Genomic DNA, 60,807 nt, shown 5'->3' with positions numbered 1-60,807 from the left:
ATTTATTCTATTATTCTATTATAATATCTAATAATTTGTACGGGATTTTCATGTTATGGTTTGGTCGTCACAGGTGTGGATTGCACGTGCTAATTAAGTACTATAGATATAATATAGACCATATTTACTTCATTTATTCTATTATTCTACTATAATATCTAATAATCTGTATAACAAAGATAAAGGCTATTAATTAAGAAATTGATCTATAATATTTATGCTAAAAAATTAAAAATAAATTAACAAATATAATGTAAAATTATACAAAAAGTAATTATTTAGATTTATTGAAATTAATATTTTACAAAAATATAGTGGTAAATTTATAAGACTAAATCAAGTAAGGGATGAAACCATGGCAAAGTATGTGCTCATAATATTAATTATGATGTTAGTTGTAATCAGTCACCAAGATTCGGGAATTCGGTACCTGCACATAATATTCTCCCACAGGAACTGAGAGACTTGCTTAGTCATAATCTTTGCTAGGGGTTTAGCTTCAATCCATTAGGTAAAGTAATCAATCGCTACAATCAAGAACTTCATTTGAGCAGTGGCCATTGGGAAAGACCCGAGAATATTCATTCCCCACATAGCAAATGAGATTGGGGAGTTTATGGAAGTGAGCATTTCGGGAGGTTGCCTTACTACATGGGCATGTTTCTGACAACAATCACATCTCTTCACATATAGTTTGATGTCAGCCATCATTTCTGGCCAATAGAAGCCTAAGTGGGTAATTTCGTAACCTCTACATGAAGTTACAATAATTACAACTAACATCTTATACCTATCTGAATACTCTGGTCCACCTGAGACAAAACTGTAAGGGATTCTCCCCACGATTTAAAGTGACTAAGCCCCACACCAGCATACTGGTAATCTGTTGTGTTGTTGTCACATGAAATAATTTGCAGAAATGAAGAACAATAAAGAAGATGATCTACATGTTTACTAGAAAAGAAACTGTTTAACAATGAGTTCAAGATACAATATCTCAATCTCTCTCTCTCTGTTTATATACACAGCTAATTCTAACTAACTCATCTAACTAACTTGTCAGCTGTCATCCTACACATGGACTCTCATATTGGTCTTTGTAGCTTTTTCCTCATTGTCTCTCCTGCGTACTATCTTATATGCAAGAGTAAAGTCCCTGTTACATTTTACTGTATTAATCTTGATATCTTTAACATCCCCCCTCAAGTTAGGAGGGGAAAAGAGATTGACAACTCCTAACTTGCCAAGAAGAAATTGAATCTGAGCAGCACCTAAAGCTTTTGTAAATAAATCTGCTGGTTGAGAATGCGAAGGAATATAAGCTGTAGTAATGACCCCTCTTTGAAGTTTTTCACGTACTAAATGACAATCGATTTCGATGTGTTTAGTACGTTCATGATAAACATGATTTGCGGCAATGTACATTGCAGAAATATTATCACAGTATAGAATTGTTGGAGCAAGCTGAGGAACTCCAAGATCAGATAATAAAGCTCTTAACCAAACAATCTCACACGTTGTATCAGTCATAGACCGATATTCAACTTCACATGAGGAACGAGAAACTGTTGGTTGTTTCTTACTTTTCCAAGAAATCAAAGAACTACCCAGAGTGATACAAAAGCCAGTGACTGAGCGTCTGGTAATTTTGCAACTCCTCCAATCAGCATCACAATATGCTGTTAATTTGAGTGAAGAATTAGTAGAAAGGAACAAGCCTTGACCACATGTCCCTTTAATATACTTCAACAACTTAAACACAGCCTGTAGATGACTAGATTTAGGAGCAACCATAAATTGGGACAATACATGAACATAGTAAGAAATGTCTGATCGAGAGATTGTTAAATATATCAAACGACCTACTATTCGTCGATAGAGAGAAACATCTGAGATAACTGTAGATTCAGCAGGAACAAACAGTTGATGATTGTGCTCCATTGGGACAACCGATGCTACACAATTGTTTAAACCCACATCTTTGATAAGATCCAATGTATACTTTCGCTGATTAAGGTAAATACCAGTAGAAGAGCGAGCCAACTCCACACCCAAAAAATATTTTAATGTGCCAAGATCCTTAACTTTGAACTGAGAACTAAGAAATGCTTTCACACGAGACATTAGAGTAGTATCATTCCCGGATAATATCATATCGTCCACATATACTAAAAGAGTAACAATAGACTGATTTTCTTGAAAAGTGAACAAGGTATGGTCACTTACTAATTGTTTAAAACCGAATAAAAGCAATGAGGTATATAACTTGAAAAACCACTGACGAGGCGCCTGTTTTAAACCGTATAATGATTTCTTAAGTTTGCAAACAAGAACCTGACCAGGAAACTGAGAAACAATATCAGAAGGAGGTGTATATCCTGGAGGTAAATCCATATAAACATCCTCCTCTAAGTCACCATACAAAAACGCGTTTGTGACATCTAACTGATCAATGGACCAATTTTTAGCAGCTGCAACAGAAACTAATACTCTGAAAGAAGTCATTTTTGCAACAGGTGCGAATGTTTCAAAATAATCAACCCCCTCTGTCTGCGTGAAACCCTTAGCGACCAGACGAGCTTTATACCGCTCAACTTGACCTGTAGGTAAGTATTTAACTTTATATATCCACTTGCACCCTACTACCTTCTGATTATCAGGTAAAGGGACAACATCCCACGTGTCATTAGCATCCAATGCAGCCAGTTCAGTAGCCATAGCTGTACACCACTCAGGACTAGAGGCAACTTGTTTATATGAATAAGGTTCGAGGATTTTGTTAACATTAGCCAAAAAATGTGTATAGTCCGGAGAAAAATGATCATACTGCATGGAGTTAGGTAAATGTACATTAACATTATTGGCTTTTGACACAAAAGTATTTGATAATCCCGTGTAGTCTGCAAACCTGGTTGGAACATTCTTTTGCCTAACAGGTCGGGTAGAAGGAACAGTCTCTACAGTGATTGAGGTAGATGGAAGAGCACTATCTTCTGAAATTAGTGATGGTAGAGATGGAACAACGGTATCACCTATAGGTTCTAATGATGGGACATCATAATCAGTAGATACTATAGGGCCAGTAGATCCTGATGGAGAAACAGTTGGAACCTCATGATCACTCGAAACCAATGGATCGTCTGAATTCGGTAAAGAACTAGGAAACAATGTAGTAGGAGCAGTGGTAGTTATACTTTTGAATGGAAAAATGTGTTCAACAAATTTCATATTTCGAGAAATAAAGACTTTCTTTGTATCCAAATTTAATAGTCGATAGCCCTTGGTACCATATGGATAACCTAGCATGACAAACTTAACTGCTCTCGGAGCAAATTTATCAGAAGAACGAGGAGCTGTTGAGGCATAACATAAAGATCCAAAAACTCGAAGATGACTATACGTAGGTACTTTCTTGAATAACACTTCATAAGGAGAATGACCATGAAGTACAACTGTAGGAATTCTATTTATCAAATAAGTTGCTGTCAACAAGCAATCGCCCCAAAAATGAATTGGTAACCCAGCATGAAATCGTAATGCCCTAGCCATATTCAATAAATGACGATATTTTCTTTCTACCCTGCCGTTTTGCGTATATATGCAACTGGTTTGATGAATAACTCCTGATGCTGCTAAAGTGGCTGACAAATCTTTGTTTACAAACTCAGACCCATTGTCTGTTCTAACAACTTTTATAGAGGTGCAAAATTGATTTTGCATATAAGCCAAAAAATTCTTTAAGTATAGAGGAAACTTGAGATTTATTAGTCAGTAAAAACACCCAAGTGGTGCGAGACTTGTCTTCAAGGATGGTTAAAAACTGATTACAATTATCATTAGTGGTCCTAGCATAAGGTCCCCACAAATCAGCATGAACTAAGTCAAACAATTCATTAGAAACAGAATTACTCACTGAAAATGGTAATGTGGCTTGTTTAGCAAAATGACAAGAGTCACAGTCAACAAAATCAGTATTACATTTTACATAAATTTGTTAGAGAATAGTGGAAGGAACATGCCCCAAACGGGCATGCCAAACATCTGGAGAAATAGTACTAATTTGATTACAACAAGACAAAGAACTAGTACTAGAAATAGACTTCTCCCGTGCAGAATTGAACATATAAAGACCAGCTTGAACTCTACCAATCTCTAGTTCCCTCTTCCAAGTAGGGCCCTGGAGATAGCAAGAGGAAGCAGAAAAATAGGCCTTAAGATTAGTATCTTTTAGGAGTTTAGAAATAGACAAAAGATTGTGAAAAAAACTAGGAACACATAGTACTTGATGAAGATGAATACCAGATAAGAACTCTACATTACCAATATGAGTAACACTTATTGTTTGACCATTAGGTAAATGTAGCAAGGCATTACATGGAGAGGGATTAATAAGGATGTCATAACTTGATGTAATATGATCCGTAGCACCTGAATCAATAATCCATTGATTTTTAGTAGACAGAGTGGATAAAGGTGATAAAGTACCTGCTAGATGAACAGTATTTGCAGATGGCCAAGTGGATGATGTAGTTTTAGATCCTCCAATCCTCATATTAGTTTGAAGTAATTGAACAAGTTGATTGAATTGAGTCTCAGATAGACCAGTGGAATTGTGACCTGTAACATCTTGCACATTGTTGTTATTATCACCAGTATTATCACTATGAACCAGAGCTACCTGTGCAGTGTTTGGCCTCTGAGTCATCACTCTTGGCTTTGGTTTAGGCTTACCATAAAGCCTGTGCCAAGATGGATATCCGACAACACAGAAACACCTATCTTTAGAGTGACCTTGCATATGGCAAAACTCACACACCAGAGAAGAATCAACACTGATTTTCTTGACAAAAGAACCAGAATTCTGACTGTTTGAGCCAGAGCTTTTTGAAACAAATTTTTCAGGTACATTACTCCTCACATTCATTGTCATATTGTGTGAATTAACACAAGTAGGATTGTGCACATCTCTCTGATTCTCATCTTGAAGAAGCAGTGCATAACACTGACTTAGAGTAGGAATTGGAGTCATGACTTAGATAACTGTAGATTCAGCAGGAACAAGCAGTTGATGATTGTGCTCCATTGGGACAACCGATGCTACACAATTGTTTAAACCCACATCTTTGATAAGATCCAATGTATACTTTCGCTGATTAAGGTAAATACCAGTAGAAGAGCGAGCCAACTCCACACCCAAAAAATATTTTAATGTGCCAAGATCCTTAACTTTGAACTGAGAACTAAGAAATGCTTTCACACGAGACATTAGAGTAGTATCATTCCCGGATAATATCATATCGTCCACATATACTAAAAGAGTAACAATATACTGATTTTCTTGAAAAGTGAACAAGGTATGGTCACTTACTGATTGTTTAAAACCGAATAAAAGCAATGAGGTATATAACTTGAAAAACCACTGACGAGGCGCCTGTTTTAAACCGTATAATGATTTCTTAAGTTTGCAAACAAGAACCTGACCAGGAAACTGAGAAACAATATCAGAAGGAGGTGTATATCCTGGAGGTAAATCCATATAAACATCCTCCTCTAAGTCACCATGCAAAAACGCGTTTGTGACATCTAACTGATCGATGGACCAATTTTTAGCAGCTGCAACAGAAACTAATACTCTGAAAGAAGTCATTTTTGCAACAGGTGCGAATGTTTTAAAATAATCAACCCCCTCTGTCTGCGTGAAACCCTTAGCGACCAGACGAGCTTTATACCGCTCAACTTGACCTGTAGGTAAGTATTTAACTTTATATATCCACTTGCACCCTACTACCTTCTGATTATCAGGTAAAGGGACAACATCCCACGTGTCATTAGCATCCAATGCAGCCAGTTCAGTAGCCATAGCTGTACACCACTCAGGACTAGAGGCAGCTTGTTTATATGAATAAGGTTCGGGGATTTTGTTAACATTAGCCAAAAAATGTGTATAGTCCGGAGAAAAATGATCATACTGCATGGAGTTAGGTAAATGTACATTAACATTATTGGCTTTTGACACAAAAGTATTTGGTAATCCCGTGTAGTCTGCAAACCTGGTTGGAACATTCTTTTGCCTAACAGGTCGGGTAGAAGGAACAGTCTCTACAGTGATTGAGGTAGATGGAAGAGCACTATCTTCTGAAATTAGTGATGGTAGAGATGGAACAACGGTATCACCTATAGGTTCTAATGATGGGACATCATAATCAGTAGATACTATAGGGCCAGTAGATCCTGATGGAGAAACAGTTGGAACCTCATGATCACTCGAAACCAATGGATCGTCTGAATTCGGTAAAGAACTAGGAAACAATGTAGTAGGAGCAGTGGTAGTTATACTTTTGAATGGAAAAATGTGTTCAACAAATTTCACATTTCGAGAAATAAAGACTTTCTTTGTATCCAAATTTAATAGTCGATAGCCCTTGGTACCATATGGATAACCTAGCATGACAAACTTAACTGCTCTCGGAGCAAATTTATCAGAAGAACGAGGAGCTGTTGAGGCATAACATAAAGATCCAAAAACTCGAAGATGACTATACGTAGGTACTTTCTTGAATAACACTTCATAAGGAGAATGACCATGAAGTACAGCTGTAGGAATTCTATTTATCAAATAAGTTGCTGTCAACAAGCAATCGCCCCAAAAATGAATTGGTAACCCAGCATGAAATCGTAATGCCCTAGCCATATTCAATAAATGACGATATTTTCTTTCTACCCTGCCGTTTTGCGTATATATGCAACTGGTTTGATGAATAACTCCTGATGCTGCTAAAGTGGCTGACAAATCTTTGTTTACAAACTCAGACCCATTGTCTGTTCTAACAACTTTTATAGAGGTGCAAAATTGATTTTGCACATAAGCCAAAAATTCTTTAAGTATAGAGGAAACTTGAGATTTATTAGTCAGTAAAAACACCCAAGTGGTGCGAGACTTGTCTTCAAGGATGGTTAAAAACTGATTACAATTATCATTAGTGGTCCTAGCATAAGGTCCCCACAAATCAGCATGAACTAAGTCAAACAATTCATTAGAAACAGAATTACTCACTGAAAATGGTAATGTGGCTTGTTTAGCAAAATGACAAGAGTCACAGTCAACAAAATCAGTATTACATTTTACATAAATTTGTTAGAGAATAGTGGAAGGAACATGCCCCAAACGGGCATGCCAAACATCTGGAGAAATAGTACTAATTTGATTACAACAAGACAAAGAACTAGTACTAGAAATAGACTTCTCCCGTGCAGAATTGAACATATAAAGACCAGCTTAAACTCTACCAATCTCTAGTTCCCTCTTCCAAGTAGGGCCCTGGAGATAGCAAGAGGAAGCAGAAAAATAGGCCTTAAGATTAGTATCTTTTAGGAGTTTAGAAATAGATAAAAGATTGTGAAAAAAACTAGGAACACATAGTACTTGATGAAGATGAATACCAGACAAGAACTCTACATTACCAATATGAGTAACACTTATTGTTTGACCATTAGGTAAATGTAGCAAGGCATTACATGGAGAGGGATTAATAAGGATGTCATAACTTGAGGTAATATGATCCGTAGCACCTGAATCAATAATCCATTGATTTTTAGTAGACAGAGTGGATAAAGGTGATAAAGTACCTGCTAGATGAACAGTATTTGCAGATGGCCAAGTGGATGATGTAGTTTTAGATCCTCCAATCCTCATATTAGTTTGAAGTAATTGAACAAGTTGATTGAATTGAGTCTCAGATAGACCAGTGGAATTGTGACCTGTAACATCTTGCACATTGTTGTTATTATCACCAGTATTATCACTATGAACCAGAGCTACCTGTGCAGTGTTTGGCCTCTGAGTCATCACTCTTGGCTTTGGTTTAGGCTTACCATAAAGCCTGTGCCAAGATGGATATCCGACAACACAGAAACACCTATCTTTAGAGTGACCTTGCATATGGCAAAACTCACACACCAGAGAAGAATCAACACTGATTTTCTTGACAAAAGAACCAGAATTCTGACTGTTTGAGCCAGAGCTTTTTGAAACAAATTTTTCAGGTACATTACTCCTCACATTCATTGCCATATTGTGTGAATTAACACAAGTAGGATTGTGCACATCTCTCTGATTCTCATCTTGAAGAAGCAGTGCATAACACTGACTTAGAGTAGGAATTGGAGTCATGAGTAAAATTTGGCCACGAATAGTAGTGAAAACATCACTTAATCCCATAAGAAATTGCATCAATTGAACATTCAGATCATAGACACATAGTTTAGCATTAACCTCACAGGTACACTTGTGACACTCACATTTAGGTGTAGAGGTAAGATTATCTAATTCATCAATCAAGGTTTTGTACTTAGTGTAATACGCGGTAATGCTCATTATTCCTTGAGAAAGCTGTGAAATCTCTTTACGCAGATTAAACAACTTAGGCAAATTACTTTGTGCATAACGAACAGCTAATTTAGTCCAGATCGAGTTTGCGGAATCCATATATACTATGCTGTTACGTATATTAGGAGAAACGGAATTGAGAAACCACGAAATTACCATATGATTGCAGCGATTCCAATGACTTAGAAGAGGAGCATTTGATGCAGGTTTGATTAACGATCTATCAATAAAACCTAGTTTCATCTTCGATGAGAGCGCAATCTTCATAGATCGACTCCATTGAGAGTAATTTTGTTCATTGAGTGTAATTGTTGTGAGTGTCATGCCTGAACTATCAGATGAAGAAAGAAAGTAAAGATGATTCACATCAATCACAGTTGATGATGAAGAACCTGTAACAGTATATGCATAAGAAGCTTGAGTCACCATTGTTGAGTAGAGTAAGCTTCACAGATCAATGTATAAACCAATTAGAGATGTAATACGAAATAGATCTAGAAACGCGTTGCGGAAAGATCGAGCTTCATGGCTCTGATACCATGTCACATGAACTAATTTGCAGAAATGAAGAACAATAAAGAAGATGATCTACATGTTTACTAGAAAAGAAACTGTTTAACAATGAGTTCAAGATACAATACCTCAATCTCTCTCTCTCTGTTTATATACACAACTAATTCTAACTAACTCATCTAACTAACTTGCCAGCTGTCATCCTACACATGGACTCTCATATTGGTCTTTGTAGCTTTTTCCTCATTGTCTCTCCTGCGTACTATCTTATATGCAAGAGTAAAGTCCCTGTAACATTTTACTGTATTAATCTTGATATCTTTAACAGTTGTGATATTTAAAAGAAAACAAGAGTGAGCAATAATACTCAGCCATAATAATCAACAGTATGAAAAGACTGTTAAAGAAATAATATTAATCCGTATAAGGATATGTATTTATTCAAGTAGTTTTCTTGGTGTGTATTAAGAACACACCTTCCATGACGATATTTCTGTTATAAAACTGATTTATATTGAACGGAGTGATGATGAGAGTGATGATGTGCGTGATTTGATATACAATGTCAAGATTAATGTGTGGGCGTTGGATGATGATGCATGCCTTCGCGGTGGTGGAGTGGAGGCATCGTGGACGCCAATGTTTAGCATTAATTCAGATAGAGCAATAGAGCTTTATTATGGCTACTTCTGCAGTGCGAATTTTTTCCTGCTACTAACAAATGATGAAGAAATGTGGATTTTGTGTAATTCCGACGTGAAAGAGTTCAAGTTTGTCCCACTTTCAGTTGATGTGGTTGGTCAGCTGTATCAAAGTTACAAGTACACAGAGAGCCTAGTTTCACTTGCAGGATTTAGAAGAGTCAATTGGAATGGTGGTGAAGATGATAATTAGGAGAGCGACACTGATGTGCTGGCTAATGAGGGCACTGTTCTTGTAGTCACTTATGATCTGTTACTGTAGTCATTTTTCTTAATGGCTACATCTATTTTGCTCTTGATAGATGGTTCATGGTTGTTTTTTTTGTCAGAATTCATGGTTGCAATGTTAATTTGCTTTATGTTGTCAACTTTTCATCTGTTGATGAATCCTTTTTTTTTTAAAACTTCTATGTTGGCGTTTAATTTTGTGTTTGCGCGGTTAACATTCTAAAATTGAGAGTTTGCGATACTGCTGTCAGTTCTTTTTAATGCTCCTGCAGAAAACCAGAAAGAACAGTTCTCACAACCAAAATAGCGATTTGTAAAGCAATAATCAAACAAGGACCTAAAGTATTCAAACATTGTAACTTGCACATGATTAAATTGTTAAGAAAGTAAGAAACAGCACTTAACCAAAACAGAAGGAAAAGAAATTTAATGTTTGGTAATTAATCTAAACTCTTAATCCAGATGGTCAGACATCAGTTGCATTCATCTTGACAAACCAAATGCATTGAGCATTGCCTCCTTCATTCAGCAATTAGTTTCCCCAGGCTTCTTGGCAAGCACATTCTGATAGCAAAGCCCTGCTTAACGAAGAAAGAACAGTTCAGACAAAATAAGCCTCCAAAAAGAAGTATAAAAACAATTGTTTTTATCCCGACAAATGTGAACAGCAGATCACCAACAAGAACAAGTCACTAAACAGAGTTACTAGATACTAGATACTGAGTTACCAACTATGCAGAAACTAGATACCGAGTTCAAAAATTTATAAAAAACGCAAAATGAATGTTTTTATTTTGTTTTTAACACTTTGAACGAGAAAAATACTCTGACCATTTGCGTTTTTTTTGAGTTTCCTCACTAGTATATTCTACAGGCTTATTTGTGTCACCAAATTCGATGACTCTGAATTGAAATGAGTCCTAATCCTCTCCTGCCTAGAACTTGACCGATGGTGTAATTTTGCTCCCATGGATTTTCCTGCTGCTGGTTTTGCGTTGCTCATCATGACAATTTGTTCCTCAATAATAAATGCACGCTGCAAAAACAATCAATCTGCAATTCAGGATGTCCTCCAGAATTTGATATGACAAGTACAATGAAATTCTAGTTGACATGCTCGATACATACATTTTCTGTTAGAAAATGGAAATTTTAGGACAAATGTAATATGTGTTTTTGATGTAATTTCCGGATAGTAACAAGTGGAGGTCGTTCCTTACTATAAGAACTTCTGCTATGATAAATATTCTTGAATAGCAAAAGCAAGATTGTTGGTAGTTTCATGTGACAATTTGTATCAGATAGACATCACAAGCTAGATACCAAAACAGCGTCAATTGAAACACTACATCCTTACAATGCAAAATGCAAATCCATTCCTCCGAGCTCCGTTCTAAAAATTACTACAATGTGTGCGTTAATGGATAACAATTAATTGTTAGCAGTTAATTGTTCCTTAAACAATTAGGGGTTGGTGATGCTAATAACAGTCTAGATTTCCTGTTGATTCATTCATTCCTTAAATGTGGATCATTAACAAACTTCTTAGTCGAGTTTTTAATTAAATCCTGAATTTGTAACTAAAAGCATCTCAAGAAAGATATTAACTTTTAAACAAAGCAATGAGTTACTAATTAAGCAATATTTCAAAGCAAAATTACATTTGGGGAGCACCACACTATAGCATTGTATGTCATGATTAAATATCAAACAATGCTAAATTCATACATAAAGTAAATACATTGAGATTGTATCCTTAATTTAGCAACTTTAACTAACAAGTTCCAAATAGTATAGTGACCAATACTACTAATATAATAAATTTTTGTGTTCTCATAGTTGTCTTCAATTGAGCTTCACAACGTCGTATCGTTCCAAAAATATATAAGAACGGATCAATGTAGCTTCACGACGTCGTATTGTTTCAAAAATATATAAGAATAGCGATAAGCCCTAATTCACCCACCTACAACCAATCATTTCTCCAACCTAGCCGACGCACCTCAAAAATAATTTCAATTCTCCATCCTCAATCCCAGTCGCTCACTCCGACGATGATTTTTTCACTTTGACATAAAATTTTAACTATATTCTACAATGGCAGCGATTAGACCTAATCCAACACTTCCGAAGGATCTAATAAGTGAGATCCTGGTACGCGTACCAGTAAAATCATTACTGTGTTGCCAATTAGTCTGCAAGGCCTGGTTATCACTAATTAAATGCCCTACTTTCGTAAAATCTCAGCTTCTTCACGCAATTACAACCGAAACTGATCAAACTCTTATCATCAGCCGCTATAAGCTTTTCAACAAGAGGCTTTTTTCACTCCTGCACGCCAATTCTCGTGAAATTGTGGCTGATCTTAAGTTTCCGTATTCCCAAGGTGACTTTAATACTAGAGTTGTTGGTTCGGCTAATGGTATTGTTTGTTTTGTTGTTATTGATGATTTTCCTGTACCCAAAACTAGTACTTATCTCTGGAATCCTGCTATTAGACAATTCAAACTTGTTCCCTCATATACTATTGAGCTTGATTGTGTAGAACTTCAGGCATGTAGTTATCACGGGTTTGGTTATGACCCGATAAATCATGATTATAAGGTTGTTTGGGTTGTATCATGGCTTTCTTGGTGTAGTATGCAGCGATTTTTGTCTACTGAGGTGTATTCGGCTAATAACAATGTTTGGAGGAAGGTGCCTGATCCAATTGACATTCCTTTGACCGGTGAGTTTGATGTGTGTGTTAATGGATACTTGTGTGGTATTGGAGGATATGGTGTGATGTCTTTTGATTTGAACAAGGAGGTATCCAATTCTGCTATTAAGCTCCCTGTTATTTGTGATCATGTTTGTGATAAAGCTCGTATAATTGAGTATAAGAAGTCTGTTGCTATTGTTATACTGGTAAATGCATTGAATAATGACAAGACTGATCGGAGATTTGATAAGAAGTTGACCAAGAAGATTAACATGTGGAGCTTGGATGATGATGCATGCCTTCGTGGTGGTGGAGTTGAGGCATCATGGACCATAATGCTTAGTATTGATTTTGTCATGCCAGTAGAACTTTTTCTTGGATACTTCTGTAATGGGGATCTCGATTACTAATAAGAAGGAAAGATAACATATTGATTTTGTGTAATGCCAGAAGGGATGATTACATGTGGATTTTGTGTAATGCCCATAAGAATGAGGCCAAGATTTTCCCACTTTCAGTTGACATGGCTAATCGTAATTACCGTTGTGAAGTATACAAGTATACAGAGAGCCTAGTTTCACTTGCAGGATTCAAACAAGTCGACTGGCATGCTGGTGAAGATGATAATTAGGAAAGTGGCTCTGATCCTGGTGTCTTTTTAATGCCTATTGTTGGGATTATCTATGCTATTATAGTCAATTTGGGTCTTTCATTGTAGTCATTCTGGATAGATGGCTACCATTATTTTGCTTTTAAAAGATGGTACTATGTTAATTTGCCTTGTCAATTTTTCATCTCTTTTACTGATATAAATCCTGGTTGTAATGATCTCATGAACTAGTAGACATGCTAATGGAGTATGTTTTCTTTTTTATTTTTGGTTTGCATTATTTTCACTCCGCCCACTTATTCTTTAACACTGAAACTACTCTGTATTGTGCAAGACTGCAATCATGCATTTTATGTATTGTCCTCAGAAAAATGCAATCCAGAGAAAAATGCAGTCCAGAGAAAAATTGCATAACAGTAGAGCATAATCAAAGACTAACTTGTCAATACTGGTACTGCGCCCATCAAAGTTTTTTTATGTATTGTCCTCAGAAAAATGCAGTCCAGAGAAAAATGCAAGTTCTGCTTTTCAGAAAAGCACAAGTTCTCTTAGATAATCAAGCCCGCATGATATAAGTTTTATCTTTTTTTTTTTAGTTCCAATTCATTGTTTTGACTGAAGAAGAAATTCCGCTTGATGCTATATTGAAGTGCAGAAACTTCTATCTACTGAAAGTAGCAAAATTAAGGAAAGACGAAAAATACATATATTGGTTAGTGTACACGTGAATATATGTATAAGAGTCTAAATGTAATAATTGTATGTTTAACACATGAACTGCTCATTTGTTAATGAATCAGCTTGTTAATGAATCAGTATGTACGATTTCATCTCCGAGTATTAAAATGTTTGTTCAAATTTTTTGTGCCCCCTAACATAAATCTCTCTGGATCCGCCACCGGTGATGATAATTAGGAAAGAAGAGCTGAGTCTAGTATCTTTCTGGTGGCTAACGTTGGCAGTATCTTTATTGAAGGGTAAATAAGTCTATGTACTTCAATTTTGAGTCCTAAAATTTTATATGTACAATCACCTTTCTCTATATTGTTGAAGCCACAATATATTTCTTTAACAAGGAGTTTATAATTGTAATGTTGATATTTATCAACACTAAAAAAGTAAGTTGATAGCACTGAGGCTACCCCTTTGGCCTCTACAAGCTTAATTTCAGACTTCTCTAAATGGCCTCTGAGTTTTAACATGACATATCTGAGCAACTAAAGAACCTTGTACTCTATATCACAAAAGCGTGCATATATGACCATCTGTCATATAATTGGTTTTCTTTTTGGATCTGTAGTGTCCAATTTGTACGCTAATATTTGTTGCTTGATGAATGATGGCTGATTGGCTGCTGCCTGGTGGCTGCTTAGTTGTAGTTCTAGTACCTTACATTTGAGGATTAAGACTCTGAAGTATTGATTTATATTTTGTAATGTTTTGACTATTGTTTGAATTTTTTAATTTTTAATGCTTAAGGATTATTTATTTTAAGTTTCAGGTAATTAGGTTCAAAGTTAATACTGCTCTACTTATCATTAGTGGTTTCACTATTCGGATTTCGGTAAGCCCGATCCAGAATCTATTGGTAGCTAGTTGATTTTAGATATCACTGCACTGTAATAATATCTGTTGACATCTGATGCTCTAAGAAGGCTTGAGTTTATACTGACTTATACATGTCAGAATATTAAATGTATGTTCAGAGACCTGTTGAAGTAGCTTGTCTCATTCAGATAGATTCCCGTCTATGGTAGTTACATGCATACTCAGCGTTGTAACATATGATCTATGATAAAAAATAGTACAAATTTTGGGTCTCAGACTGAAAATGATGTAAAACTGTATGAGTGAATGCTGAGATCGAACTTTAATGTGTATTTCCCCGTCCTCTGCTGCTGGTATCATATTTGCTGTGTTAAAAATTATATTTCAGTCTCTGCAGAAACATTCTTTGAGCAATTATCCTATCTTCTAGATGAAGTTAAATTGGTGCTTCCTGCAGTTAGTAGATGACTTTTCTTTGTTCTTCTACAATCCTTTTCCCTGACTGATATTGGGCAGTGTAATTTTGCTACTGTGTATTTTCCTGCTGATGGTTTTGTTTCGCTTATCAAGACAATCTGTTGGTCCATCAATTGTTTCTACAAGATCACATTATCAGACACTTCGCACATTAGGCTATTCAAAACTGACAATTCAGATTAGTGAAGATGACAATGTAAAAGTCGCCTGATCATCCCTCAAAGATGTGTTATTCGCATCTCTGGATTCACAAGAAAAATATTTTTTGCACAGGACTACAACTGCAACCTTCTTCGGGGGTCCTCTTTCTTATTATCGAAGGTGTCAGGTATATTTCAAAGCAAATTACTGAAAATAGACAGCTAGTGCTGAGAGCTTTAGTAGCATAGTTAGAGGAATTGGGCAGAAAGATTGACAGTAAGCTTTTGTGTCATTGGTCTACACTTGAATACTCACCATGGTACGTAGGAGCAGCTATATCCTTCGCAAATGGTGGTCCATAAAACAAGCAACTATAGCGTAGAGCACCAAAAGTCTAGTTCCTCACCGTTATGATTTGGGTACTGAATAGACAATGATTACCTAGCACATGCTAACGTCTCAAATGATGATATTCAGACCATTAATACCATGGCATTTTACAGTTCTTAGACATTTTTACAGAAGTGAAAGCATAGAAAAGCTTTTATTCAGCCCACGAGGTGTTTCAAGACCAATAAACTTGGGGTTGATAGTAGAGTCTAACTACCCCCGTCAATTTCCTTGTAAACGGATCAATTTTGTATCGGATCAACTTTATATTATTAGATGTATTTCGGTTCAGGTTTAAATTCTATATTTATATAATAATCATATTTCGGTTCAGATTTAAAATTTATTTAATTCGGGTCTAATTTTAGTTAGAGAAAATTGAACCTAAGAATATACTCAAGGAACATTCTCAGATACAGATAATATCAGTTAAATATAAAATAAAATTCGATTCTTTTATATTTAACTTTTTTATTAAAGATATTGGGTCATATTTAATTTGAATAAATTTTTATTCATTTGTCAATTTTAGATAATTATCAAATAACATATCCTAAATATTATAACAGAGTTTAAGGATCTTCAGATTTCGTGAGAAATGCAGTTAAATAAGTTACCATTTTTCCTAATTATGGTGGAATATTAGCTTAACATTTTTGTCTTTTATTATTAAATCGGGAAAATGAATAATTAGATACTTTTTCTCATTATAATAATCTATTCAGCTATGTTTCTTCTATATACTTGACAACCATTTAGCCGTATGTAGCTTCGACTCATCCTAAACCAACTTTCAGTTCTTGACAATGGCGCCAATCAGACGCAATCTGACACTTTCGGAGGATCTGACAAGTGAGATTCAGGTACGCGTACCAGTGAAACCATTAATCTGTTTTCAATTAGTGTGCAAGGATTGGTTATCACTAATTAAACACCCTGCTTAATTAAATCGATTTTGATTGGGATTCGATCAAATTCAGTTTACATACAATAATATCAGTTAATATCAAATCAAATTCGATTCTTTTATTGTTAACTTTTTTATATAAGATAATATTTAATTTGAATAAATTTTTATTCATTTGATCAATTTTAGATAATTATCGAATAACATATCCTAAATATTATAACAGATTTTAAAGATCTTAAGATTTCGTGAGAAATGCAGGTATTTAGGATATTTTTCCTAATTAGGGAAATATTCTGAGATGAATCTTATCTGGGGATACTTCTCTGATCATTATAATAATCTATTCAGCTTTGTTTCATCTATATATTTGACAACCATTTTGCCGTATGTAGCATTCGACTCATCCTAAACCAACTTTCACTTCTTGACAATGGCGCCAATCAGATGCAATCCGACACTTTCGGAGGATCTGATAAGTGAGATTCTGGTACGCGTACCAGTGAAACAATTAATCTGTGTTCAATTAGTGTGCAAGGACTGGTTATCACTAATTAAGCACCCTGCTTTCGTCAAATCTCAGCTCCGTCATGCAATCACAACCCAAACTGATCAAATTTTTATCAACAGCGTCTATGTATCGAAAAGAGAACATATATTTGCTCTCCTCAACGTCGACTCTCGTCAAATTGTGGCTTATCCTAAGGTTCCGTGTTTCAGAGGTGAGTTGGAATCTGTAATTAATTATAAACTTATTGGTTCTGATAATGGCATTGTTTGTGCTGCTGTTCTGTCAACCACGCTCGTTTTAAAGATAGCATTTTTCTTTGGAATCCTGCTATTAGACAATACAAAGTTATTCCGCCTTATAGTGTATGTTGTGATATTAATCATATTTGTTACGAAGTTTTGGGGTTTGGTTATGATGAAGTAGATCATGACTTTAAGGTTGTTAGGCTTGTTGAGGTTGAAAAGTTGAATTCCTTTTATGCTAAGGTGTATTCAACCAATAGGAATGAATGGCGAAAGGTGGCTGATCCGATTGACCTTCCTACCTGTTATTTTGATGTTTGTTTTAACGGATTCTTGTGTGGTACTTCCTGCCATGAAGGGGATGGGATCATACCTCGAATTGAAGAATATCGAATGGTGGCATTTGATTTGAACAAGGAGGTGCTAAATTGTGCTATTAGGCTCCCTTTTGTTTGTGATGATGACCATATTAAACCTCGTATTATCAAGTTTAATACGTCTATTGTTGTTATTGTATTGATGGATGATATGTTGAATAGGAATAGCAAGATTAAAATGTGGATGTTGGATGATGATGCATGCCTTGGTGGGTTGGGAGTCGAGGCAACGTGGACACCTATGTTTATTACTAGTACTATAGCTATGCCGTCATATATTGTAAAACGCCCCTGATTCTGGTATTTTTGTGCTGGCTAACGATGGCTACACATATCAGGTTTTGATGGATGGCTTCACTGAGATGCTGTATTTGCATTATCTTTCTATTTTGGCCTTGCATTGTTTTCAGTTTGCTCACTGCCCAGTGATTATCAATTCAGTTCTATTATTCATAAATTTCTAGGTTCGGGACTACTCAATAGAGATTGTCTTTTTATTATATGCATATTTATCATAACTAAATTCTTCGAGATAGATTGTTTGAAGAAGTTGAGCAGAGAGATTGACTGTAAAACTTTTACCATATCATCTAAACTTGAATACTAAACTTTTTTGACAAGAGAGCATGGCCGTCCATGGAACCATGGTACTTTTAATCTAGCTGTGGAGTCTAAAGAACATTGGTTTCCTTTTCATTATGGTCTAAAGAACCATGATTGGAATAGAATAGATCCAGGAAGCAATTGCAGTGATTTTTCATTTTTATTGCATTACCAGTGGCTGCTAAAATATGCTTAACTACCATAGGAATAAAAAGTGATATTTATTTTTATTGTAATTTTTATTGGAAGTTTGAAACAATATTCTTAGACCCAAGTTACCATCTTTCTTGCTAAAATATGCTTAACTACCATTGGTGATAATAGTTTGTGTAATATGATGTTTTTATTTTTTAAAAATCATTTTTTAATATGGTTATCGAACACCTTTTCTTTTAACGATTACCAGGGATTTTCTTCGTTATGAAATTATAAATTAAGGTTAGATCAATTTCAGTTCGGTTTTTAGTTTCTTTTTCTATAAACAATTTTATTAGGATCAACACTACAAGAAATATGCTCATTTGCGACGGAATTTTTACACTGAAATTCGTCGCAATAAATATTCGACGTTTTTACTCAAGTCTTAAGTTCAGATTTTTGTCACAAGTAAGCATTTCGTCATAAGTATCAATTCTGTCACTAGTATATATTTCGTCATAAGTAACCATTTCGTCGCAAAGTTAAAAAAAACGTCGTAAGTTATGGGAAATGGAGCCCACTTTCAATCGGCTAATAACTAAACTTTCGACGGTATGTTCCGTCATTTATTCGTAATTTACGACGATCGGTATGTCGTAAGTTAACACCATGGGCCAACAAGCTTGTCAGAATTAATTTAAAAACAAAAAAAATGATAAAATCATGAAGAACAACCGTCCCAAGTAACCCACAATTATGTCGTAAATAATAAGAATAATTAAGGAATTCCGTCACAAGTAACCCAAAATTCCGTCGTAAAATAATGTTATGTTAATTTTTATTGAATCATTTAAAAGCTTTATTAATGTTATGTTAATTTGAGTAAATAATGGGTTAATATACGTAGACTATGAACTAGACGATTGAAACTATAGTTTAATAGTAATGATCCATAATTTTGATAGACAATTTATTCAATACTTCAAATATTTTTTTTTAATTTTGAACTTGATCAATTAAAGATTATTATTTGATATAATATTTGAAATTATTATTGACTCCATATTGAATTCATGTATTTTATTTGAGACTATTTAGGTCTGGACCCATCTTCTCTCGATATAGTGTCACCTTAATTAATCTTCGAACATTTCCCTACATAGCTGATTAAATTTACCCTAAGCTCTATGATATGGCGACAATTATATCCAATTTGACACACTCGGAGAATCTAATAAGTGAGATTCTCGCACGCGTGCAGGTCAAATCATTAATCAACTTAAAGGAAAATGTGTCATTCAACATATGAAGAAGATAATTTAAATAATAATACATGGGTTTAAAGTTAGGATACATGTTAACCACACTAAATAATAGTACATGGCTGATAATTTCTTCACTTTTATTCATCAAACAAAGTTTCTTCACATTAATACATTATCAAAAGTAAGAAGTCATAGTGTGGGCTAGATCTCGCAATTTCAGTTTATAAATCGCTTATCATTTTCATTACTTATCACATCAACTTCGAAAATTATATAACTAGATACACTTAGGTTCAGTTGAGATCTAGCATCTTTAAATAAATTTCGGTTTGAGATTTTTCAAGATTATTTTTCCAAATATGATTTTGTTAGGAGAAATCAAGTAAGATTTCCATATATTTTGGAATAATTTAAAAAACTTTAGTTTAATTTTATAATATTAATTATTTAAATAAGAATTTTTCCTATGAAGATAGTAGGTAACATCTTTGAACATCCTAATTAATTAAACAACCTACTTTCGTAAAATTCACCTCCTCGTATAATCACTTTCGGAACTTGATCAAACACTCATCACCACCCTCTTTATACATCAAAGAGATACTAAAGTTGCACTCCTCAATGTCGGTTCTTGTCAAATTATGGATAATCCCAGGTTCCCTAGTGGGTTGAATACTTTACCTTATTATATGCTTGTTGGCTGTGTTATTGCCAATGTTTCTGTTGCTGTTGCTAGTGGTGTCAATATATGGAACAATGGTATTTATCTTTGGAACCCTGCTATTAGACAATATTGTCCCAATATTCGTATTGAAGCGTTGAGGTTTGATTATGATGAAGTAGATCATGATTACAAGGTTGTTACGCTTGAATTGGAGTCTTCTTTACGTGCTGAGGTGTATCCTGCTAAGACGAATGTGCTAAGATGAATGTGTGGAGAAAGGTGCTTGATCCGATTAACATTCCTCTCCATTATTATTTTGATGTGTTTTTTAAGGGATTTTTGTGCGATACTGAAGGTGAAATTCTAGCATTTGATTTTAACAAGGAGGTGCTAAATTATGATAGCAAGATTAAAATGTGGATGTTGAATGATGATGCATGCCTTGGTGAGGGGGGAGTCCACGCATCATGGACGCCATTATTTGTTACTAGTATAGGTTGGGTGAAAATGATTAATTATGGCTTCTTGAGCAACGGGGATATCGTACTTATGGTACTCGATGACCATTTCTGTTATAAGTAGGTTTCGTCTAATGTCGACGAGAAAGATGCCAAGATTGTCCCACTTTCATTTGATATAAATGGATATTATTTGACCCATCACATGTAAAAGTATATACGGAGAGCCTAGTTACTGTTGCAGGATTCAAGCAAGTTGTAACACCCCAGTCCCACATCGAGAAGATTTGAAACTTTTGTTTAATTTGTAAAGAAAAGTACTACTCTGCACCAAAAAATTATGATCTGTTGGGAACATGTAGTGGTCTTGTTGTATTTACCCAAGTTGGCTTTATTTGGGCTAGTAGTCTTCAGCTTATTTCAGACTCCGAACCGGGACTTGACCCGTTTTCAAAAAATGCTCTGGATTTGACCCGGTTTGTCACATATGGTATCAGAGCCAACTCTCGAAAGTTTGATGCATCAAGTTGCCAGAGGTGGGGACATGAAAGCTTGTCGTATTATACCACACTAGACAGAGATCCAGAGGTGGGGATACGAAGCAAGCTGGTATTGGTATTATCCCACAATGATTAGAGAGAAACGATATGAACTTATGAGCTATCTGTTCGGGCCTAAGGAGGACGTCATGAGTTCAACTTTATATCATTAGATGTATTTCGGTTCAAGTTTAAATTTTATTTTGATATGATAGTTACATTTCGCTTCACTAAATTTTTATTATACTCTTTTTTTTTGCCAAATTTAAAGCAAATTTCATTAATGACTTGAAAGAGATTCAATCGGGACAAACCCCCAACTGATCATGCAACCAGGTTGAAAAACAAATAGAACTAAATAATTAGCCATTTTGTTTCCTGATTGCTTAACAAACTGAATACAAATATTCTGAAAATTAAAAATGAAGGTAATGGTTTCCCGGACAATCCAGCACACATCTCCCCCGAAAACAGTAGCTTCACAATTGACCCTAAGGGTTTCCTCAAGGAATACTCAGGTCTAATTTTATTTAGAGAAAATTGAGTCTAAGGGTGTCCTCAAGGAATACTCATAGGTACAATAATACCTTTTAGTTATACATAATTAAATCGATTTTGATTCAGATTGGATCAAATTCGGTTTACATAAGATAATATCAGTTAAATATCAAATCAAATTCGGTTCTTTTCTTTTTAACTTTTTTATATAAGATATCGGGTCATCTATAATATTGGGTCACATATAATTTGAATAAATTTTTATCCATTTGATCAATTAATAACCTTTATTAATAAGCGAAACCCCTTTAATTTTGGTTTCACCATTTTTGGTTTCACTTATTCGTGTGTATCTTATAATTCTATATTTTTGTATGTCTTATAATTCTACTAAAACTTTTTGTTACACTCTTTATTCTTGTATATCTTATACTTCTACCTGTCTTATAATTATATTCAATTTGGTTTTATTTTTATTTTAATAAGCGAAACCCTCTTTGAGTGGTACACACATATTAATTTTGGTTTCACCAATTTTTTGTACCACCAACTTCTGGTTTCGCTTATTCGTGTATATCTTATAACTCTAATTTTGTACGTCATATAAATGTACTAAAACTTTTAATTACAGCCTTTATTCTCATATATATCTTATACTTTCTACATGTCTTATGATTCTATAAATTTAGTTTTATTTTTGTTTCCCTTTAATATTTGTATTCCTAATTTCCTTATGCATTTCAAATTCAATATATTATACGTACTACAAGCGTAAATATATATTTTTAGCTTTTTCTTAATCATATTTTTTAATATATTTTTAGAATTCTATTTTAATTACACTTCTTGAATTCTAAGCAACACACTGACCATACTAATATACATAATGTTACAGACTTTTATTTGAAAATATATTATTTTTAACCGTTTTGATTTAGTATAATTAGAAATTTTTTATTTTAATCATATTTCTTGACTTCTAAGTATCACCGAGGGCACCCACAAATTGAATATATATATATATATTGAACATATATAAAATCTAATTGTTTTCAAGGAATTAATTACATAAAAACTGCAGATCCGAAAGAATAGCTATATAAAACACATGCAAACATATATAAGAACATTTGTTAAAGATTGAGATCATCATCCATCACCAAAGTATAATGAAACATGAAGATAGGTAAAGATTGAAAAAATTGTGATATCCCGTATTTTCAGAATTATTATTAGTAATATTTCAATATATTTATGTGATTTCCTGATTTAGAAGGAATAAAATGGTGGATATTTTATTACTATTTGACGAGTTTGTGTTAATTAAATGGCAATGTGCTAATTGTTGAGTGTTATATTGATCCTTGTTAATTTCTAAAAATATTTACTTAAATGTATTATTTTCAAAAGTTTATTTGAAAACCGATCATTTATTGATATCGGTAAATTGAGTTCGTTTAGTAATATTAGGGATTGGATGGATATTCTATCTGCTATGTGTTATATGTAATATTAATTGTGTGTGACTCAGTTGTGATTGAGGATTATTGTATTATTAATTACTGAGTGGTATCATTTTGTTTTTATCTTTAAAACTACTTTTATTGAAAATTTAATTTCATAAATATTTAAATTATCTTGAAAATTATTTTTATGACTTTATAATTACAATAATTATTTTTGGGATTTTATAAAATTTAGAAATCAATATTTCATCAATTATTTAACCCTGTATGATTTTCTGATTTCATTTATTTGTAAAATCCGTATTTAATTCCAAAATTCTTTAAAAATTATGAAACTCATATTTATCTAAGTTTGGAATATTCTGAGAATTTTAAAATTATTTTGGGAATTTTTAGGATTAATTTTACCCGCGCGTTGAATCTTTTAATTGCTAAAAGCAGGTATAAATTGCGTTTCAAAAATTGTTTTAAAATTTTGAAATTTATGTTTTTATAAATTTCGGGATATTTGTAACATTTTAAGACTATTTTCGTGATTTTCTGAATTTGTTTCAAGTACAGCTCGGTTCGTTAAATCGTATAATGCGGGTATAGTGCGCGAGTCAAAAATGCTTTAAAAATTATGAAAATTTTATTTTATTAGTTTTTAATTATTACGAGAATTTTAAAACTTATTTGGTAATTTTCGGGTTAATTGTACCCGTAAATCTGCTCGTTAAATTCTAAATTTCGGTTCAAAATTAGGCTTGTATGTTGATAAGTACTGCAAGAAGTACAGTGGATAAAAGAAAAAAAGAAAAAAAACAAAACAAAACGTGTCAAACAGCCCCCCACCCCCTGCCACCTAACCCCCCTTTACCCCGTCCCCTTATTTCCTTTTCTTCCCCAGCTTCTTTCTCCCTTCTCGCTGTCTCTCATTCTCTCGTATTATTTATTTACTTTTAACTTTCAAAAATTCATATCTTCTCAACTGTATATCCAAATTTAAATTATTATATATATAAACGATCAGCGCTTCAATACCTACGCATAGGTATATATATTGCGAGATTTTGAGGAGAAAATTTGCGGGGCATATTTCCATTATATTTCCGTTTTAATTTATTTTCGGGACATTAAAAAGGAGTATGACAGTGTTGATTACTCCACATGGCATCTCAACGTGTATATATCTATGGCTATTAATTTCGGATTTTTCTGGAGATATTTTCCGGACATCAGATATTCTCCTCGGGGTGACCAGAATTTATTTCATAGCATGTTAGTGTTTATATATTTATTTCGTAATTTTTAGAAGTGGTTGTAGAAGTCATTTTTTTACCGTGTTATTCATTTCTGGAGTGTTTATACGCGTAAATATAAATTATTGTGTTGATTGTTGTTGGTTGTGTCGATATGACATCGACTGGCAGTTAGAGAAATAGAGGAGGTGCTGTCCGATTTCCACGAAAATATTTTTTTTAGTTCTGAAGATTATTATTTTTATTATTATTCGAAAATAAATCCAAATTATTTAGTTATAAAATGATTCGGAGACCCGTTTTAATTCCGAAAAATATTCAAAAATTCATATTAAATAAACCGTTCGTCCGTTTAATACGAAACGAACGCGTACAAACTCAGAAAAATATCCTGCTTTCATTAAAAATACTTCCGAGACCCAAATTATTTTGTTTCGAAAGGTCTCTTGTTTTACAAGTCATTTTGAGTCAATTTTGATCGATAAATCATATTTTTGACCCAATTTCAGTTTAAAACGTACCTAGTCGAATGTTTTGGCGAGACGAGTCATGTGTTATATGAATTATGTGATACATGAGTTATGTGCTTATGTGCTATGTGAATTATGTGTGTACGTGGGTCAAGAGTCTTGTGTTTGACTATCTTTATGTGTGGGCTATCGTATGGGTAGACGATAGGCTTTTGACACGCAGTTCGTTGAGTGATTATCGTTTTGGCGATTAAAGGTTCTATATTTTAATTATAGATGCGGATCTTTCGAGTTGAGCAGGACAAGACATTGGATAAAGAATGAGATGAAATGGTATTGGGTATTTGGATTCTAGTAATCGCAGGAGCAACATATCAGTAAAATGTTGAAAATAAAGACGGTGATATTTTGGGACAGAATGTCAGAATAGATGTGTCGTTGCGAGTGTGACTAACTACTAAAACCCAAAGGCAAGTATCCCTATCATCACTTATTATTCAAATGATATTTATTTTAAATTTTATCATGCAAGTATTGCTTTCCCTATTCTCAGTTTAGAATCGATAAATGTCATACATATCGCTGAATTAAATAATTCGGTTTATGCAAGTATTCTTCCGTTATTCTATGTTCAGAGTAGCTAAATGATTTTACTTATCCAATTATCGGATTTATAAATGTTGTGGATTTTAAGAAAGGTGACGTTGTTTTGGTTTTCTGCCCAAGTGAATGGGCGAATAAAATTCATAAGGGTGTCAAGTATTATGACCCCTTTCAATAAAAATGTTTTAAGATTGGATGGTTGTGTAAGAGGCCGTGGCGGCGGTCCAGTGTGAGCTATGTGTTATACAGGATATAACACCTTGATAGGCCGATATATGCCTTGGGTACCCCTTTGTTTAGTTGGATATGCTTCGGCATACCGGTGTTGCTCCGCGGCTGATCACCGGCGGCAACACAACGTCGTTCGAGGATTCCAATCTAAATTATTATATTGCTTTTGACATCTTACAAGGAATGATTTATTAAGTATTTTATTTTCGGATAAAAGATGAAATGTGGTTTTGATTCAGTTTCTTATTTTGAGAATACTTAGTTTGTTGTTAAATATCAAAGGTGGTATTAGTACAGATGATTGGTGTTGACTTCAGTATGAGATGTTGTGAGCATCAAAGTTCGTAGTGATATCTAATTTGATATGATAACAAAATAAGTATTAATTTCAAGAGTTCGGTTTTGAGTAAAGTTTATGATTCAATCCATAATCATTGTTTCATGTTAGAATTGTTTACGATATTTCCGTAAACATTGTTTTACGAGTTTTATTCTCGTCAAGATTCAAAGTATTGCTGAAGCATTTCGCTCAAAAATATCCAATTGGTTTTGAATATAATTAAGGAATTAAATATGGGATTCCTCAACTAAAAATTTTATGATTCAGCAACTATGATTTTAAATGTTTTGCTCTAATGCAGATGTCGGTTTTATATCAAAATGACCCTATATATGTCATAATGATCTTGCTGAGAATTTCTTTCGCTCATACTTGCCTGTTTTTAAATTTAACCTCCAGTGAGGATTAGCTTGTTGTTTAGCCGCGTAATTCGCGGAAGTAAAGAAGAAGCTCTTGGAAGGTGGTTGGTCCAGGGTTTGCGGGCTAGTGTAAGTTTTATTGTATAAAGTTGTTTATATTATATTATATTATAGTTTTGTATTTTATTTGGGCCTAGTATACTTCATTTCGAAGTTATACTTGTGGGTTTAATTTTGAGATTGAGATTTATTTAAAAGATTGTTAAAAGAAAGTGGAAAATTTAATTGTGGAATTTGGATATCTTGTTTCTAAAACTGTAACCTTAAAAGATCTTGGATTAGTTTGGGGTCATTTACGCTAAATATCTTCCGCTGGCATTTGTTTATTGATTAAACGGATTAATTTGGATTGAGGTTTCATAGTGACGACCAAATCCTCTGACCCCGGATTTGGGGGCGTTACAAAAACTCATGGCTATTGAATTTTTTTTAGTATAACTGCTTTTCAGCATGCCAAATTCTGCCCATATACATAAGCTTTTTGATTTTTAATAGTAGACCAGCAAGATCTTGCACTAATTTTTCACGTTAAGGTGAGGTGTTATGGTATCTTGCATAAAATTTTTTTTACAGAAAAGAATAAAATATTTTTATCAGCAATCACAAGCATATATAGTGAATGAAATAGCCTTATTATACTAAGATAATCCTAAGTAAATTTAATTTTATCTATCATGTTACAGTTAGTTAGAGCATGAACAAGTTTATAATATTTATATTTTGAACTAATTTCTTGACACCTTTTCAATTTTCACTTATAAATATTACTTCACAACCGAAAGACAAGAGGTCAGATTAATATTTCTGAAAAGAAAGATCAGCAGGTTGAATGTAATGATAAAAATATCAGAAACAATATGCATCACGAGTATTATCGACTAAGTTTAGTTTTTTTCTTTATTTTATATAATTATTCAATCACATGATGATCTCTCGAGTTCTATGCAAAAATAGAACGATTCTACTGAAGAAAAAGAAAAATAACCACAATTGGATGAGAATCTTCTAGATCTTAGTCGAGATTTTATAAAAACCACTATCTATTACTATATTATATAAAAGACGAAACATTGAAAGTTTTGGTACGATGCCAGTTTTTTGGTACACGCTAAATTTATTGAATTACCCTTATTTTACCTAAAATTTTTATTAGCGTTTGTAATCCATTTATAATAGAAAAAGAAATAAAATTGTTTTCACGGACAAGTTTATTTAATAAAGTAGAATAATAATATTATAACCAGCAATAACTAAAAAATTACCTTTCTAACCTACTTAATTATTTACTTTATTTAATTATTATTTTACTTAAACTTTGTTAAGCTCCTTGACTTTAGCAATCCATAAAATTTTAACTACTTTACAAGAACAACTTAGCATCATCATCCTTATTCCTCGACAAAAACAACAATCTCATCTCACCGTTTAAAACAATGCAAAAACCTTTTATTATTAAATCAATGTAAAAGTCAACACCATACGCACTCTAATCAGTAGCTATCGCGGATATATTTTGTACGGGTCCACGGTATAAAATATTTGTTTTATGTAATTTTAACTATCAAGTTTATTTGATAAAATAGAATAATAATATTATAACCACTACTAAATAATAAATTATCTTTTTCAGCTACTTAATTATTTACTTTATTTAATTATTGTTTTACTTAAAGACTTTGTTAAACTCCTTGACTATAGCAATTCATAAAATTTTAACTGCTTTACAAGAACAACTTAACATCATCATCCTTATTCCTTGACAACAAAAATAATCTCATCTCATAGTTTAAGACAATGCAAAAATCCTCTGTTCTTAAATCAATGCAAAAGTCAAAACCATCTGCATTTGTAATCAGTAGCTATCGCGAATATATTTTGTACGGGTTCACGGTATAAAATATTTATTTTATATAATTTTTACTATTAATGTAAAGACAAATATACTTAAAGTATGCATTATCTTACAATTCAATTACATAAACAAAAAATTATTTAATTTTTGAAGTTGAATTAATTATCTATCTATATTATTATATTAAATACGAAACTTTACGGTTATTCTTTCAATTACATAATTGCCCTTTCTTAAAAAAATTTAATATTTTACTCAGTTTCCCTTACTTAATTAATATTTAACCAATTTTCTTTATAATTAAAATATGTTGCCTTTTTGATTTTCACCAACTAAAACAACGTTTTCTCTACCACTATTTTAGACAATCCTTTTTAATCTATACATTTTTTAAATAAAACATGTCATCTTTTTTATTTTCTAAAATTAAACAAATCTTTCTCTAAAAATATCATGGACAATTCTTTTTAATATATGTTGATTATCTATCTATCTTTTATAATATCTATACTATTATATAAAGACGAAATATTAAAAGTTTGGTAGTAGATCGGTCAGTATTTGCTGAAATTACTTAATAATACTTACTTTATTATTTTTATTTAAACTCATTAATTATTCTTATTTAACTATTTAATATTAATTCAAAAAACCAACAAGGGACCTATAATCCTTTACAGAAAACCTTCCGACAAAACAGTCCATATCCTTATGACTTATATCCTTGAACCCTTCCTCCTAACAAACTCTTATCGCAAACTAAAGTTTTTTAGCTAAAATTAACAATTCCATTCTATTTCGAATCCATCAAAACAAATCAAAAAAATTATTTGATATTTGAAGTTGAATTATTTATTTATTTATCTATATTATTATATTAAATATGAAATTTTATGGTCCTTCTTTCAATTACATAATTGCCCGTTCTTAAAAAATATTAATATTTTACTCAATTGCCCTTACTTAATTAATATATAACCAATTATCTTTATAAGTAAAATACATTGCTTTTTTATTTTCACCAACTAAAACAACTCTTTCTCTACAAATATTTGAGACAAATCTTTTTAATCTATACATTTTTTAATTAAAACATGTTGTCTTTTTTATTTTCTTAAAATAAAACAAATCTTTCTCTAAAAATATTATGGACATTTTTTTTAATATATGCTGATTATCTATCTATCTTTTACACTATCAATACTATTATATAAAGACGAAATAATAAAATTTTGGTAGTTGATTGGTCGGTATTTGCTGAAATTACTTAATTATCCCTACTTTATTATTTTTATTAAACTAATTAATTATTCTTATTTATCTATTTAATATTAATTCATAAAACCAATATGGGACCTATAATCCTTAACTAGAAAATCTTCCCACAAAACAGTCCATATCCTTACGGCTTATATGGAGTCGAATCTAATTAGCACCGTTGAACCTTTCCACCTAGCAAACTCTTATCGCAAACTAATGTTTTTTAACTAAAATAAATAATTCCATTCTCTTTCGAATCCGTTAAATTGATCAAAAAAAACTATTTGATATTTGAAGTCGAATTATTTATTTATCTATCTATATTATTATATTATATACGAAACTTTCTGGTCTTTCTTTCAATTACATAATTGCCCTTTCTTAAAAAAAATTAATATTTTACTCAATTGCCCTTAATTAATTAATATCTAACCAATTTTCTTTTTATTAAAATACGTTGCCTTTTTTATTTTCACCAACTAAAACAACTCTTTCTCTACCACTATTTTAGACAATTCCATGTAATCGATACATTTTTTAAATAAAATATGTTGTCTTTTTTAATTATACTTACTTTATTTTTTGTATTAAACTAATTAATTATTCTTATTTAACAATTTATTATTAATTCAAAAAACCAATAAGGGACCTGTAATCCTTAACACAAAACCTTCCGACAAAACAGTCCATATCCTTACGACTTATATGCAGTCGAATTTAATTAGCACCCTTGAACCCTTCCTCCAAACAAACTCTTAAAAGCCCAGATAATCCGGAATCAGTGACACCAAAATTGCATCTACACCTCTGGAATACGAGGCAAAACTCAATCATCATGATGGCGAATTGCTTCAAAATCCTATATTGTATCGTCAATTGGTTGGGAGTTTAATTTTTCTCACTGTCACTCGCCCAGATAATGCTCATGCTGTACACATTGTAAGTTAATTCATGGAAGCACCCCGTACTCCTCATTATACAGCTGTCCTTCACATACTTCGCTATGTCAAAGGAACCATATTTCATGGACTATATTATCGATACAACTCTTCCCTTGAGTTAAATGGATACTCTAATGCTGATTGGGGTGGTGATCCTATTACCGGATGTTCTACTACAGGATTCCGTTTCTTTCTTGGTGACTCCCTCATTTCTTGGCGAAGTAAGAAACAATCACTTGCCTCCAAATTAAGTGCAGAGTCAGAATATCGAGCTCTTGCAGATACAACACAAGAGTTGATTTGGCTACGATGGTTACTTGAAGATATGAGTGTAACATATTCCCCGACCACTCTTCTCTATTGCGATAGTAAAAGTGTCATGGACGTTGCTCACAATGATATTTTTCATGAGAGAACAACACATATAGAGATTGATTGTCATTTCACACGTCAACAAGTTACAAAAGGCATGGTTTATCTTCGTATTGTACCTAGTGCCACTACGCCATAGATGGGCTAATAAGACACTCATTTTACGTCACCTTAGGCCCGTTTTATGTTGCAATAGGCCTATTGTAACGCCAAATAACCATTTCATCCGCAAATGTTGCCATTGCTATCTAATGTAATGTTTTGATTATCAACCGTAACACAAATAAAAACATTACCTTAGGGAGATAGAGTAACGCTAGATAAATCAAACGTAACGGCAATTCAGTGTTACCTTAGCATTTGAAAAAATCATGTGGGACCCACCTGACTGGATTGCCACGTAGGCAGCCACGTCATATAGAGGGACCCACTGACACGTGGCGAGTAATGCCACATGGACTGCCACGTGGACTGCCACATAGATTGGCTAATCAGTGGTACCCACTGCCACGTCATCATATGGGGCCCGCTGCCACGTCATCAAGGGGCCCACTGCCACGTCATCAAGTGTGGCCCACTGACACGTCATCAAGTGGGGCCCATTGTAACATCATCAAGTGGGTCCCACTGTGGGACCCACATGTGGGCCCACTTTTATTACTGACGTAACAGTAAACAAATCTAATGTAACACTGTATTTTGGCAAAAGAAATACAAATTTAGATTTTGTAACAGTGATAAATATAGCTATTGTAACACTAATAGATAACATTTTGAAATGTAGTTTTGATAAACATATTACTGCCATTAACAAAATAACAATTCAACTATACCAAAACATATTTCCCCAATAAACTAGTCTTACAGCATTCAGAACACCAACTCCGCCAACATAATAACCACTTCGCCAAAATTATAGTACGATTCACTACATCACTCCACCAAAATCATACTAACAAGAACACCAAACAATCCCCAAATTCCAACTCCAACCAAACCAAATAAACACCATCCACCACCAATTACAGTGAGTACCAAAAGTTATAAACCAATAATTTAAAAGTCTAAATAACATAACTGTCCATACTATTAACTCAAGCTAATGCTTGTAAAGAGAAATATCTAAGAAGAAGTCCGGGCAGTCTTGGAAGTCCCAGCAGTCCCGATAGTCATTGGTGTACCATTTTCATCATCCTCGCTTGAAATATTAGCATCAACTTCTCCAATGTCCAGATTCAAGCCTGGATTAGCTGCTGCGATCTTTTTGAGAATAACTGACAAGTTATCCTGCACTTTCTTGGAAACCTTTTCTTCCAGTTCAGCCTCAAGTTCTCCCCTGATCTTTGCAGTCAAATCTTCCAAATAAGTGTCTGCAGGAGCCGAATCTGATTCCATCGCTTTCTTGTTCTTTCTCTACAAGAAAAATGTTGTTAAATATTAATCAATTTTACCATAGAATTGTGCTACACAACTACACAACTACTAACAAGGTTTGCATTAAGGTGGCCTATACTAATACTTAACAGCCTTTTATTTCCGCTAAGTCTCTTATGTTATTTGTTTTACCAAATAAATTAAACCAACAAAACATACTTGGCAAAGCATTTTTTATCTCTTAATTTTAAAGAAATAGACAAATTGAACTACCATGCAGCATTTAACCTCCATAAAAAAAGAAAAGTCCTTACGTTTCTTTTTTGCGGAGCAGCCGTAGTCTTGTATGTTCGGCCATCTTGTTCATGAGATTCCAAATAAATTTCATCTTGTGATGGCGAGGCGAGATTAGGATCAGTCTTTTTCTATTATAGAGCACAAAAGAAAAAGACAAGGTTATCTAGCTCAAAGTTACCACATAACTATTGATTTACTTAAGAAAAATTGCATATCAACTATTTAAAAAATGCCTAAGCACTAACATTCAATCAAAGGATTTATGAACAAACAACTAGGTAGTCATTACTATTTAGTAGACACAATCCAAGTGTGTACGGGAAGTCAATGAAGGCAATATTAATGCAGTTCTGAAATTGAATATCTAAATTCAAGCAAATACCAGCAAAAAATAGACATGCATCTGATTTCTGAAGAATTAAAGCACAAAAATGTTTGATGGCACTTGACATGAACAACTAAATTATTGTGTCTGTGAGCTCTATTTTATTAGTTTTTTCGAGTTGTTCACAGTGAATTATTTAAAGTTATATAAATGCGGATTGGTTTGTAATAATCTGAATATCATAACTAATCAGACAACTAAATAATTGCTAGTTATAATGATGATATCGACAAGGACAGATACATTATTTAAAAAAAGGGGGGGTTCTAACATGTCCCATTTTAAAATTGGATTTAAGAACATGTCCCCATCTAATTAAATTATAAATTTATCCTATAATCAAAATTTAATCCAATTTAACTTAACCATGGGGCCGTAATTATAATATCAAAATAAAAGGGGGAATATTCATAAATGTACTAGTTAATTTAGGAATCATACCAACTTCTCTCCAACTTCTGCACTACTGTTGGCACCCTGATTGTGTGGGTCAGTTACCGAAGCGCTGATTACTTTGTTATCATGTGCTAATTCCTATTAAAAAAAATTGCACAATCCAGTTTGAGAATCTTTAAAATCATTAAAATCATATTAATAAGAAGCACGAAGGCACCTTCACCGACTCATCTCCCCAATACTTTATCAGCAATTTAAAATCCTCGAGCGGAATCTCCTTGGGCCTATGTTCAAGCCTTTCATCATCAGTGGAATGCTGTGTGTAATGCTTTGCCTTCATCTGAGACTTGTAAGTCCTCCAGCATCTATTAATTGTCTCATAAACCCAGGACTGAGCTTCATTCGGAATAATATAATGGTCCTAATATATAATAAACTCAAGATCAATAAAATGAAGGGGTTAATTGAAAAATAAATGAAACTGAGGTTTAGGTAATAGAATTTACCCAAGTATAGTCCCACATTTTCTTCTTCAATTGTTCAGGAACCAGGCGCCAGTTGACATAAGTAAGAGAGACATTGTCCTTTGCAACTGTTCCGAGAAAATTACTCAGCTCTCTCGTAACTTTTCCGTCTCTTGAAACAGGTACATTTTCTTTGTTCAAAAAAATCACCGGTCTTTCATCATGTGTCCTTGCGTGAACAGTTAGCAGTTGTGTCCTTCCTCTCCATTTTTTGGGCTTTGGTACTTCATAGTACATGCACACACAAAAAAAGGTGACTGCGAATTTAATAATTAATTAAATTCTTACTGCCTCTCCATCAATAAATAATTAGTGTGCATAATTCATGCGTAGTTATATTTAGAAAGTAAAAGTACCTGCTTCAGTTTCTTCCTCAACAACATTTTCCGAATTAGAAGCGTGCACATTCTCGGTTGTTGGCGGAAGAATGCCCTGCTTTTGACGTTCCCGCATTGCTAAATAAGCAGATACAGACCCACGTGATTCTGAATTGCTCGCGGATTTTAAGATTTTACTACATGTTGGTTTCAGGAGCTTAGATTTACCGGTCATTTCCTTGTCAGATGTTTTATCAGCTTGCGATGGTTCATTCTCTGTTGCAGCGGTGACATTAGCTCGCGAACGAGTTCTTGGTCCAAGGGGGACATGGTTCTTTTTCTTCCCATTCTTCGTTCTCTACAATTATTAGGATTGCAAATATAATGTGAGGCCAAAGCAATAAAGAGTATAAAATAAAAACAAAATATATAGGAAACTTGATATAGTGATAAACAAAATATCAGGTCTTAAACTAATAAAAAACACAATTTACACTCTTGAGAAACAAGGGAGGAAGGCCAAAGTAATGAAGACTTTAAAAGAAATCCATACCTCAGATGAATCATCACTATCATGTTCGTCCTCACTTTCCGGATTATAATCATCATCATCCAGAGAGGCTTTGTCTTTTTCTTTGGATTTCTCAATAACTGTTGCTGATCGAGCTCTCAAATCAATCACTAATTTTTTGATCCCAAGTTCTTCCAACCTTCTATCATTTTCCTTCATTCGATTAAGTCTTTCTTGCTCACATGCTGGTAGCGGTGGGGGGGCACCTGCAATAATTATAAATCAGCACTGTTATTAGTGTAGCTCAACTATGCATTGTACTTTCTTTTTAAAAATTTGGAAGGAGTGTTTAAGTGAATATTACAAGTGTTATAGTCCAGGTTAGAAGAAAAAAAAGAGGAACATTGACAAGGATACCTCGATGTCAGGTATAGCAAGTTCAAGGGGACATCTTACTTGGCGTGCATCACCTTGTAGCTGATCTTTCATTTTCTCATTATTTTGCAAAGTACGGGGTCTTTTTCTTTTGATTTCGGTCAGTGGTGGTGGGGGCAACTACAATAATTTATGAAGACAAGGTCAGTGATTAAATTGACATAACACAACAATAATCATTATAACTTATGTTTTTAAGAAGGAAAATTAAAAAAATACCTCTTTATCCAGAATAATATCATCTTGTAACTGCAGTTTCCTTCTAGCAGACCCTTTATCGTTTCCTTGCCCAGCAGTTGCATCTTGATGAGTAGGCAACAGAGCTGGCGATGATCGTAACGCATACCTCCGACTGGGCTCAGGTGTCTTCTTAACAATCTTCCTTGGGTTCTGCTTCTGCTGGAGTTCATGTGTGGTAATATATTTCCGCTTTTGTATTTTCTTCGGTGAAACTGTATTTATGCAAGAAAAAAAGACTTACTTCTATTACGAATGTATGATTTCAATTTTGCAAGATAACGCTCTATTGGGAACATGTTTCGAAGGTGCTAAGGTCCCCCAAGTCTAACTTCTCTAGTTAGATGAACAAGCAAGTGCACCATTATGTCGAAGAAAGCTGATGGAAAAATCATCTCAAATTGGCAAAGTACCTCGACGATTTCAGTTTCCAACTTCTCAAGCTCCTCCAAATCGATAACCTTGCTCCATAGAGCTCTAAGGCAGGCACTCAATTTCATCAAAGGTACAACAACCTCAACCTTTATAGTTTTTTTGATGGCAAACTGCAACAAGTAGTGCAGTATGAAATGAGCATCATGGCTCTTATACCCCACTACTTTCCTCTCCTTTGTGTGCACATATCGCCCTATATTGGAGGCACAACCGTACGGAAGTTTAGTGTTTTCCAACACTGAACAAATGATCTCCTTCTCTTTGTTCGACAAGTCAAAGATTGCTGCTCGTATTTCATGATGTGCTCCATCTTCTGATAGAACAGGATGGAGGGGTTTTCTAATTCCCATTTCTTGTAAATCTTTACGAGCGGCAACATGATCTTTTGTCTTGCCACTTATATTGAGTAAAGTGCCCAATATGTTATCGCAAACATTTTTTTCTATGTGCATGGCGTCAAGGTTATGTCGAAGTGGATTATGCTTCCAATAAGGTAAATAAAAAAAAATTGATTTCTTTTTAAAAGGGCCCTCAGTTTTACTCTTTGCCTTTTTGTTCTGCAGGCCGAATTGGTTTACATACCCAGACAACAACTCCTCAATGTCAGTTCCCGTTAAAACTGAAGGACACTGCCCCATTTCAATTGCGCCATTAAACCTTTTAGTATCCATTCTCCACTTGTGTGCAGAAGGAAGAAACTTTCGGTGGTTCATATAGCACATTTTCTTGCTATGCTTCAAATAAAGTGATGAAGTTTCATAATGGCAGACAGGACACCCTAGTTTGCCTTTTGTGCTCCAGCCGGACAACATAGCATATCCCGGGAAATCGCTAATAGTCCATAGCACTCTAGCACGTAAATTAAAATCTTCATCAGCCAAGGCATCATAAGTATTAACGCCGACCTCCCATAATTCTTTTAACTCAGCAATTAAAGGTTGCATGAACACATCAATACTATTCTTTGGTGAATCTGGACCATATATTAGTGTCGAAAAAATTAGATTTTCTTGTTTCATGCATAGCCAAGGTGGGAGGTTGTAATTGACCAATACAATTGGCCAGGTACTGTGACTTAGGTTCATTGAACGATAGGGGTTGTATCCATCTGAGGCTACTCCTAAACTAACATTCTGATTTTCTAATGAAAAATCAGGATAGTCAGCATCTATCGTCTTCCAAGCCTCTGTATCAACCGGATGTCTTACTTTTCCATCCTGTGGACGTCCCATATCGTGCCATTTCATTAGTTTCGAATATTCCTTGCACAAGTATAGCCTCTGCAATCTCGGCTTTAGAGGGAAGTACCTCATCACATTAGCTGGCACTTTGTGTATAACCTGCCCCGGATCACTAGCATCATTGCCTTTTTTTTCCGGTAACACCCACCTAGAAACACCACAATTGTCGCATTTTTCTTTGTCTTTATTTTCTCCCCAGTACAACATGCAATTATTTCGGCATGCATGTATTTTTTCATAATGTAAGCCTAAATCCTTGATCATATTTTTTGCAGCATTCAAAGACAAAGGTATTTGGGCATCAGGAAAGGCGTCTCTTATTAACTCCAGCAATTCCCCAAAGGCAGACTCGGAAATTCCATGAGCACACTTTAAATGATAAAGTTTGATCAGGAAACTTAACCGAGAGAATTTAGTGGATCCGGGGTATAGTGGTTGTTTACCCTCCCTAACATGGCCATAAAACTTTCTAGCCTCTGCATTTGTTAGACTTTCATAGTCATTTTCTAAATCTCGAAACTTTTTACCCGTACAATTGAACATTTCACCTAAATTATCTTCGAAATCCATCCCCGTCCCCGAATCCATGAAGTCAGTACTACCGTCTACTTTGGTATGTGATATCTCGCAAATCCATTTCATATGTAGTGGAGAAGGGCCACTACATATGAGATGATCATAGATAACTGTTTGAGTGTGCTAATAACGGTTGACACATACTTTGCAGGGGCACTTCATTTCTTCTCCTTTAGCATGAATTGGAAATGAATTTTCCATAAATGCCTTTATCCCTCGTACATATTCTTTACTAGATTTTGGAAATCCTATCCAGCTACTATAATCATCTTCCATAAGTACACTGTATAATATAGCCTGCGAAGTTAAAAGATTATAAGTCTACCTAAAAAAGCCCGTGTAATCCTCTCTGTGCACTATACTGCAGTGATACTAGATAAACTAATAATTTCCTACATCTCATTCCCCATTTTTATCCATGCTTTGATTTTTATTAAATTTTTTACTTCAATTTACAACTGTAACTTTTGAATAGCACACAGGGAATAAATGTTAGAATGTAAAAGATCAATAGTCAAAAACTTGTATAGCACATAAAATCAGTTTGAGATTAGATTAATGTCTTAAGTATTCGAATAATATATATTTATTTAATTGTACAAGGAACTAAGGATGGCCCAGTACTGCTAAGAGACGATAAAAACAAGACACAGTAACCAAATGGCAAACAGAGTTAAGCCTTGCATTTGGACATTAAATAACAAAAAACAGCGAATAAGCAACATAATTTCATCAATTCATCTCGGCACGTAATCACATCAAGAAATGCAATAACCATAATTACAAGAATCTAAAACAATAAAACTCAAAGAGAGAGAGAGAGAGAGACAGAGAGAGAGAGAGAGACAGAGAGAGGGGGGAGATGACCACAAACACATATTACATTCATATTAAACACAAACTCTAAACGTATTACACATATTACACATATTAAACACAGACACATATTAAACATATTAAATAAGCAGGGATAAATACATAAAATCAAAAATAAAGTTCAATTAGAGGTTACCTTGGTCCAAAATCGAAACCACAAAGCAGCTCTGAACCCTAATTGCTAGCTCCAACCGAAACCCTAAAATTCCGAAACCCTAATTGCACGCCCTAACTCCGTTGCAGAGAACCCGAACCACCGAAATGTTGCTGAGAACCACCTAATTGCTGCTGAATCCACCAAAATGAGAGCGGCTGAGGTGAGGCTGAGGTGAAAGTGCGGCTGAGGTGAGGTGAGAGTTAGGGAGAGTGAGATGGGTGAGAGTTAGGGAGAGTGAGATGGGTGAGAGTTAGGGAGTGTTGGTGAGAGGTGAGTGAGTGAGCGAGGTGGGAGGCTGAGGTGAGCGAGCGAGGTCGAGAGAGAGTGATGTTTCTGAGAGAGAGTCTGAGAGAGAGAGTAATGTTTTTGGGGGGAAATTTCGCCGCCCATATTTTCACTGCACCTTTTGTATGATTTTCATTTTATTTCATTTTTTCATTTTTTTCATTTTTTCGTAAATTTTAGAAAAAACGATATTTTAATGTCCCGATCCGACCATGATCCGGGTATTATATTTTTTGATTATTTTTTCCCAATGTTAGGAAGGCGGTTTAATAATATCCGTACGGTTGGATCGTCGAGAAAACCGATTAAAAAAATCGAACGACGGATATGTGGGTCGAACCGTTAAATGAATCATATCCTTACATATGAACCCTATTACGATCCGACCATGATCCGGGCATTATATTTTTTAATTATTTTTTCCCAATGTTAGGAAGGCGGTTTAATAACATCCGTACGGTTGGATCGTCGAGAAAACCGATTAAAAAAATCAAAGGACGGATATGTGGGTCGAAGCGTTAAATGAATCTTATCATGACATATGAACCCTATTACCATCCGACCATGATCCGGGCATTATATTTTTTGATTATTTTTTCCCAATGTTAGGAAGGCGGTTTAATAACTTCCGTACGGTTGGATCGTCGAGAAAACCGATTAAAAAAATCGAACGACGGATATGTGGGTCGAACCGTTAAATGAATCATATCCTTACATATGAACCCTATTACGATCCGACCATGATCCGGGCATTATATTTTTTGATTATTTTTTCCCAGTGTTAGGAAGGCAGTTTAATAACATCCGTACGGTTGGATCGTCGAGAAAACCGATTAAAAAAATCGAAGGACGGATATGTGGGTCGAACCGTTAAATGAATCTTATCCTGACATATGAACCCTATTACGATCCGACCATGATCCGGGCATTATATTTTTTGATTATTTTTTCCCAATGTTAGGAAGGCGGTTTAATAACATCCGTACGGTTGGATCGTCGAGAAAACCGATTAAAAAAATTGAACGACGGATATGTGGGTCGAACCGTTAAATGAATCATATCCTGACATATGAACCCTATTACGATCCGACCACGATCCGGGCATTATATTTTTTGATTATTTTTTCCCAATGTTAGGAAGGCAGTTTAATAACATCCGTACGGTTGGATCGTCGAGAAAACTGATTAAAAAAATCGAACGACGGATATGTGGGTCGAACCGTTAAATGAATCATATCCTGACATATGAACCCTATTACGATCCGACCACGATCCGGGCATTATATTTTTTGATTATTTATTTATTTATTTATTTATTTAATTATTTATTAAATAATTGAATAAATGGATAATGTGGGGCCCACATGTGGGGCCACAAGGGGAGCCCACATGTGGGGCCCACAAGTGGAGCCCACATGTGGGCTTACTTTTCCATTATTTATTTATTTAATTATTAAAATATTATTTATTAAATAATTAAATAATTAGATAATGTGGGGCCTAAATGTGGGGCCCACAAGTGGAGCCCACTTCTTTATTATTTATTTATTTAATTATTATTTATTTAATTATTTAAATAATTATTTATTAAATAATTAAATAGTTGTTTAATATGGGGCCCACATGTGGGGCCCAAAAGTGCAGCCCACATGTGGGGCCCACAAGGGGATCCCACATGTGGGGCCCACTTCTCCATTATTTATTTATTTAATTATTATTTATTTAATTTTTTAATTAATTATTTATTAAATAATTAAATAATTAATTATTTGATGACGTGGCGGTGCACACGTGGCAGGGTTGAGCAAATGTAACAGTAGCGTTGTAACAGAAAAGTTAACGTAACGCTTTGCTGACGTGGCAGTGCCACGTGGCAGTGTGGGCCCACATGGGGGGTCCACCTGTTAGTGTGGGACCCACTTTCTAGAACAAGTTTTAGTGGGGCCCACATGTGGGACCCACTTTTGCTGACGTGTACACTGTGGGGCCCAAAAAAATAATAAATTAATTAAATATTATTATAATGATAAAGCAAAGCGTTACGTCATGTCAGCACTATAGTAACATTAGCTTTCTACTGCAACAGAAGCCCTCTAACGTAACAGTAACTTTACATGTAAAGTAACGCTATTTCGTTAGTGTTACAATAGGTCAAAAAAGTCTGTCTAATGTAACGCAAAACAGGCATTACATTAGAAAAGTGTCTTATTTGCCCATCTATGGCGTAGTGTGCAGACAATGTCGCACACAGTTTTACGAAATCTCATTCTCCTAGAAAGTTTTGTCACTATGTTTCCAAATTAAAGTTGGTTTATAAACCATCTTCAATTTCATGGGGGTGTTAAGGTTATTACATCATGGCCATGACATCATCCCTCCTAGTCATGCCGACCTCAGCCAAACTTGGTCCCAAGCTCAACACTGTAGCGAACAAGTAGTTTTTTCTATATATTCATTTCTCTGTTGTGTAAATATATAAGCGTCCATAAGCAATACAAGAATTTAGACTTTCTCTTACATTGTTTCTTGCTTCCACACACACGAGCACACACGCTGTTTTCATACACACACAACACAGCTTGTACACGTATCTCTCACATACACAAGCTTGTTACTATAAACTTATTCACACAAGTTTTATCAACGTTGATCCACGTAAAAATTGTGCATGATTTAGAGCATCTGTATTCTCGAAGTGAGTTTAAAAATGTCTTAATTTAATTTAAGAGATTGTTTTGAATTGTTAGAATCCCATAATATTTGATTTAGATTTTACAAGTTTCCTTAAAATATGATGATAATTATTTGAATTATTACAATACTCGGGATATTTACTTGAGATTTTAAAAGAGTCTTTAAAATATGATTTTAATTTGTAAGGATTGTGAGCGTATGCGATTTTATGGCTTTATTCAATTCGGATTTTAGGGGATTTATAATAGTTCATAGATTTTAACTAATTGTTGCTGATTTTTAATTATAAACATATTTTAGTGAATTTTTTGAAAAATCTCGTCGAATCTTGCTGATTTAAATAATAATTTTCCAAAAATTCTTCAAATTGTCTCGTGAATTTTGCTAAAATTTTATAAAATATTAAATACACTAGAAAATTTATCAAAATTTACCATTTTATCAATTGCAAAAAAAATCATGAATATTGAAATATCACCAAATTTGAATGAAAATTTTAAAGCTCAAACTAAATACCCAAAATTTTAAAATACTATACAGTTCTTACTAAATATATCAGATTTTAAAAGATTCTTTTAATAACTTAAATTAAATATTTCATATCTTCAAAATCCAAAAAAATATTAAAATCAAATACATTCCTAATTGTATATATACTATAGAGATTTTTGTTTTTTTTGTCAAAAGATACTGCAGAGGAAATTAGCATCTATACATTTACACAATTACACATCATCCACGTGTGGGGGATGTTTGGGGAAAAATTCGGATCGATTGCTCTGTAATGGCGGAGATTAGACCAAATCCAACACTTTCGGATGATCTAATCAACGAGATTCTGTTACGCGTACCAGTGAAATCATTACTATGTTTCCAGTTAGTCTGCAAGACCTGGTTATCCCTCATTAATGACCCTGCTTTCGTCAAAGCTCAACTCCTTCGTGCCAACACAGTCGAAACTGATCAAGTTCTTATCATGAACCGTTTTCAACGTTGTGAAGGTGATAAAATTTCTCTCCTTCACATTGATTCTCGTCAAATTCTGGCTGATCTTAAGTTTCCATTTGAATGTTCACAAGATGCGTTTTGGAGAATTGTTGGTTCTGCTAATGGTATTGTTTGTGTTGCTGTTGATATCCATATTTATTTTTGGAATCCTGCTACTAGACAATCCAAACTTATTCCGTCTTATATTGGTACATGTAATGAGCTTTATGGAGAAACTCTAGGTTTTGGTTATGATCCGATTAGTCATGATTTTAAGGTTGTTAGGCTTGCATTGCCTCCTTCTGTTGAGGTGTATTCTGCTAATAAAAATGTTTGGCGAAAGGTGCCTGATCCAATTGACGACACTCCTGTTCATGCAAAATTTGATGTATGTGTTAACGGATTCTTGTGTGGTATTGGATGCTTTGGTATGGTGGTGTTTGATTTGAACAAGGAGGTGCTGAATTGTGCTATTAAGCTCCCTGTTCATAATTATTGCTATGATTGCATTATCAAGTTTAAGAATTCTATTGCTTTTATTATAATATTAAATGGATTGAATGATGATGATGATGACACTGATCCGAGATTGTGTGAGAAAATTAGCATGTGGAGCTTAGATGATGATGCCTGCCTTCGTGATGGTGGAGTTGAGCCATCATGGACAATAATGTTTAGTATTGATTTTTTCAATCCAGATGTTTTTCTTGAGCTTTATCTGGGCTACTTCAACAACGGGGATCTACTACTACTAATAGAAACTGATGGTTATAAATGGATTTCATGTAATGCCGACAGGAAAGAGGCCAAGATTTTCCCACTTTCGGTTGATATGGCTAATCACTTTTACCGTCGTGGTGATTTTTTTGAGTATAGGGAGAGTTTAGTTTCACTCGCAGGATTTAAAAAAGTAAACTGAAATGCTGGTGATGAAGAAGAAAACTGGGGAAGAGGCGCTCAGTTTGGTATATTTGGTATCTCATCCCTGTTACTATATCCAATTCTGTCAACTATGTTGGTTATATCTTGTCTTTTTATGATTTCCTTAGATTGGATACTGCATATTTTTCTGAATTTGTTGATGTACTTGTGGATTGGTCATACTTTATGGTTGTTAATAATCCTATTGTGGTGGATGGTTATGATTAAGCAAAATGAAACTGCTATGGACAGTGCAGACAGAAAAACTAAAAAGAATATGTTAAGAATTTAAAAAGGGGTTAAATATCAAGTAGGTCACTTACTGCGTCCAAATGTATTAAGTGAGTCACTGATTACAAAACTGACTCAAATGAGTCACTCAATTGAAAATTTGTATAAAAAATTTGTATCAAATGAGTCAGGCAGTAAGTGACCTACTTGATATTTAACCCATTTAAAAAGTTGAGATGGCCGCATCACTGATGGTTACAAGTATACAGAGAGCCTAGTTTCACTTGCAGCATTAGGACTAGACAAATGGAAACTTTGCTATCTTATGATAGTAGTATCACTATTTTTGTAGTCACTTTTGATTGATGGTTACATCTATTCGCTATTAACTTTTGAAGATGATAACTAAATACACTTTTGAATGTTAATTTCACTTGTATTATCAACTTTTCATCAATTATTCATCGTGTATCCAATTCGGCCGACTATGTTGGCTATAATGTTCCCATCAGCCGATAGATTTGCACTGTTTTCACTCGGTCCACTGATTCGTGTTGCAAGTAAACTTTTAAAAAAAGGACTGAGTTACTGATTAAGCAATACTTCAAAGAAGTAAACGTTGTAACTTACTCCAGCATTGTATGACAAATTCATACAATGTTAGAATTTTAAACTCTCCACCGTCCTAATAAGTATTACAGGTAGCTATAATACATTAATGTTTGAAAACAGCCTCAACAAATTACAACGGCTAGAATCCAATTCTACCGTGTAAGATCGTTGGGATGGTTTTTCCAACGTTCATGTGTATGTTAGATAGAAGAGAAACACAGAAGTCCAACGTTCAGAAAATATCTCTTCTATTAAGTAGATGATAAAACATTTTAATCAGAAGATAGAAGAAAGAGTTTGAAAGAGAAACAAACTCCTATTCTTTAGGAAATCAATTTGAATGATTAAAAACATTTTATAATTGAGCTCTATATATATAATGCACGTATATTTATTAGAGAAGTCCTTACAACTGATATATATGAAGATCCTATGAAATCTCCATAAAATTCGACTTCCTTGTTGAATCTGGACTGTGCATCTTGGCTTGCTGTTATTCTGACAATCGTGATCATAGCTTGCTGAAATACATTACTGTCTCATGATAGCTTGCTGTCATGATACTTAAACAGCACTGATATCAAGCTATTATATCCTGCAAACATTCTCAAATAACAACTTGATGGCTTGCTGTGTTGTGATCATCAAAACTAAGGAGTTACATGTACATGTTGTGTAATTAATCAAGCTGTCTAAATAGTTGGCTGGATGAGTTGCTCCCGAGGTACACAGCTGCTCAGTATTAATAATGGTCATCCTTTGTAGGCTGGCTAGTAAAAGTATTATTATGTAATACATTTGCTGATGTAAGCCATGAAATAATCAGATCTCAGATGTAGCCTATAAATACAGGGCTGATAGTTTGTAGTTCATTATCGAAGTGAAAATAGAGTGATTATAAATAGAGAGCAGAAGCTCCTCCTAGTTTACAAAATAAGCTGTAGCTTATATTTGTGTAATAAAAGTTTGTTGTGTGCTTTACTTATATATATACATAGTTTGCTAAGTGTGTGTTTTATTAAATGATATTAAACATACACCCTGTGTTTCAAGTTCGAGAAGTAGAAAATCCCATACACGTTTTCAACAAGAGGTATCCGAGCCAAGGTTCCGTTCGAGAAAAGATGGCAAATATGATGGCTCAACCACAAATCCCGAAATTGACGGCAACAAATTACGGGAACTGGAGCATACAAATAAAGGTGTTACTCGGTTCCTACGACAATTGGGATATTGTTAAAAGCGGATATAACGAGCCCACAGATATAGCCGCTGAAGCAGCCCTTACAAATGCGGAGAAGATGATTTTGAAAGAGACCCGAAAAAGGATAAAAAGGCCTTATATACAATTATTCAAGGTGTTGATGAATCAACCTTTGAAAAAATTTCAGATGCAAAAACGGCGAAAGAAGCTTGGGAGATTTTGCAAAAATCATTCCAAGGAGTTGAAAAAGTTAAAAAGGTGCGGCTCTAGGTGCTACGCGGGGAGTTCGGAAATTTAAAGATGGAGAGTTCGGAAAATATTGGTGAATTTGCTACGCGTTTCAAAGTCGTGACAAATGAGATGAAAAGAAATGGTGAAAGTCTCGACGATGTTCGGGTCATGGAAAAACTCCTCCGTTCATTGACCAGAAAAATTGATTATGTGGTTACTTCTATTGAGTAGTCAAAAGATTTGCCAACAATTTCGATTGACGAGCTGGTTGGTTCACTTCAAGTGCATGAGCAGCGAATGAACCATTATGATGATACAAGCGACTTGGAAAAGGCGTTGCAAAGTAAGGTGTCCATTGGTGATAGTTCTGGGAGTAGCGGTTCTGTACGTGGCATAGGTAGGTTTAGAGGTGGCTACCAAGGTGGACGAGGACGTGGAAGGCAGTCTTTCAACCGAGGCCAGAATTCTGAAGGTTTTCGATCATCTGGCCGTGGTCAGAATTTTAGAGGCCGAGGAAGAGGTGGATTTCAACGAGGTGACAAATCTCATTTTCAATGTTATAATTGTAATAAGTTTGATCACTTCAGTTATGAGTGTAAAGCACCGAAAGTGGAAGAAAGGAGTCACTTTGCTGCAACAAAAGAAGATAAAGACATTGGCACTGCTATGTTCCTCACTTATAAAGGAGACGAGGAGAGCAAGAAGAATGTTTGGTATCTTGATTCAGGGTCCAGCAATCACATGACTGGCCATAAAGATTTATTTACGGAGATAGACGAGACCATTAGCAGAGAAGTTACTTTTGGTGATTCATCAAAGATACCGGTCAAAGGAAAAGGTACAATTACGATTGTGTCAAAAAATGATGAGAAAAATATATAAATGATGTTTATTATATACCTGCTTTGAAAAATAATATCATCAGTCTTGACCAACTTGTGAAGAAAGGATATAATATTCAGATGCAAGATAATTCTCTCATCATCAGAAATCAGGTTCGAGAATTAATTGCAGATGTGGAGATGTCAAAGAATCGTCTGTTCACACTTGATATGCAGACGAAAGTACAGAAGTGCTTGAAATCAGTCATTAAAAATGACTCGTGGTTATGGCATTTAAGACTTGGTCATCTTGGATTTTCTGGCTTGAAATTATTGTCAAAGACAAAGATGGTGGATGGTTTGCCAGAAATCAACGAAGCTGAAAATTTGTGTGAAGCGTGTGTCAAGGGGAAGCAACACAGACAAAGTTTTCCTGTTGGAAAATCATGGAGAGCCAGGAGGCCATTGGATATAGTTCACACATATATAACTGGTCCATTTGATATTTCATCACTTGGAGGTAACAGGTATTACCTAACTTTTATTGATAATTTTTGCAGGAAAAGTTGGGTATATATCATCAAAGAAAAATCGGAGGCTCTTGATAAATTCAAGGAGTTCAAAGAACTGGCGGAAAAACAAAGTGGACATTATTTGAAGACACTCAGATCAGACAGAGGAGGCGAGTATACTTCAAATTTATTCAGGAGTTTCTGTCGAGCACATGGTATTAATCATCAATTGACAACAGCATACACTCCACAACAAAATGACGTTGCAGAAAGGAAGAATCGTACTATTCTTGACATGGCAAGAAGCATGGTAAAAGCAAAGCACTTGCCAAGAACTTTTGGGCCAAAGCTGTTTTGTGTGTAGTTTATTTGCTGAATCGCTGTCCAATGAAAAGTGTCAGAAACAAAACTCCAAATGAAGCATGGAGCGAGAGCAAACCATCAGTTGGACATCTCAGAATTTTTGGGTGTATTGCTTATGCCCACGTTCCCGATCAAAAAAGGAAGAAGCTGGATGATAAAGATGAGAAATGCATCTTTACCGGATATGACAAAAGGAGCAAGGCGTATAGACTTTATAATCCCCTAACGAAGAAATTAATCATTTCGCGAGATGTTGAGTTTGATGAATCAGACTACTGGAAATGGAGCGAGGAAGAAAGAAAAGTTGCTGATTTATTTTGCAATGATGATGATGATGACGGTGATGAATCCAATATTGAAGATGACGAAGATGATGATTAAACTCCTCCACCAAGTCTAAATCAACAAACTCCTGGATGGACACCATCTATCGGAGGAAGCAGCAGTTCAGGGGGAGCACCACGAAAGATGCGGAGTCTGGATTAAATATATGAAGCAACAAGTCTGGTACAAACAACCTTTGATTATTCTCTATTTTATTTAATGGATGAATGTGATCCAGTTATATTTGAAGAAGCTTCTGAAGAAAGCAAATGAAATAAAGCCATGGATGAGGAAATTGGTGCAATAAAGAAAAATGATACTTGGGAGCTCACAGATCTTCCAGAAGGACATAAAGCAATTGGTGTCAAGTGGGTCTATAAAACCAAGACAAATCAAGATGGAGAAGTGAAGAAATACACGGCGAGGTTGGTGGCTAAAAGCTACAAGTTCGCTCCAGTTGCAAGAGTTGATACCATAAGACTTCGGACAGCAATTGCAGCTCAGAACCAGTGGAAAATATTTCAGATGGATGTCAAGTCAGCATTTCTCAACGGTTATCTTGAAGAATAAGTCTATATTGAGCAGCCTCCCGGTTATGTTCAGAAAGGTCGGGAAAACAAAGTCTATAGACTGAAGAAAGCCTTATATTTTTTGAAGCAAGCTCCACAAGCATGAAATACAAGGGTTGATTAATATTTTCAGAGAAACGGTTTCGTGAAGAGTCCATACGAGCATGCCCTCTATATGAAGACAAATCCAGGGGGAGATATTATGATCGTGTGCTTGTACATGGATAACATGATATTTACAGGAAACAATCCTGGTATGTTTGATGATTTTAAGAAAGTTATGACTAAGGAATTTGAGATGACAGATATTGGTCAAATGTCATACTTTCTTGGAGTTGAGGTGAAGCAAAACAAAGACGGGATTTTTATGTCTCAGAAAAAATATGTGGAGCAGATTTTAAAGAAGTTCAGAATAGAGGAATGCAAGCCAGTAAGCACGCCAGCAGAACCGAGCATAAAGCTCAGAGTTGATTCAACAAGGGAGTCGGTAAATCCGATGTTGTTCAAAAGTTTTGTTGGAAGTCTAAGGTACCTAACTTTTACTCGTCCAGATATAATGTATGCAGTTGGATTGGTTAGTAGGTACATGGAGAAACCGAAGCAAGATCACTTCATGGCAGCTAAAAGAATTTTGAGATACATAAAAGGTACGCTTGATCATAGATTATTTTATTCTCATTCTCAAAATTCAAAATTAGTTGGCTACTCAAACAGTGATTATGACGGTGATTTGGATGACGGAAAAAGCACTTCAGGTATGCTTTTCATATCGGTTCAGCGATATTTTCATGGTCATCAAAGAAGCAACAGACAGTTGCCCTCTCAACATGTGAGGCGGAGTACATCGCAACAACATCATGCGCATGTCAGCCTACGTGGCGAAGCCACATATTAGGCGAGTTAAATCTTGTCAATGAAGATCCGTTTATAATTTTTGTGGATAACAAATCCGCTATTTCCCTCGCGAAAAATCCCGTGTCGCACTGTCGGAGTAAGCACATCAATATAAAATATCATTTTATTCGAGAATAGGTGAACGAGAAAATTTTAGAAGAAAATTTAGCGGATATTTTCACTAAGCCGTTGAAGCCGGATGTGTTTCACAAAATGAAAAATATGTTGGAAATGCTACGTCGAGTTTGAGGAGGAGTGCTAGAATTTCAAACGCTCCACCGTCCTAATAAGTATTACAGCTAGCTATATGCATCAAAAGTCTACATCCAGAAGACATATCTAGCAAGAAAAGAAACATTAATTTGGAATTGAAATTCTCAAGTTAAGGCCGAGGAAAATGGTAGGCTGCATGTGAAGTAAAAGATGGTGCCAATTACTACGTGCATGCATACACCTTAATATATAATTGTACATGATGTGTAATTAATCAAGCTGTCTAAATAGTTGGCTGGATGAGTTGCTCCCGAGGTACACAGCTGCTCAGTATTAATGATGGTCATTCTTTGTAGGCTAGCTAGTAAAAGTCTTATTATGTAATAAATTTGCTGATGTAAGCCATGAAGTAATCAGATCTCAGATGTAGCCTATAAATACAGGGCTGATAGTTTGTAGTTCATTATCGAAGTGAAAATGGGTGATTATAAATAAAGAGCAGAAGCTCCTTGTGTAATAAAAGTTTCTTGTGTGGTTTACTTATATATATACATAGTTTGCTAAGTGTGTGTTTTATTATCTAAATAATATTAAACATACACCATGTGTTTCGAGTTCGAGAAGTGGAAAAGCCCATACACGTTTCCAACATACAATACCACAGATTGTCAAACAATGCTCAAATCATACATAAATTAAATGCATTGATATGTTTAGTTATGACGGGTTTGGTTATGACCCGATAGATGATGATTATAAGGTTGTTAGAGTTGCATCATGGCTTTCTTTGTCTGCAATGAAGCATTTTTTGTCCGCTGAGGTGTATTTGGCTAATTGACATTCCTTGGACTGGTGATTTTGATGTGTGTGTTAATGGATACTTGTGTGGTATTGGAAAATATGGTATGATGTCTTTTGATTTGAACAAAGAGGTGATTAATTTTTCTATTAAGCTCCCTAATTTATGATCAGGTTCAACAAAATTATCAAATAAATTCTAATTGCAAGTTCTGCTTTGCAGAAAGGTAAGGGAAATAAATTATAACTGTAAGTTCTGCTTTATGATGTCCTTAACTACGTCATCTCTTGGATACTCAAATTCTTACACAATTCCTTTTAGGTCAGTGTATAGACTGTAGAGGAAAGAGTAGCAGCGAATTTACAGTCTAGATTTCCTTAAATGTGGATCATCAACCAATTTCTTGGTCGAGTTTTTAATTAAATCCTGAATTTGTAGCTAAAAGCATCTCATGAAAGATATTAACTTTTAAACAAAGCAATGAGTTACTAATTAAGCAATATTTCAAAGCAAAATTACATTAGGGGGGCACCATACTTTAGCATTGTATGTCATGATTAAATGTCAAACAATGCTAAATTCATACATAATGAGATTGTATCCTTAATTTAGCAACTATTAACTAACAAGTTCCGAATAGTATAGCGCCCAATACTACTAATATAATTAATTTTTGTGTTCTCATAGTTGTCTTCAATTTAGCTTCACGACGTGGTATCGTTCCAAAAATATATAAGAACGGCTCAATTTAGCTTCACGACGTCGTATTGTTTCAAAAATATATAAGAATAACGATAATCCCTAATTCACCTGTAACCAATCATTTCTCCAACCTAGCCGACGCACCTCGAAAATAATTTGAAATCTCTATCCTCAATCCCCGAAGATCACTCCGATGGTGATTTTTTCACTTTGACATAAAATTTTAACCATATTCTACAATGGCAGCGATTAGACCTAATCCGACACTTCCGAAGGATCTAATAAGTGAGATCTTGGTACGCGTACCAGTAAAATCATTACTGTGTTGCCAATTAGTCTGCAAGGCCTGGTTATCACTAATTAAATGCCCTACTTTCGTAAAATCTCAGCTTCTTCACGCAATTACAACCGAAACTGATCAAACTCTTATCATCAGCCGCTATAAGCTTTTCAACAAGAGGCTTTTTTCACTCCTGCACGCCAATTCTCGTGAAATTGTGGCTGATCTTAAGTTTCCGTATTCCCAAGGTGACTTTAATACTAGAGTTGTTGGTTCGGCTAATGGTATTGTTTGTTTTGTTGTTATTGATGATTTTCCTGTACCCAAAACTAGTACTTATCTCTGGAATCCTGCTATTAGACAATTCAAACTTGTTCCCTCATATACTATTGAACTTGATTGTGTAGAACTTCAGGCACGTAGTTATGACGGGTTTGGTTATGACCCGATAGATCATGATTATAAGGTTGTTAGGGTTGTATCATGGCTTTCTTGGTCTAGTATGCAGCGATTTTTGTCTACTGAGGTGTATTCTGCTAATAACAATGTTTGGAGGAAGGTGCCTGATCCAATTGACATTCCTTTGACAGGTGAGTTTGATGTGTGCGTTAATGGATACTTGTGTGGTATTGGAGGATATGGTGTGATGTCTTTTGATTTGAACAAGGAGGTATCCAATTCTGCTATTAAGCTCCCTGTTATTTGTCATCATGTTTGTGATAAAGCTCGTATTATTGAGTATAAGAAGTCTGTTGCTATTGTTATACTGGTAAATGCATTGAATAATGACAAGACTGATCGGAGATTTGATAAGAAGTTGACCAAGAAGATTAACATGTGGAGCTTGGATGATGATGCATGCCTTCGTGGTGGTGGAGTTGAGGCATCATGGACCATAATGCTTAGTATTGATTTTGTCATGCCAGTAGAACTTTTTCTTGGATACTTTTGTAATGGGGATCTCGATTACTAATAAGAAGGAAAGATAACATATTGATTTTGTGTAATGCCAGAAGGGATGATTACATGTGGATTTTGTGTAATGCCCATAAGAATGAGGCCAAGATTTTCCCACTTTCAGTTGACATGGCTAATCCTAATTACCGTTGTGAAGTATACAAGTATACAGAGAGCCTAGTTTCACTTGCAGGATTCAAACAAGTCGACTGGCATGCTGGTGAAGATGATAATTAGGAAAGTGGCTCTGATCCTGGTGTCTTTTTAATGCCTATTGTTGGGATTATCTATGCTATTACAGTCAATTTGGGTCTTTCATTGTAGTCATTCTCGATAGATGGCTACCATTATTTTGCTATTAAAAGATGGTACTATGTTAATTTGCCTTGTCAATTTTTCATCTCTTTTACTGATATAAATCCTGTTTGTAATGATCTCATGAACTAATAGACATGCTAATGGAGTATGTTTTCTTTTTTATTTTTGGTTTGCATTATTTTCACTCTCTCCACTTATTCTTTAACACTGAAACTACTCTGTATTGTGCAAGACTGCAATCATGCATTTTTCTCTTGGTGCTTTTACATACAGAAATTTCATAAAAGTAGAGCATAATCAAAGAGTAACTTGTCAATACTGGTACTGCGTCCGTCAAAGTTTTTTTATGTTCCCGCAAGAAAGCCAAAAAACAGTCCTCAGAAAAATGCAGTTCGGAGAAGAATATTAATCTAATTGCAAGTTCTGCTTTTCAGAAAAGTACAAGTGTCCTTAGCTAAAGTCTCTTAGATAATCAAGCCCACATGATATAAGTTTTATCTTATCTGCTTGATGGCCTCTAAGTTTTAACATGACATATCTGAGCAACTAAAGAACCTTGTACTCTATATCACAAAAGCGTGCATATATGACCATCTGTCATATAATTGGTTTTCTTTTTCAATCTGCAGTGTCCAATTTGTACGCTAATATTTGTTGCTTGATGAATGATGGCTGATTTGCTGCTGCCTGGTGGCTGCAGTTGTAATGTTTTGACTATTGTTTGAATTTTTTAATTTGTAATGCTTAAGGTTTATTTATTTTAAGTTTCAGGTAATTAGGTTCAAAGTTAATGCTGCTCTACTTATCATTAGTGGTTTCACTATTCGGATTTCGGTAAGCCCGATCCAGAATCTATTGGTAGCTAGTTGATTTTAGATATCACAGCACTGTAATGTATTTGAATCCATTACTCGCTTTAGATATCATAGGACTGTAATATATGTATTTGAATCCATATATCCTTCGCAAATGGTGGTCCATAAAACAAGCAACTATAGTGTAGAGTCCGAAAAGTCTGGTTCCTTACCGATTGGATTTGGGTACTGAATAGACGAAGGATTACTAAGCACACGCTCACGTCTCAAATGACGATATTCAGACCTTTAATACCATGGCATTTTAAAGTTCTTACACATTTTTACAGAAGTGAAAGGATAGACAGGCATTTATTCAGCCCACTAGGTGTTTCAAGACCAATAAACTTGAGGTTGATATCAAGACCAATAGTAGAGTCTAACTATGCCCGTCAATTTTCTTGTAAACGGATCAATTTTGTATCGGATCAACTTTATATCATTAGATGTATTTCGGTTCAGGTTTAAATTTTATATTTATATAATAGTTATATTTCGGTTCAGATTTAAACTTTTATTTAATTCGGGTCTAATTTTAGTTAGAAAAAATTGAGCCTAAGAATATCCTCAAGGAACATTCTCAAGGAACATTCTCAGATACAACAACCCCTTTTAGTTATACGTAATTAAATCGATTTTGATTCGGATTGGATCAAATTCGGTTTACAATATCAGTTAAATATCAAATCAAATTCAATTCTTTTCTTTTTAACATTTTTATTAAAGTTATTGGGTCATATTTAATTTGAATAAATTTTTATTCATTTGTCAATTTTAGATAATTATCGAATAACATATCCTAAATATTATAACAGAGTTTAAGGATCTTCAGATTTCGTGAGAAATGCAGTTAAATAAGTTACTATTTTTCCTAATTATTAAATGAGGAAAATGAATAATTAGATACTTCTTCTCATTATAATAATCTATTCAGCTATGTTTCTTTTATATACTTGAAAACCATTTAGCCGTATGTAGCGTTCGACTCATGCTAAACCATTTAGCCGTATTCGACTCATCCTAAACCATTTAGCCTTATGGCGCCAATCAGACGCAATCCGACACTTTCGGAGGATCTGATAAGTGAGATTCCGGTATGCGTACCAGTGAAACCATTAATCTGTTTTCAATTAGTGTGCAAGGACTGGTTATCACTAATTAAACACCCTGCTTAATTAAATCGATTTTGATTGGGATTCGATCAAATTCAGTTTACATACGATAATATCAGTTAATATCAAATCAATTTCGATTCTTTTATTGTTAACTTTTTTATATAAGATAATATTTAATTTGAATAAATTTTTATTCATTTGATCAATTTTAGATAATTATCGAATAACATATCCTAAATATTATAACAGAGTTTAAAGATCTTCAGATTTCGTCAGAAATGCAGGTATTTAGGATATTTTTCCTAATTAGGGAAATATTCTGAGATGAATCTTATCTGGGGATACTTCTCTGATCATTATAATAATCTATTCAGCTTTGTTTCATCTATATATTTGACAACCATTTTGCCGTATGTAGCATTCGACTCATCCTAAACCAACTTTCACTTCTTGACAATGGCGCCAATCAGATGCAATCCGACACTTTCGGAGGATCTGATAAGTGAGATTCTGGTACGCGTACCAGTGAAACAATTAATCTGTGTTCAATTAGTGTGCAAGGACTGGTTATCACTAATTAAGCACCCTGCTTTCGTCAAATCTCAGCTCCGTCATGCAATCACAACCCAAACTGATCAAATTTTTATCAACAGCGTCTATGTATCGAAAAGAGAACATATATTTGCTCTCCTCAACGTCGACTCTCGTCAAATTGTGGCTTATCCTAAGGTTCCGTGTTTCAGAGGTGAGTTGGAATCTGTAATTAATTATAAACTTATTGGTTCTGATAATGGCATTGTTTGTGCTGCTGTTCTGTCAACCACGCTCGTTTTAAAGATAGCATTTTTCTTTGGAATCCTGCTATTAGACAATACAAAGTTATTCCGCCTTATAGTGTATGTTGTGATATTAATCATATTTGTTACGAAGTTTTGGGGTTTGGTTATGATGAAGTAGATCATGACTTTAAGGTTGTTAGGCTTGTTGAGGTTGAAAAGTTGAATTCCTTTTATGCTAAGGTGTATTCAACCAATAGGAATGAATGGCGAAAGGTGGCTGATCCGATTGACCTTCCTACCTGTTATTTTGATGTTTGTTTTAACGGATTCTTGTGTGGTACTTCCTGCCATGAAGGGGATGGGATCATACCTCGAATTGAAGAATATCGAATGGTGGCATTTGATTTGAACAAGGAGGTGCTAAATTGTGCTATTAGGCTCCCTTTTGTTTGTGATGATGACCATATTAAACCTCGTATTATCAAGTTTAATACGTCTATTGTTGTTATTGTATTGATGGATGATATGTTGAATAGGAATAGCAAGATTAAAATGTGGATGTTGGATGATGATGCATGCCTTGGTGGGTTGGGAGTCGAGGCAACGTGGACACCTATGTTTATTACTAGTACTATAGCTATGCCGTCATATATTGTAAAACGCCCCTGATTCTGGTATTTTTGTGCTGGCTAACGATGGCTACACATATCAGGTTTTGATGGATGGCTTCACTGAGATGCTGTATTTGCATTATCTTTCTATTTTGGCCTTGCATTGTTTTCAGTTTGCTCACTGCCCAGTGATTATCAATTCAGTTCTATTTTGGCCGTCCATGGAACCACTCGCGTCTCATTCTGTTGATTTTTAAACCTTCACTTCTAGGCCTTTTAAATTTCTCACACATTTCACTTTCAACGAAACAATATAAAACTTGCCATCTTTCGAGCTAAGATATGCTTAATTACCATAGTTGATGGTTGTTTGTATCTTGTCAAGTAATATTTTGTTTTTTTATTTTCTAAAAATTATTTTTTAATATGGCTATCGAACACCTTTTCTTTTAACGATTACGAAGATTTTCTTCGTTATGAAATTATAAATTAAAGTTAGAACGATTTTGATTCGGAATTTTTTAGTTTCTTTTTCTATAAACAATTTTGTTAGGATCAACTTAGATCTCAATATATTTTAATTGAATCATTTAAAAACTTTATTAATGTTATGTTACTTTTCAACATTAAATTATTTAAATAGAATTTTTTTTCCAAGAAATAAATTTGAGTAAATAATGGGTTAATATACATACACTATGAACTAGACTATTGAAACTATAGCCTACTAATAATGGTCTATAATTTTGATAAACAATTAATTCAATAGTTCAATCAAATTTGGTTCTGATAATTTTTTTATTTTGAACTTCATCAATAAAGATCATTATTGGATATAATATTTCGAATTATTATTGACTGCGTATTGAATTCATGTATTTTGTTTGAGACTATTTAGGTCAGGACCATCTTGTCTCGATCTAGTGTCATCTTAATTAATCTTCGAACATTTCCCTACCGAGCCAACTAAATTTACCATAAACTCTACGATACAGCGACAATTATATCTAATTTGACACTCTCGGAGGATCTAATAAGTGAGATTCGCTCACGTGTGCAGGTCAAATCATTAATCACCTTGAGGGAAAATGTTATTCTACGTACCAAGAAGATAATTTAAATAATTATACATGGTTTAAAGTTAGGATACCGGTTAACCAGGCGAATTAATAATACATGGCACATAATTTTGTCACTTTTATTTGTCAAATATAGTTTCTTCACATTAATACATTATCAAAAGTAAGAAGTCAAACTGTGGACTAGATCTCGCAATTTCAGTTTATGAATCGGTTATCGTTTTAGTTTCGTATCTCATTAACTTCGAATATTGTATAACTAGATACACTTTGGTTCAGTTGTGATCTAGCATCTTTAAATAGATTCCGGTTCGGATTTTTGTTAGGATGAATGAAGATTTTCATATATTTTGAAATAATTTAAAAAACTTTATTATAATTTTTTAATATTATTTATTTAAAAAAGAATTTTTCCTATGAAGATTGTAGAGTAACATCTTTGAACACCCTAATTTGGTACAATCTCAACTCCTCATGCAATCATTGTCGAAACTCATCAAACTCTCTTCACCGCCCTCTTTATACATCAAGAAGATACTAAATTTTCACTCCTAAATGTCGGTTCTCGTCAAATTATGGATAATCCCAGGTTTCCTGGTGAGCTAAATATTTTAACTTATTATATGCTTGTTGATTATGTTATTGTCATTGTTTGTGTTGCTGTTGCTAGTGGTGTCAATATATGGAACGATGATATTTATCTTTAGAACTCTGCTATTAGACAATATTGTATTGAAGCGTTGAGGTTTGGTTATGACGAAGTAGATCATGATTACAAGGTTTTTACACTTGAATCATAGTCTTCTTTACGTGCTGATGTGTATCCTGCTAAGACGAATGTACGGAGAAAGGTGCTTGATCCGATTGACATTCCTCTCCATTATTATTTTGATGTGTGTTTTAAAGGATTCTTGTGCGGTATTAGTGGTGAAATTCTAGAATTGGATTTGAATAAGGAGGTGCTAAATTGTGGTATTCAGCTCCCTTTTATATTTGATAATGGTGATCCTCGTATTATTGAGTTTAATAAGTCTATTGATGGATGATATATTGAATGATAGCAAGATAAAATGAGAATTTTGGATGATGATGTATGCCTTGGTGAGGTGGAAGTCCAGGCTTCATGGACTTCATTATTTATTACTAGTATATGTAGGATGAAAGGGATTAATTATGGCTTTTTCAGCAACGGGGATATCGTACTTATGGTATTCGATGACCGTTTATGTTATAAGTAGGTTTCGTCTAATGTCGACGAGAAAGATACCAAGATTGTCCCACTTTCATTTAATATGAATGGATATTATTTGACCCATCACATGTACAAGTATACGGAGAGCCTAGTTATTGTAGCAGGATTCAAGCAAGTTGTAACACCCTAGTCCCACATAGAGGACATTTGAGACTTTCGTTTAGTTTGTAAAGAAAAGTATTACTACTATGTGCACCAATAAATCATGATCTTTTGAGGGCATGTGGTGGACTTGTTGTTTAGCCAAGCTGGCTGCATTTCGGCTAATAGTCATTGGTTTATTTCGGACTCAAAATTGGGACTTGACCTATTTTCAAAAAATGATCGGGATTTGACCTGATTTGTCACTTATGATATCAGAGCCAACTCTCGAAAGTTTGAGGCGTCAAGTTATCGGAGGTGGGGACATGGAGACTGGTGGTATTATACCACAATTGACAGAGATCCGGAGGTGGGGACACGAAGCAAACCGGTATTATCCCTCAATGGCTAAAGAGGATCGATCCGAACTTATAGGCTGTCTGTTCCGGCCTCATGGGACGTCAGAAGTTTAAGTGCGGGAGTTTGTAACACCTCAGTCCCACATCGAGGAGATTTGAGACTTCTGTTTAGTTTATAAAGCAAAGCACTACTACTACGTACACAACAAATCATGATATTTTGGGGGCCTGTGGTGGCCTTGTTGTTTACCCAAGTTGCCTGGCCCAGATTTGGGCCAGTAGTCTTCGGCTTATTAATGCTGGCACGAATTTTAATTAGTGAAACACCCAAATATGATATTATCCCATAATGGACAGAGATTTGGAGGTGGAGACACGAAGCAAAATAATATTATCCCATAATGACTAGGAGGAACAATCTGAACCTATGGGATGTTTGTTCGAGCATGACGAGAATGTCAGGAGTTTAAGTTTCTCATCAAGAGTTCAAGTCCGAGAGTTGGTAACACCCCAGTCCCACATCAGGATATTTGGGGCTTCTGTTTAGTTTATAAAGTACTACTACGTGCACCAACAAATCATGATATTTTGGGGACTGTGGTGGGCATGTTGTTTTCCTAAGTTTGGTGCATTAGGCCAGTAGTCTTCGGTTTATGGCGCCAATCAGACGCAATCCGACACTTTCGGAGGATCTGATAAGTGAGATTCTGGTATGCGTACCAGTGAAACCATTAATCTGTTTTCAATTAGTGTGCAAGGACTGGTTATCACTAATTAAACACCCTGCTTAATTAAATCGATTTTGATTCAGATTCGATCAAATTCGGTTTACATACGATAATATCAATTAATATCAAATCAAATTCGATTCTTTTATTGTTAACTTTTTTATATAAGATAATATTTAATTTGAATAAATTTTTATTCATTTGATGAATTTTAGATAATTATTGAATAACATATCCTAAATATTATAACAGAGTTTAAAGATCTTCAGATTTGGTGAGAAATGCAGGTATTTAGGATATTTTTCCTAATTTGGGAAATATTCTGAGATGAATCTTATCTGGGGATACTTCTTCTGATCATTATAATAATCAATTCAGCTTTGTTTCATCTATATATTTGACAACCATTTTGACGTATGTAGCATTCGACTCATCCTAAACCAACTTTCAGTTCTTGACAATGGCGCCAATCAGACGCAATCCGACACTTTCGGAGGATCTGATAAGTGAGATTCCTGGTACGCGTACCAGTGAAACCATTAATCTGTTTTCAATTAGTGTGCAAGGACTGGTTATCACTAATTAAACACCCTGCTTTCATCAAATCTCAGCTCCGTCATGCAATCACAACCCAAACTGATCAAATTTTTATCAACAGCGTCTATGTATCTAAAACAGAACATAACTTTGCTCTCCTGAACGTCGACTCTCGTCAAATTGTAGTTTATCCTAAGTTTTCGTGTTTCAGAGGTCAGTTGGAATCTGTAATTAATTATAGACTTATTGGTTCTGTTAATGGCATTGTTTGTGCTGCTGTTTCTGTCAATCACGCTCATTTTAAAGATAGTGTTTTTCTTTGGAATCCTGCTATTAGACAATACAAAGTTATTCCGCCTTATAGTGTATGTTGCGATATTAATCATATTTGTTACGAAGTTTTGGGGTTTGGTTATGATGAAGTAGATCATGACTTTAAGGTTGTTAGGCTTGTTGAGGTTGAAAAGCCGAATTCCTTTTGTGCGGAGGTGTATTCAGCTAATAGGAATAAATGGCGAAAGGTGGCTGATCCGATTGACCTTCCTACCTGTTATTTTGATGCTTGTTTTAACGGATTCTTGTGTGGTACTTCCTGCCATGAAGGGGATGGGATCATACCTCGAATTGAGGTAGATGGAAGAG

General features: G+C 34.5%; 7 protein-coding genes across 7 annotated transcripts; all 7 read left to right on the top strand.

The window, feature by feature from the left end:
- Positions 1–11,925: 11,925 nt before the first annotated feature.
- Positions 11,926–12,939, top strand: LOC141671631 (F-box/kelch-repeat protein At3g23880-like). The gene has a single exon (XM_074477910.1). It carries the CDS (start codon positions 11,926–11,928, stop codon positions 12,937–12,939), a length of 1,014 nt encoding a protein of 337 aa, XP_074334011.1.
- Positions 12,940–16,501: 3,562 nt separating this feature from the next.
- On the top strand, positions 16,502–18,027 carry LOC141671630 (uncharacterized). The gene is made up of 3 exons (XM_074477909.1): positions 16,502–16,558; positions 17,186–17,324; positions 17,510–18,027. The coding sequence occupies exons 1-3, from the start codon at positions 16,502–16,504 to the stop codon at positions 18,025–18,027; spliced, it is 714 nt and encodes a 237-aa protein (XP_074334010.1).
- Positions 18,028–30,730: 12,703 nt separating this feature from the next.
- On the top strand, positions 30,731–31,231 carry LOC141671629 (secreted RxLR effector protein 161-like). The gene has a single exon (XM_074477908.1). The coding sequence runs from the start codon at positions 30,731–30,733 to the stop codon at positions 31,229–31,231; it is 501 nt and encodes a 166-aa protein (XP_074334009.1).
- Positions 31,232–42,616: 11,385 nt separating this feature from the next.
- On the top strand, positions 42,617–43,738 carry LOC141671628 (putative F-box protein At1g47790). The gene has a single exon (XM_074477906.1). It carries the CDS (start codon positions 42,617–42,619, stop codon positions 43,736–43,738), a length of 1,122 nt encoding a protein of 373 aa, XP_074334007.1.
- A 1,969-nt stretch (positions 43,739–45,707) lies between these two features.
- Positions 45,708–46,900, top strand: LOC141671627 (uncharacterized). The gene is made up of 2 exons (XM_074477905.1): positions 45,708–45,941; positions 46,250–46,900. The coding sequence occupies exons 1-2, from the start codon at positions 45,708–45,710 to the stop codon at positions 46,898–46,900; spliced, it is 885 nt and encodes a 294-aa protein (XP_074334006.1).
- Positions 46,901–51,454: 4,554 nt separating this feature from the next.
- On the top strand, positions 51,455–52,468 carry LOC141671624 (F-box/kelch-repeat protein At3g23880-like). Its single transcript, XM_074477901.1, has one exon. The coding sequence runs from the start codon at positions 51,455–51,457 to the stop codon at positions 52,466–52,468; it is 1,014 nt and encodes a 337-aa protein (XP_074334002.1).
- A 2,727-nt stretch (positions 52,469–55,195) lies between these two features.
- Positions 55,196–56,187, top strand: LOC141671623 (F-box protein CPR1-like). Its single transcript, XM_074477900.1, has 2 exons — positions 55,196–55,484; positions 55,670–56,187. The coding sequence occupies exons 1-2, from the start codon at positions 55,196–55,198 to the stop codon at positions 56,185–56,187; spliced, it is 807 nt and encodes a 268-aa protein (XP_074334001.1).
- The last annotated feature ends 4,620 nt before the right edge of the window (positions 56,188–60,807 follow it).

This window comes from Apium graveolens, chromosome 7 (assembly GCF_009905375.1).
Source record: "Apium graveolens cultivar Ventura chromosome 7, ASM990537v1, whole genome shotgun sequence".
Lineage (NCBI taxonomy): Eukaryota > Viridiplantae > Streptophyta > Magnoliopsida > Apiales > Apiaceae > Apium > Apium graveolens.
Note: the sequence above shows the minus strand (reverse complement) of the source record. Positions and strands in the feature narration are given on the sequence as shown.

Coding starts and splice junctions, on each gene's coding strand:
- LOC141671623 (XM_074477900.1), top strand. CDS start 55,196: ATGGCGCCAATCAGATGCAATCCGACACTTTCGGAGGATCTGATAAGT. Junction 55,485..55,669: donor TAAGGTTCCGTGTTTCAGAG/GTGAGTTGGAAT, acceptor TTTGTTACGAAG/TTTTGGGGTTTGGTTATGAT.
- LOC141671628 (XM_074477906.1), top strand. CDS start 42,617: ATGGCGGAGATTAGACCAAATCCAACACTTTCGGATGATCTAATCAAC.
- LOC141671631 (XM_074477910.1), top strand. CDS start 11,926: ATGGCAGCGATTAGACCTAATCCAACACTTCCGAAGGATCTAATAAGT.
- LOC141671630 (XM_074477909.1), top strand. CDS start 16,502: ATGGCGCCAATCAGACGCAATCTGACACTTTCGGAGGATCTGACAAGT. Junction 16,559..17,185: donor ATCTGACAAGTGAGATTCAG/GTACGCGTACCA, acceptor GTCAAATCTCAG/CTCCGTCATGCAATCACAAC. Junction 17,325..17,509: donor TAAGGTTCCGTGTTTCAGAG/GTGAGTTGGAAT, acceptor TTTGTTACGAAG/TTTTGGGGTTTGGTTATGAT.
- LOC141671624 (XM_074477901.1), top strand. CDS start 51,455: ATGGCAGCGATTAGACCTAATCCGACACTTCCGAAGGATCTAATAAGT.
- LOC141671627 (XM_074477905.1), top strand. CDS start 45,708: ATGGCAAATATGATGGCTCAACCACAAATCCCGAAATTGACGGCAACA. Junction 45,942..46,249: donor CTTATATACAATTATTCAAG/GTGTTGATGAAT, acceptor TCTATTGAGTAG/TCAAAAGATTTGCCAACAAT.
- LOC141671629 (XM_074477908.1), top strand. CDS start 30,731: ATGGAAGCACCCCGTACTCCTCATTATACAGCTGTCCTTCACATACTT.